The following is a 71,560-nucleotide window of genomic DNA, read 5'->3' as shown; positions in this document are numbered from 1 at the left end:
AGATGGTCAATAAGGGCGAGAATAATAGCTCGTTATGCTCTACAGTTAAATCTTTATTTGTGTCCATTTTTGGTGGAAACGTGAAGACGGGTAAAAGTGCAGCACCTGGTGGACCTGTGGCCACCATGGTTGCTGCGTCAAAGCATTTCTCCTCACCTCACAAGGTGCGGTTTGGTTGATTTAGATATACTTTGTTGGTATACACTTGAGCTTAGTTGATAATATACTTTGAGTTACGTTTGATTAATTGTTGTAGTATACATCTTTGGGAAAGTTATGAAAAAAATAATTAGTGTTGAAGTTTCGGACCAAAGATTTGTAACTGATATAAAGAAAGGATCTCTGATGTAAAGAACTTAAGTTTGTAGAGATTGCTAGAGTTTAATTTATTGAAGACTAAACACATGGATTGCGTTAAGTACTTGAAGGAAAATTTTTTTTCAGACCATATGAAGTGGAATGGTCTACTAAAAAAAGACTAATTAATAAATGTGACAATTTTTTTTTATCTTGCATTTATTTTAATTCATCCTTTCAAATTATAATATGTTACTAAATAGGTGTAGAAAGTGTTTTAACTTTTTTGATTTGTTTCTCGTTGAATAAAAGTTTGTATTAAGATATAAATTAGAATAACTATCTTTAATTGGAACATTTTTAGCTGTCATTTATTAATGAGAATAATTTTAAGAGCAATTCTTTGATAAGAGCATTCTTTTTTATCTCTTTTAATTTATTATTTTTAATATTTTTAGTTCTAGTTTGAATTTGAATATATTTCACAGTTATGTTTTCAGACAAAACCATGCAAGATGCAAGGCAAATTAGGTATCAGCCTTAGGTCAAAAAAAGAAAAATCTTTTAGGCTCTTAAAATTTTTTTATTATTAACTATTAACAAATTTTAACGGATCAAAATAAAATAATTTAGAATATCTCTCTTCCTTAAAAATTAGTCAATCAATATCATCTTTTTAAAAATTAACCAATATCACAATTAATGTCATTTAAAGTATTTTATTTATCCCAAAAAAAGTAAATCTCTATTAACTTTCCTTTAATCCATCCCAATTCCCTAACTAACGTATCTCACACTTCAGACTCCATTCTTCACGTTTTTTCATCTCCTCATCTTCTTGTTCATAAAAAAATCTATTCTTCTCCTTCCCTTGAATGAAACTTATTGTCTATTGATCAAACTTTGTTTCCGCGGCTCAACCTCTCTGGATTTGACATTGTCTGGATTCTGAACGCCTATAAACCGCATACATCCCGGCATCCCGCGTACGGAGCCTTTCATCTCCATCTCGGTGATTGGTGGAACGATTCATTTCATGGGCATGACTCTGGGTATGCAACAATACAACACATATCACGTAGCACACTTGCGTCTGACACTCTATACAACAAAATATCTATTTGTTTCCAATTCCAGATTCTATCGTTCTGTTCATCGATCATAATTTTCTATATTTATTTTAGAGTTTAGTTTATTTAGATTTCTTTAATATTTAGTTAATTTTTTTATTTTTGATTATTTACAAAAGAAAATGTCAAATAGAAAATATGAATCTGGTTATGAAAAATTGAAGAAAAAACGAAAAGTTGAAAAGCTAATTGAATCTCAACATGGTGCCCTTGATAAATTTGTTATTATTCATAAAAATGATGCAGAAGCAAGTTCAATAGGTGAAAATGTGATAGAACAACCACTGATAGATCATACTGAGAACGAGAAAAATGTTATATAACAACCACATATAGATAATACTGACAACGGTGTAGAACAACCACCTAGAGATGATACTGACAATGGTGAAAACGTGATAGAACAACCACCTATAAAAACTATTGACAACACAAATAGTCATAATTTCAATCAAGAACTAGAAGACAATATTTTAGAAATAGGAGTAGAAGGGAATGTTGAGCATAATAACACTTCTAGTGAAATACCTACAACTATTTATGACTCAGGATTATGGAAAAATATTGATGGAAAATTTAGAGATTTAATGATAGAAAAAGGTCCTATCAGATATCACAATTTTCAATATCCAAAAGATGAAAATAATAGATATTTCTATTCATCATGTTATCAACGAACACTGTCAAATGGAAAAAAATATGATAGAAGATGGCTAGTTTATTTTAAAGATTTAGACAAAGTGTATTGTTTTTGTTGTAAGTTATTTGGTTCAACAAATGTTAGTCAACTAGCAAATGAAGGGACTAAAGATGGGAAGAATCTTGGTTCCAAACTTAAGAGTCATGAAACAAATCGTGAACATATAATTAATATGACCAAGTGGATTGAACTAGAAAAGAGATTAACAACAAAACAAACAATTGATAAGCATATACAAAAACAAATTAACAAAGAAAAGGAACATTGGGAAAAGGTTCTACTTAGGATTATAGCTATAGTCAAATATCTTTATAAAAATAATCATGCTTTTCTTGAAACAAATGAAAAGATATATGAAAAAGGTAATGGTAATTTTTTATAAGATAGATTGAATGGGTTAGTTATTTTACTTGAAAGTGAAGTGTTAAAATTGTTTGATTATAAAATTCTGATAAATGATTTTGCAGTTAAAAAAGCTAGAAGATTAATATAAAAATTGATATTTTATATAATATACTAAGTCTCTTTAAAATTCTTGTAAAAAAAATCTCCTTTAATATTTTCGTCTTAGGTCCCAAAATGTCTATACATGACCCTGTTTTCAGAAAGTGAAGTTCAAAATGCATTAAAATTTTAACATTTCTAAAAATAGCTTTCGAGATGCGTTAAATACAATCCGAAAACTCATTTTCAGAATACTTATTGGTTAATAAAAATACATTCTAGAAATCTATCTCGCTATCTCATTTATCTATTAAATGCAATCAAATGAATTTTTATTTATTTTATTATTTTCTATTAAATGCAATCAATTTCATTTTTATTTATTTTATTCATAATAACAAATTAAGGTGTGTCTAATTAAGATGCGTGTAATAAGTATATATCAATTCCATTTTCTTATAACTAGTATAATAATCCGTGCATTTGCAAGAGATATATTAATATTATTAATATATAATAAATTTACTATATAAAAATGTTAATAATGTTCATATTTTAAAATTTAGGTTGAAATATATTTTTTTTCTATTTTTTTAAATTTATGATTTTGTTCTTTTATTTTTTAATTTGGAAATTTTGTCTCTCACCTATAAAAAATTTATAATTTTAATTTTTATATTATTTTAATTGAAACATTTCCTCTCTCACTTTTAAAAAAATAATAATTTTAATCTTTATGAGCAATTCCAAATATTGATTATCCACCTTTTTAATTTTTATTTATATAAATTAAGCTTATCAACAATTAAATAATTAAAAAACATATACAAAATCACAAATTTAAGAAAAATAAATGAATGAAAATATCATATTTTATTTAATATTATTTATTTAATTTCAAATTACATTGACAAATATGTAAAGTTAATGACTTTTGAAAAAAAAAGATAAAATTAATGACCGACCATTGTCACTCATCTAAGTGATTACAAACATATTCAATATGTGTTTAACATCAATTTGTACCTTTAAAAAAAACCATCAATTTGTAGTTTTGACTCTTTTGAAATAAATTGGCATCAATTAGTAAATAAATTGCATAACATATATAAAACAAATATCAAAATGAAATTGATTGAAAAACTCTGAAACTTATTAATTGTTATATATACAACCACTGTCCCTCAAGACACATTTAATTAAATGATTTACAAACTGGTATCACCTGCATCATGAAATTCATAGGATTGATGCAATAATGTAAAATCTTATTATATTTACATTTGGATTAAAAATTATTTAGTAAGAAAATTTGTGTTTGATTTTCTCTATATGCAAAATTCTCTTGATTCAGTGAGTTATGCACGGCAAGCAAAAATTTGGGCTGGAGATAAAGGTGGAAGTAGGTCGGGGTGTCAGGGAGCCTTTGACTGGTCTATTTAAGACCTACCCTGACCTAACTCATTCAGTAAAAATGTTAAATTCAAATTTTTTAAAAAGCTTATTTAGATAATAGAGTTGAGATTACATTTTTTGTGTGCATAAGAGGATTTTGCTACAGCCAAATTACACTTATAGATTAAATACTTATGTACTTATTTTTCATGCTTTTGAGCCTTGTCCTCTTGGGCAAACGGATGACTCGCTATTGCGAGTTTCTCTTAACTCCAACATCTTCAATTTTATAGATTTGTTGTAACAAAGTGCATGAGACAAATTCCTGTCCGCTTCAACTCATCAAGAGTCTTATTTTGCTATGATGAAAGCATATTTAGCTATGACGATATCATGTCAGTCACTCTTCATTCTTTGATAATTAAAATTTGCTCTTTTAGCATTTAAATTTATATAAAAACATTAAAAATTATCTTTTTAGGTTTCTAAAATCAATTTATATAATTTATTGACAAAAAGAATAATTATGCATAAAAAATTCTAAAGAAAAAATAAAATAATTACTCACAAAATAAGATAGGAAAAACAATTATCCTTAGGAGAGAGAAGATCCCCCACCAGGTACCGCGTAGAAATAGCGAGTGTTGAAATCCCCATCCCTTAACCAGAAACACTCCTCTTGAAGAAGAAGTGTCCCTAACTTTTCTTGGCAGTGTTTAAACTGTTCAACTGAGGCTGCATCCCTAGAATTCCTGAGAAGCCTCATTTGCGTCCTACATTCGTCAATAGCTTTAGATATCTCAACTTATAAAATTAAGTTAATAAGGGGTCACACATCTCTCTCCTGTTTGTATAAAATAAATTGATAAATTAATTATAAAAAATTATTGGATACTAAAGTTTGAGATTATTATGCGATTACAAACAAGTCAAGTGTTCCAATGTATAAAACATTAAAACATAAGATTAACAAGACCTCACATCTAAATCAACTATTTTTATATAAACTCGTAAATGCATAAATAAATAATATAATAAAATAAATTTAAGATTGACAATTAATTATTTATTTATAAAAGAATCATTAAATGAGGTAATGATGTGACATGATATAATATTATAATATTTTGATGTTGTTAGATTATCACTTAACTAAAAAAAAAATTAACTTATCAAAAATAAAAGTATGAAACTATCACCTAACAAAATAAATAAAAAAATTAGATAACAATCTTCAAAACAGATATACTCCATGGAAAATATATTTAATTCTTTTTTTAGTAAGATATTGTGGGAGTTTAACTGTGCATATGGAAAGGTTGAAATTAAATTTCACTCCACTTGTAATATATTTATTAAAAAATAGTTACCTTTAGTTAAATGTGTAAAATATTAATGAATTTTCAATATTTATTCAATCCTAAATAAAATAAGAAACTAAATAAAACAAACATAAATATTTTTTAATTTTGTTTTACATGACAATAAGTAGGTTTTTTTCCAGTAAATACACCTTCTTTTTTCTACTTTTTTCAATCTACAATACTTTGCAATTTAATTCTCAATATACACTATTTGAGATTTTCTCTCTCTTTTTTATTTTCTTTCTTAATTTAAAATATTATAAAATATAAATATTATATTATATAATTTTTTTAATTGGTTTTAAAATTACTTATTTATTAAATTAAATTTTATAATTTTGTTTTTTTAATTTTTTTAAAGAAAATGATATTATTAAATATAATTATTTTTGTTTTATTATTTAATTTACTTAACATATTTTTTAGGTGAATATTTTTATTTAAAATCTAAATTTTGTAATATAATTATTTTTAATATAATTATATTACAAAATATAATTAGTTTGTTTATGTCATTAGATTTAATTAAAAATGAGAAGACTTTTTGTTTAACAACTTATTTACATAAGAACATTATATTGCATTATCAATAAAATACTTAAACAACTATACTTGGTTAAGGAAAAAAACTTAAGATAGAGATATGTTAGTCCATCTTAGTAAGGATGCGAGTTGAGACAAGACGACTCTTTCAATATAATTGTTAATTAAATATCTTTAAATATATTTTCATTATAAAAAATAGCTCATATATTTAGCAGTTATCAGTATCTTTTAGATATTTTAATCTTTTTTTTTATATTTATAAGTCATAAATAATAAAAATATCAATTCTTATCACTTGAGCAAAAAATAACTGCTAAATAAATATTTTTAAACATATTTTCAATATATTTTTATTTAAAGATATTTTTAAATATATTTTCAATAAATATTTTTAAAGATATTTTCAATATAATAGTTACTACTCTTTGAAATTTATATCTATTGTATAAAATAGATGTATCAATTATTTTTTTATTGTGTTTTTTAGTTTATTTTAGTACTACTAACTAATTTTCTTATTTTTTTTAATTAATGAACATAACAAAATAAATATCAACCGCACATAAATTTAACTACAAAAGTATATACAAAGTAACTAAAAAATTATACTCTAATTTTATCCAATTTTTTATTTTTTTATCGGTATATTTTTTCTTTAAAAAATAAAAAAATAAAATTTAATTTAATAAATAAGTAATTTTAAAACCAATTAAAAAAATTTATAATATAATATATATTTTTTATAATATTTTAAATTAAAAAAAATAAAAAAAGTGAGAAAGTCTCAAATAATATGTATTGGGAATTAAATTAGAAAGTAATCTAAATTGAAAAAAAAGTAAGAAAGAAGATATATTTAGGGGGAAAAAAATCTCATAAATACAGTGGAGAAATTAGGGTTGTGTATTTCTTCATAAATTAATTGTGAATTAAATTGATTAAAAGGTACATGGACTTCTGGTGAAAAAAAGGTACATGGACTTAAGATCATTAAACTGCCACAATTTAAATGTCTGAAATTAAAACATGTGATTAATAATGCATTACACAGGAAGCGTTGAATCACTTTCATTTGCGTAAAACTCACTACTAATAAATAAATAATAAATGAAAATGGATAAATAAATAAAATATTTTGAATCACCAATTTGTCCCAACTTAGATATCTCAACTTAAAAAAAATGAAGTTAATAAAGTAAATTGATAAATTAATTATAAAAATGATTAGATAAAAAAGTTTGAGATTATTATGCGATTAGAAGTCAAGTGTTCCAATGTATAAAACATAAGATAAGATTACCGGACGTTACATCTAAATCAATTCTTTTAATATAAAATCCTAAATGCTTAAATAAATATTATGATAAAGTAAATTCAAGATCGGCAATTAATTATTTATTTCTAAAAGAATAATCGAATGAGGCAGTGAAAAATTTATTAAACAAAGCATTAGTTCAAGCCATGCACATGAACAATTAAATGCATTATTATTAATTTTCATTGTATTATTTTTATATTTTTGTATTTTAATTTTTGTTATTGTTGTCTTATTATCTCAAAATTAGGCCCGCATTTATACCTTGTCAATTAACCCAGTCCAACCGCAAATTAGTTGATATTCATATTGGAATCTCAATTATACTAACCCAAAAAAGTATTTTTTTTTTAAATCTAGATATTAAATCAAGGCTGTTGATTCCTGTTACCTTCAAGTTACTTCCTGTATCCTTTTGAAATGGTTTTTTTTTTACCTTCTGAATTGGTCATTTCCAAAGTTAAAAATGGGGTGTATTCCGAAATGTAATTTGGAGGTGCAGGAAGCAATAGCCTTGCCTCGAATAAGTGTAACAGATTAAACCCAAACTTTTTGGCCCAACTCTGAAATGGTGGAGACAGCCTTCGGACTCCATTTTATCTTGTGGTCAGTTCAGTTTTCTTATTCTTTTTTGAATTTTTTCCCAAGTCTTGGACACTAGTCTTTACAGAAACTTTTCCCTTTGACTTTCACATAATTTATTTGTTTTTTTGTCTTGAACTTTTTTGGATTCTTTTTGTCATTGCCTTTGTTTTTATCAAAACTCTCTTGCACTTGAAACTTTAGTGGCAAAATGTCATGTTCAATAAAGCGAATTGTGTGTTGGAAAGATGGTCACGAGTTTGTTGTTAGTGAGAAAAAAAAATCTGACAAAAGACACGTGAACTTTGAAAAGATGCAAAGACTCAAGAATAACACAACAAATCAAATCAAGGTAAAAAACGTAGCTCAAGATCTTTTATTCCTTCGCTCCTAGATCACAATTTTTGCAACACTTATCTCACACTCACAAATTGAATCAATGTTCGAATACGCTGATATAACTAGTCCCAATTGCTTGGCTACTAATCCTTTAATTACCAAAGAAGAACCTCAAGACTTGTTGATCGTCAAGGTATGCAAACATGATAAGAAAAAAATGATAAGAGGAAAATAAACTTCAATGTAATTCAATATTTGGTACATCAAATAATATTATTATGTTATCCTATTTTGTATTTGCACATATAAGATTATGACATGATAAGATATAATTTGTGTTCAAATCACAAAGTTACTCTTTAAATATAATTTTGTAAATAGTAATTTTTAATTTAATTTTTACAAATTATAAGAAATTAGGAAAAGAGTTAAATGAGATTTTAGTTTTAACACTTTTTTACTTTTAATCTTTGTAAGTTTTTTTTTAGTTTTAGTTTGTAACATTTTTAAAAGGTTTTAATTTAAATCTTTGTCATCATTTATTGTAAAAAAAAAATAATATCATCATTTATCACGTCAACAAAAGATGACATCACATGTCATGTAAATATCAAAAACTAAAAAAGAATTTAAGATAATTAATTTTATGGGAACAAAAATTGAAAAAAAAACTTACAAAAAAGAACAAAAATACATAAAATATGAAGTTTCAATTGACACAAATTAAAATTCATTATGAACACAATCACACCCTTCTACGTACAATTCTATTTAATCCTATGACATTATGTACCCTTGAGCATAATGAAGCTCCTTTAAAGAGAACTATATAATCAAACGTACCTTTGGGTGTCCGTTTGGAACACCTTAAACATGAGTTAGCAAAAATAATCCCTTTTCTAATTAACTTTGAGACTCAACGTACGTTTAGAGGATGACAAAATTGTTTTTAAAAAATGTTTCCAAACATAGGCCAAGTCTTTAAGAAAAGGACTTTCGTGATTTTCTTATAAGCAACATTTGCAAAGATTGATGGGGTGAAAGTTCTTCTAATGAGTGGTAGCTCAAACATGGAAATAAGAACAAAGGGGGGTCTCCATGAGTTTGACATCAAAACAAGCTATTAATCTTCCAAAGAATGCATCATGAACGAGTTAAAAAATTGTTAGAGTAATTAAGAAAAAAAGAAAAGAAAAATCATGAATTTAATCTCTTTTTCTAATAAAAATTAATAAATTAATAATTAATATTTATTAATAAAAAAACATCTTTCAAAGAATGCATCATAACCGAGGGCAAACGCACCAGTTTGGTGTCTTTTTAAAAACTATTTATCAAAAGGAGGCTATTTTGAAACTATTTATCGAGGGGGGGGGGGGTCTGTTTTTATTTGTATTGCCTCAAAGGCAGGGGCGCAACTCAACTGGGGACTGACAAGTGGCATAAATTTGTTGTGCTAAAAACTTTGTGCAATGAGTTGCTACACATGCAGTGACGCAACCACTTTTAGACAGGCTTGACTACTTTGGGCAGCGCGTGACCAGCTAAAAAGGTGTTGTGGCATGTCAGTTGGAGCGACCCTTTGCTTAAATTAGCTAAGTACAACGTATTGCGTCATTACTACCGGTGCAATACATGCCTATATAAACGATACACACTTTCTGCTACATTTGTGCATCTCTCCAATTTTCTTTCTTTGGTACAATTCCACATCTCTCCCATTTTCTTTCTCTCTATATTACAACTTTGTTGATCTTTCTTTTGTAGGGTGAAAATCGGTAATATATTTATTAATTTGTATTATTTTTTTTATGTTATTATAGTTAATGAAAATTATTGATGACATTATTGATTTATTTTGTAGGTTTTATTATAAAAATGAGTTCTTCGATTATTGTTTTGATTTATTTGAATGGAAGAATATTTTAAAGTGACGATGGCATCAGATTTGAAGGCCCTAAGAAGGCTATTCAAATTAAACGTGGTGTAACTTTTGATGGGTTAAAAAAAAGAATTCGTGATAAGGTAAAATTAGATAAAAATGAAAGTATATCTACTATGATTTGTCGATTTTTAGTTGCAGGTAAATATATTGCATTGCAAATTTATGACGATGAAGATGTTGAAACACTGATTGAAAGTTTTCAACAACAACAAGAAATGTGTGCCATTGAATTGTGCGTTGAAGTAGATGTTGCCGGTGCTTCTACGTTGAATGTGGCAAATTCACTATTATCATGTGGGAATAATATAGCTGGCAATGAATCAAAAGTTCAAAGATTTACAATAAATTTAGATGATGATTCTGACGATGATGATTACATGATATCTAATTCATATGTTAAGGACTCGTTGGATGAGAAGGAAGATATCGATGATATATCTGACACAAATGAAGAAGGTATATTTAATTAAATAATATTGTAATCTTATAATATTTTAATCTTATATTTAATTCATAAATACTTTTGAGAAAAAACCGTATATTAAGATTTATTTGCAGGTGGAAGTGGAACTGCATTTTGGGAATCTGCTTCTTATTATAGTAACATTAATTGGAGTCATCCGGATGAAGAAGACATTCGTGGTTTCGATATGGGATCAACCTTCAATATTGGCCAAGAATTATTTGTTGGCATGAAATTTGAAAGCAAAAATGCAGTAAAAAATGCACTCCAACAGTATGTTATGAAGGTGCACCAAACTTTTAAAGTTGTTGAATCAAAATCACAAAAATATGTTGTTTGCTGCACAAATCGAAATTATGACATCCCATGCCCTTTTTATATGAGGGCAATTGTACCAAATAATTTTAAAAATAAATAGCAACTAATTAACTATTTGGACCATTTGATGTTGTATAAATCTTGAAACGGATAATTTATTGACATAAAACTCTTACCTACATACAAATGTTATTTCTTTAGGTTTGTTACTTTAGAAGCTAAGGTTGAAATAATACAAAACTTTTTTCATCAAATCCCGAGACTAGAACTCTTTTCTTACCTCAGTGACTTGTTCATGAAATCTACAAATTTCACGTGGTTCACATACCATATTGAACACTGTCCACTACTCTCTTTTTATCACTTTTTTTCTTCGCATTTTCTATTTATCTTTCTCTTTTATTGTATTTTATTTTATAAAAACTATAGAGACACAAATGTAATTTTCCCTAGCCTCTCTAGAAATGAAATAAAATTAAAAAAAAAAACTAAAAACGTGTTATGGGGAATCATGCATGTCACAAGGTAAAATTATATTTAACTTTTAATTTTATAACGTTAGTATTATATCTAACAATAAAAAAATTGAAAATAATATCACCTATTTTAATATATGTAATTGTGATTAGTAATAATAAAAAATATGAACTAAAATTATTATGAAAGACATATCAAACTACAAGAGAGAGAGCAAGTTTGGGATGAAAGGGAGTAAAAATTACTTACCGGAAAGAAGGAAGAAGGAAGCTGCTGAAGAGTGTCTGTCGTAAGTGAAGAAGTGAGCAAATGACATGCATTTCCACTTTATAAATGAGGAATGAGTATTGCTACATGAGGTTTGGCGCAACACACCTCACATGCAACTAGCTTCCTGTGCATCCTGTGCAGCACCTGCGTCCCTACCCTGCACCTATGCTGATTAAAAGTGATTGCGCCACTGCATGTGTAGCAACTCATTGCGCAAAGTTTTTGGCACAACAAATTCATGCCACGTGTCAGCTTCCGGTTGAGTTGCACCCCTATTTGGCGCAATACAAATAAAAATAGACCCCCTCGATAAATAGTTTCAAAACAACCCCTTTTAGTAAATAGTTTTTAAAATGACACCGAACTATGCTTTTGCCCATAACCGAGTCTCGAAAAATCATTTTCAATCACATCCCAATACTACTTGAAAAGGAGTGATTAGTTAGAACCCATCAGGTCCCAAGGCCTTGAATGATGGCCTGCCTAACACCCTTTTTAAGTACAACTACAGTTAAAGTATTTCAACCAACTTTACCAAGTTCAAGCAAAGAGTCCTGTTTCCTGCACATCCATTGAATTCTGAAAAGCCAAATTCAAAATATAAAATTTTATCCTCAAGCAAACAATGGATGTTTATATATCTTGACTCTAGTAGAATCCTAATAGCATGAGAGTAAGGGTCCATATATAATTGTAACAGAAAATGGTTTACGGTGCGAATTTAGCATGCATCTAGAGATGTCACTTGAGTGTTCTTGCGCTTAATTGATTTGGTTCTTATAGGAAAAAGGAAAAATTGAAAGGTCATGAGTTCAAGTTTTTTTCACTAATAATTAATATTTGTCAATAAAAGAAAAGTAAATAATACAACAAATTCCATAATCGCTTATCCGGGGATAACATGTTCGAAATATTGGTCTAAGCTCTTAGCATATCGGCAACCTTTTTTTTTTTTCATAGCATGCACCTCAATGAAACATTCTAGCAAATTATAGTGAAATCTCTCTAGTATAAAAAATAACTCATATTGCTTTGTTGCTTGAGTTTACTTGAGTTTCTGTTCTAAACTCAACTCCGTGGTTTCCTTTGCTAGCCATGCAAATTCCTTGTACAACAAAACCAACATTACCCTCCGGATTCATTTTTGTCGCTTTTCATCTTTGGCCACAAGCTGAAATTAAAGTGGATTTTTGAAATGTACTTCAGTTCATTATTTTGTGGTCTCTAAAACCTAGCACCTAATGAACGTCTTTTATGATTGGCAGTTGTTTGTTTGAGTGCTTCACGAGGGAAACCTTCAAATCTCTCGTAGCCTTTTTTGGGCCCCCATCATTGATCTTCTGTATACTCACGTGAGACTTATTAGGTTAGCCAACTATTATAATTTTTTTTTCTAGAATACATATATATTTTATTAAAGGTAATCATATTTGAGTGAAGTAAAATTGTTTTGAAAATAAAATTATTCTTTTGAATATATAATATAATTATATATCTATAACTTAAACCTGAGATATTTAATTAATTTAAAATAATCTGCATTTACTTTATTAATTTTCTTATTAGGTGATGTCTGCATTTACTTTTTATGTCATCTGCTTAGCTAGATTTTCAGGGGTCCTGTAGCAATGGTCCACATGAATCATATGATTCAAAGGAGTTGTCATGTCACTCTTCGGTTTTCACCCATTGCATGTCCTTCAGAATTCAATTCTAATGCCAAATTTATTTGAATTTTGAGCTCCCTTTAATCCTGAACTTAAGCCACATTATATTATAGTCCATCCATCACTATTTGTTTCCTTATGCAGTGTGCTATTATCTTAGGATAGGTTTGCATCTCTCTCTCTGAGTGATTCTCTGACATCTCTCCCTCGCTCTTTTCTTGAGCATAATTGACCTCATTCATGTTGTTTTCCTATTGGCATTGCTACTTTTGTTTGTCATCTAATCTTAAGAAAATATTGTATAGTCCAGAACCTAATCTTAAGTCTGTTTATTATGTTAAATAAAATTAATTAAAAATTTAGTTGAAAGGTGAAAGTTGGTAATCAGAAATTAAAAAATTAGTTTATTAAATTTAAGTATTTAGTAAAATTAACTGAAAAATGTAAAATGATAAAAAAATAATAAAATTATAATTTATTTAAAAAAAGATAATATGAAAATTGGATAAATGTATTGAAAATAAAAATAAAAAATATAAAAAAATTAGCAATTAGAAGTTAAAAGTGTTTTAAAAAGTGTAACTTGAAGTAGCTTTTTAAAAAATATTAGAAGTTACTAAAAAAATTATTTACCTAATAATTAATCAAAATTTTCAATTAGTAAAAAATTAAAAACTAACTGAAAAAAATATTAGAAGTTACTAAAAAAAACTTATTTACCTAATAATTAATCATGGTCAAAATTTCACATAAAGATATAGTTAAGTTTTTCAATTTATAAAAAATAGTAAAAAAATCCAATTGGTTTCGTGTAACGAAAAAATTAACCAAGATTATAAACATATAAAGTTCTGCGTTATACAATAATTTCTCCTAATTTTGATTCAGCGTCTTAGTAGAATTCATGTAGCATCTCTATGAGGCACAAACAATGTGGACACCATCATATATACTGCAAGCAACAGGTTGTGTGAGATCAGTTTGGTTTTAAAAACTATGAAAGTGAAACCATGGGATTTATGTATATACAAACCAAAAATTTATGAGGGAAGGAAGGATCATATTAAAGCTAACCTATATCGGGCACCACTCAACCAAGGAAGGACCACCACCATTTGCTAGCTCATCAAAATCAGTCTCAATCCTTCCTTCCTTAGATATCACGAGCACAACAAAATGCATTATGTTACATAATCTTTCGATTTTCTATTTTTTTTTATAAAGGGTGTATAAAAAAATATTGGATTTATAAAACAAAATTTATGTATTTTCTTAAAAAAAATATTTAGAAATATACTTTTGATAGTTTAAAGTTTTTGGTATAATTTACAAATGAAATTTTCATAAACTAAAAGACGGCTAGTAATAAGAAATATTAGAATAATTATATATATATATATATATATATATATATATATATATATCCATAAATTATAATAACTATCTCTTTTATGTTAGAATAATAATATCCAATGGTTGTTCTAATTATTCTCAACTTTATTAACATTTTTAAATTGGTTAATATAAAGTATATTTTATCGAAAATAATAATTGAAAGTACTAATTTTATGAATATGTAGTTAAATTTAAAATAAACAATGATATTTATTTTAATTAATAACTAAGGATGCATATATATATATATATATATATATATATATATATATATATTAAGAAACAAATTATTATGTTTATAAAAAGTATAATTTATATTTTAATTATTAAAATATTTTATGGATAATATGAATTAATATATAGATATTTATTTAATTTTATAGCAATATTTTAAAATAAAATAATAGATAAATTTTCATACTAATTATTCATTATGTATTATAGATATAAAAATCTATAGAGTATGCAGTAATAATATAATTACTATTTTTAATAATATTGTATTCTTTAATTTAATAAAAATAGGAACATATGAGAAACAACATGAAATAATATTAAAAAAGGGTAACGCATATCAATAATTTTTGTAGATAAATTATATTTATATCAATTAAATTATAAAATATAAAATTTTGATCATATAAGAATCTTTTATAAATAAATTTTATTGATAAAGCAATTATAGATTAATAACTTTAAAATATAACAAGTAAATAAAAATTAAATTATAATAATAGTAATTATAAGCAAATCTCATAATATTGATAAATAATATTTAATTTAAGTCACAATAAGACTAACTAATTCAAAACTTCAACAATATCACATAATTAAAACTAATATTTTCAAAATTATTCAAATATTATTTAAAAATAAAATTTTAAGTTTTGCATTACAAACATTTAAAAAATATTAATCATCAAAACAAAAAATTCCTATTCATCAAAGTTGCAATTAAGCCTATATAATAATATAGATGAGAGCAATTCAAAATTGACAAAAGGGATATGGACTATTGGTGTAAAAAAAATAAATTATCCAATTATCCAATCAGAACATGTATGATAAATTTGTTAAATTTTAAAATAATTATCTTAATAATATTTTGTGATTGAATGATGGAGTAAGACTAATCGATAGACATTAAATTCTTTAAAATTTAACATAAATTATTATTTATATTAATTTGTGATTGAATAATAATATAATTTTTTTCTTTCAAAAAACATATAATAATAATAATAATAATAATAATAATAATTTATATATCAATATATGAAGGAGATATAACTTTCTACAAAGGAGATATAACTTTTTGTGATTTTTTTTGTCTCCACAATTTTTAAACCATTTTATTCTTATTCTTAACAATATTAGAGTAATAATAATAATTAATCCTATTTCTTAAATTTTAAAATTTTCTTTTAACTTCGATTAACTTCTCACTACTTTTATATTATTAATTTTTTATTCTATCACTTTTTTTATTGATTGTATTTAATTTTTATTTTTTTATTATTTAAAAAATTTAGAGAAATATGGACTCCCCTAATAATAATAATGGTGGTGACAGTGATGCCTTCTCAATGCCTAACATTAACATGGACCAAAATGATTAACATTCAGGTAAAGACTCGAAAATGATTAAGAAAGAAGTGAGAATACGAAAGAAGGGGTTTTATTGCCAAATGAAGAAGGCTCACGAGACACGCATGGGGTCAGCCACATGCTATCCCTCCTCCTCCTCCTTCTCTCTCCGGTGGTGGTGACTCGCCGGAAAACACCCACTGCCACCTCTAACGCCGCCGCCGGCGAACACCCTTCTCAAAATCTCACCCGACCCAATTCACCTTTCTCCTCTCTCTTCTCAATTCCCCATCTGGGTATCCCTGTTTCCCTCAAAGTTCTCTTCTTTTTCGTGATTCAGAAGTGCTCAGTGATACCCTTTTCTTAGAACAATGAGAGCGGGGAAAGGGAGTCAGGAAGAGGATGAGTACGAGGAAGAAGAGTTTGGTTCTTCCAAGAAACAGGGCACTTCCTCTGCCCCTAACACCAATAAAGGTACCTTCTTAATTTTCATTGAAAAAAAAACCATGTTTGTGTGATTATATTTCATTCCTACGTTATTGTTAGATCCAATTATAGGGTGTTGCTTTGTATTGTTCGAGGTTGTCTGAGTGCTTCCTGGTTTTTTTTTTTTTTTTAATGTTATAAATTGTTTTTTAAATCTACTGATGTGTGCGTTCTTTTTTATATATAAAAAAAACCACTTTTTTTTTTAGATATCTTGAATTTGGTGAATTTGATTATGGGGGGAAGGCTTTTGTTAAGCGTTGAAATGTGGGGTTGGATTCATTAGCGATCTAAAGTTGATGTTTGAATGAATTTAGAGTTCTTGTTGTTATAGCAGATGGAAAAGCCATCGATAAGGCTAGTGCGATAAGATCGAAACATTCTGTGACTGAGCAGCGGAGAAGGAGCAAGATAAATGAGAGGTATGGCATATGAGCAACTCTTATTGATAAGACTAGTGCTGTAGTGCATTGAGTGTACTAGTGTAAGTTTCTTGAAAGTAAACTGAGAAATTAAGTCTAGCTTATTATTGGTTCTGGATGGTTTGAAATTGAAATAATTTGGTGGTTCTCTTTAGTACAATTATTTAATGGATGGTGAGTGTAAAGGTGGATAGATTCGTCGGCAGTTTTACCTTGCTGTGGATCTTTTCACTTCATTGCTTCAATTTTATCTTTGTTTTAACTCCTGCTGCAGAATTGGTTGTAAGCAATATTCATGTTAATGATTACTTAAAATTTGTTGTAAAGAATGTTAAAATCTTGAAAGTCAATTTCTTGTAAGGCTCTTCTATTATCTTTTATCCTTTTTAGATAAAAAAAAACCTTTTGATATTGAAGTCTGAAGTATTAAATGCCACATGATAAGTTTATAATGGATTTATGAGGTCCTATATATTTTTTAATTAATTTAGAGAGCTTGAAATTTTAGTGCATTCAGTTGGAGTTTTGATGATTGGTAACCCTTTCTCCAGATTCCAGATATTGAGGGATCTCATACCTCATAGTGATCAAAAGAGGGACACGGCATCATTTTTATTAGAGGTACATTTTGTAAAGTGAGAAATAATTATATTTTTCTTGTTTAAATTGATTGAGAATATATCTAACAACCTGTCAATCTGTCATGTTTCTTTGCAGGTGATAGAGTATGTTCAGTACTTACAGGAGAAGGTACAAAAGTATGAAGGTTCATATCAAGGTTGGGGTCAAGAACCCTCGAAGTTGATGCCATGGGTAAATTAGAAAAACCATAATGTTTTTAGGATCTTTTGCTTTAACTGTATGCAAATCCCTTATTCTATAATACTGGTTTTCCAAAAACAATATCAAAATGCTTTGTTTAGCATACAAAAATTCTGACATGAAGTTAGGCAAAGCCATTATTGCAAAATGTAAATACGTTGACATGTGAGCACCTGGATGAAATGAAAATTATCAGAGATAGGCATTTGTGATTGGATAGGCCCAAACCCAAAATTCTAAGAATAGTGTTTTATCATAGAGGAGTGCTACAACACACTCTCTAACACAGATTTTATATTAGTTAAAAACTACAAAATAAAGAGAGGGACTCATTACAAGAAGTGAGACATTAAAAAAATTGTGATTTCCAACAAATTTCAACCAATGGTAGAGTGTGTTCACAAGAATGGATTAGAAAGTGTGTTGCTAGATTTTTTCTTTATCCCAAAAAGGTTCCTATGTTGTCAGCCAATTTGTTTAACTCTGTTGCTTTTGGTTGAACTTATCAACATTAGTACTTAACTGATAATATAGAGTAATATGTATTGTATGATGATCAACATATTTCATTGGTTAAATTTTTTATCATATTAGCTTGCTTACTCACTGTAATAATACAGAGAAATAGTCATTGGCGTGTCCAGAGCTTTGCCGGTCAACCCACGGCTGTAAAGAATGGTTTGGGTCCAGTATCACCTTTTCCTGGAAAGTTTGATGAAAGCAATGTTAGTATCTCTCCAACTATGCTTAATGGCTCCCAGAATACAATAGATCCTGATCAGAGCAGGGATATTGTCAACAAAACGGCTGAGAGGCAACCTGATTTAGTAAGCAAGGGAATACCTCTTCCCCTTGCTATGCATGCAAACATGTCTGTTCCTGTCAGAAGTGATGGCGTACTTGCACATCCTCTTCAGGGAACTGTTTCTAATGCACAATCAACTGAATGCCCAACAACTAGTGAACCACAGAATCAACAGGATGAACTCTCGGTTGAAGGAGGGACAATTAGCATCTCAAGTGCATACTCCCAAGGGTGGGTAATTGCTTAAAGTTTATTGTTGTTGTTATTTTTTATTTCTGAAAGATTGTATGGCTTTGTTTGATATGGATGTTTGATAATTGATACACTCTTTTTATTTATTTATTTAGTTTTTTAAAGAACTTTCTTCTTGTTATGGTTTTATAAATCTAATGATGCCTGTTTTTTCTTTTAAATTTGTCCGTTTTAAAAAATCTAATATTAGATTTTCACAAAGATTTCAATAATGTTGTGATGTTTGACAATTGTAAGGCAACATGTATGTTGATTTATGTTCCCTGTTTGTTACATAACTTACATTTCCTTCATTCTCTTGTATACGTTCATATGGAGAAGAGAACTCAAGTTGGTGCTTTCTTCCTTGTTGTTGAGGGGAGTGAGAGATTACCAAATTGATGGGTATTTACTTTTTTTTTTGAAAAAAAAATAGAAAAGGGAAAAAGGTAACATTTCAAGACCACTATTAGCTCCTTAGGAATTAGCTAAATAGCATTTGTTCCCCCAATTCTTATGCTACCTGATGGGTGTTGAATTAGGTTCTTGGTCAGTGTATTGTGTAGATTATGGATCACTAATTCATGGCATGCATCAACAAAATGTTGGACAGCTGGGGATCACATTACTCCTTTATTTACTGTCTTAAAAGTGTGAAATATGGTTGACATTCTGAAACAATCTGTTATTCAATTTATAAGAATTCAAATAAGTTGGCATTTGCCTAAATTGATGGTCATTGTTGCCGTGATGTTGCTTGTTTTGTTTTAAAGGTTTCTAATGGTCTTGAGTAAATGAGTGTAAGCTGGTTTCAGAATGTTATTACTCCTATTGACACCCAGCAGTACCATTTGGGACCCTCTAGACGCTTCTTCAAATGGTTTTGGATGGATATCTCTATGCTAAATATCAATTAGAATATTGTTCTAGCTTTTTTCTTTTTCTTTTTTTGAAGTCTTCATCTTTAATAACAAGTATTAAACCATTTGATGAACAGGTTGTTGAATAATCTAACTCAAGCGCTACAAAGTGCTGGTTTAGATCTGTCTCAGGCTAGTATATCAGTTCAGATTAATCTTGGGAAACGGGCAAACAAAGGACTGAATTGTGGGACCTCTTCTCTCAAGGTATATATAGTGACTTTTTATTGCAATATGTCTAAGTGCTTGTTTGCATTCCCGTTCTATCCAATGTAATGCCAATCCATCATCCTCCCTCCTACTTTTTTGCATTGGAATGTGAGATTTTTCCGTTCAACACTGCTGGAACAGGTTTCCAAACACACCCTAAGAAGATTTTGATACGCTACCTATATAGAAATGTTATAAACAGAATATCATACTTCGTCCCAGACATTTTAGATGAATTTATGGGATTGATTTGACAAATATTATTGATGTCTGATTTTTATTACCTAGATTTTCAACCATTAGTGTAATTGAATTATGATTTTGATATCATTAATTTGTAATTAGAATTAATTTTAAGACCTTATAAGTTTGACGATCACGTATTGGAAAAAGAATTTGTTATACTATTTCTTTAGACAAAAGTAATCTGAATCTTATTTGTGGCTCAAGGTAGTGGTCAAACTTGCTTCTATATTTGATCTTCCATGGTCATTGTCATGTTTAATCTTAGACTACCATTATAATCCTATGTACTATAGTTATAACTCAAATATAAACTCAGCTATGAAGAGAGTCATTATTCTATCAAGATTGCTGATAGGAGACCTTTAGTTAAAAAGGTCTATGTGAGGAGAATTGGGGGGAAATTATAGAGTGAAATGTAACTAACAAATGAGATGACATTTGTAACTAACTGTACCGCTGTAATAAGTTGGTGGGTGAGAGAATAGAGAGGTATCATTGTTGTAAGTCAGTTTTGGGAGAGTGTTTGGGGACTATTGAACTACCCCATTGTATTGTTCATACTTCTGAATCGCATTGATCCAGAAGGAAGGTCTCAATAAACAGTGTCTTTTCATTCGATTCTTGTTTTCTAATTTCTGGTTGAACCCTATCAATTACCTTCCCATTTTGCTGTGCTCAGGATGTAACAGAGGAGCATTAATGTTAGAGTTTTAATATTTGAAATTAAAAATAGGTGGGTTCTTTGATGATATGCTTCTGAATGATTTATTTGATGAAAGTTTAAGTGAATATGCCAAATTTCAAGTACTTAGTGTGTATGCTGATCCTCTTTTATTTGTGTTATGCAGCATCATGACAACCCTTCTTCAAACAATCAAACAATTGCACATTTTAGAGATGCAGGCAGTGGAGAAGACTCTGATCAAGCACAAAAAAGAATGAAAACATATAAGTGATATATATGTGGCATTTTCATGAGAATCCACTTGCATCCAGATTTCTCACTTATTCTTGGTGCAGCATATAACTTGTGGTTACTGTACATCCTTCCCCATTTGTTTGACTTTTAATGGTTATTTTAAAACTATTTAAACCTTGAACACGATAATTTGTGGAGATATTGAGGCTTCTACTGTAGGGAGCATGTCATCTATTTCGCTTGTATAATACATATTATAATTATAATTATTCAGTATTATTGAGCTTTTGGATGGCAATTTTATGATATATGTATACTTAGTTATTTTGAGGTGTGTTTGGGAAAAATACGTTTTTGTGATATGTTTTTAGAAGCAGGTTTTGGAATTTAATCTTTCTAGCTTATGCAAAAACAAACTATTTTTCTTTGGGGTGTTTTGCTTTTCTTCCCTTGAATTTATGGGATTGATTTGCCATTCGAACTAGTAAATGTGACATCATCGAAATCTTCTAACATAGTGGATGAACTGAGTTGAAGTCATTCCATAGAACAATAGATCCTTCCATGAGTATCCTGCACTAGATAGCTGGGTCTAGTAAGGTATGGAAGATGTCCTACATATTTACCTCGAGTGTTCCAATGAAGAGTATTAAATTGTAGAAAATATTGTTCCTGTGGGTCTAAGTTCTTTTGATAAGGTGTAATAGGCAGAGGCTGTATAAAACAGTTGGAGATTTCGAAAGTAATATTTTTTTTGGTTACATAATTTTTTCTCTCAGATTTCGAAAGTAATATGATAAATGATCTTATTTATGTGATTAAGTGGAGCTAGGATGTTGTCTGTAGAATTTACTAACTTGTGCAACTTAGAATTTACCAAAAAAATCTATAGTTTTTTAAGGCAACAAGTCAAAATCACCCTGTGATTTGAACAAGGAGCTTGTATTAACTCATCAAAGACGTTGTTTGGTATTTGTATACAGTAACATCGTTTGGTATTAGAATACCAAAAAAATGTTACCCACTTCTATTAGCGTAAGCGTAATCTATACTAGCCCTGTAGCACCTGATGCCAACAAGGACCAAATGATAAACTGGTTAAAAAATGTCCTTGACCCAATGAATGAACAATCTTCTGCTGAGGAAGTATATCTTCACATCAAACCAGTAAGATAAAATTGTATCCCTAAAAGCCGAATAGGTCAAGATAATTCTTCATCACCTAGCCACGTAAGTGTTGGCAAAACTTTGACAAGAAATGACCTGAAGTTCTCATCAGCTACTGCATTCCCTGTGATGTTTAACTCTGTCAATGCCAAGTTTCCAAATATCAAGAAAGCTTCCCAAAATTTGGGTGTTGCTAGGTTCACCAGCATTATTGCTGGTGCACCCAGCACTTAAGCGGAAAAGACGCAAATACTCTTGTAATTTAAATTAAAACTTGTACACCCAACATCACTAGCGTTTCTTCTTCCGCGCGTTCCTTCCACTGTGACCTTCTTTCTTCCTTCTTCCTTATTCCTTCTTCCTTCTTCGCGAGTTTGGTTCCGCGCCTCCTCCCTTCCACCGTTCGTCTTCTTGTGAGCGTACTTCTTCGACATTGTCGACGGCATGGTTGTTCTTGTGCGTTTGTCTTCCTTCCGCGATTGCCGTTCGTCCTACGCGTTCGTCTTCTTCTCTTTTGTTGTTGCTCCATTGAGGTAAGCGTTTGCTTTAATTCTTCCATTGTTGGTTTAGTGTAATTACTAGTTTGTAGGCATTTCGTTGATCCGCATAGGGGATTTAGGTCATCCACAGTTGATTTTTGCACAATAGGAATACATGATCTGCAATAGGAAGACATGATCCGTAGTCAGTTTTGCATCCCACTATTCTTGTGGATCAAGTTGATTCGCATGAATGTATTTTAATTTCAAAAAATGAAAATTAGGTTATTATTTATGAAAATGCTATTAAATTGGGATTTAGGGCTAATTTTGAGGCTGCCAGAAGTATGATATTATATAATGTTTGGAGGCTTTTTATTGTATAATGTATGAAAGTATAATCCTTGTTTAAGATATTTTGGTTGGTGTCCTTTTATATTTTGAAGGTTTTAGCGGTTTATAGATTTATTTATATCTTGTATGGTAGAGTGAAAGTATAATGCTTGTTATTAAGTTTTGCTCATAGTTTCTCCAACTTATCCTGTATGATGTTATTAAGTTTAGTGGCTCATATATGGTGCTTGTCATGTGCCTAAAAAAGATTAGAACCACAAGAATAATTAGGTCCTTGAAATAATCAATTACTGCAGCTAACCAAGAAAAATTGGAAAAGTTAAGAATCAGTGACCCTTATATAACACTCCTCCTAAGAGTTAGAATCATAAATGCCATACAACAAAGCTAACAACCAATCCTCCCTTAGTGGAAAATAACAGTTTGATGAATGGATATAGAGAATCAGAATAACATGCGACTAAATGACATGTCTTGGGATAATTTGAAATTGATTTGCATTCCATCAATAGATCTTTAGATTAAGTCACATAGTAGAACATATGACCAGAACATTACAACTTCAGTAAGTGGAGACAAAGATTAATAAAACTAGACATATACAACACTAACAACAATCAAAGCATTTCCCTGTAGGTGGGTTGGTTACATGGATCAAACCACATCAGTGTGCTCTGTAAAAAATTGATTCTTCAAAGGCCATTTAGATATGTAAAAAACGAATCCTTTTAATAGTCTTCAAAGGCACTTAAGAGTTTTCCTCTACATTAATTATTGAGCTATCCCTCATTCGACCAACTCTTCTAACTAGGGCTTTTATTGGTCTGCTCACAAGTCATGACAAAAAAGAGGTATAAAAAAAAAAGACACCTGTTTATATGTCATAGTTGAAGGAGGATCATGATACGGATCTACTAATGCTATTTTATCACCATACTTCTCAGCAAAAGATTTACAAATATCAGGAACATCTTTCCACTCGTTTAAGGCCACACCACCATTACCAGAGAGTAGTGAACTTCGTAGAAAGAGGGAACACCTTCTCGTTTGAGGCCACACCCCCAAAATATTTGCCTTGACACTAAAATTAAAAGAATAAACAAGTAAAGAGCAAGAGCAAAGAGCGAATTAATGATGTTAGCAGTAATTACCTTGAATTACCTAACAAATACTTGGCTATGATTACCCAACAAAGGATGAGCTTGAAGTTGATCCTTCAAAGAGTTTATATCATCCCAACATCAATAATATTGTTTTCAAATACAAAGAGATAACCTCAACTAACAACATAAGACACCCGTTAAAATATGAAATGTGTTCTTAGGAAAGTCAATAGTCAAGATACTGTAATGAACTTCATTACCCATATCCACAAGATATATGTTTATAAAAAAAGAACAAGATTTGCCTGAACATACAGAGAAGTATACATTTAGTGATGGAATTTGTGATAGACATTTGCAGATCATGGTTAAGACTAGAGGATTAGGCTGTGTCTTAGGTAGGATTGTTGTCAGAGGTCTGAGGAGAGGGGATGGTGATGATTCTGATGGTGCTCCCTAGGGGCGAAGGCCGACCGCATCGGCACACAGGCAACAGATATCTGTCACTGTTGCCGACGATATGTCTGCGGTACCTACGGACTCGCCTGCGGACTCTCCTGCGGTACCTGCGGCTGAGCCTCTTATAGCTGGTGATGAGGCGATGATTGATGCTAACGCACAGGACACCAGTGCAGAGGCTGACGCACACGATACCGGTGCAAACAGTGCTGTAGATGAGGCTGAGGGGTTTCTTGGTGGACCCAGGAACCCATCAGTGCTTACGGGCTATGCTGATCATGTTGCAACGAGCGTATGGTCAGGAGAGGTATTTATAGTATTCAATTTAAGTTAGTTAAGTATTTTTTTTTATTGAGTTTTTTTGGTTGCTTTAAACAAATTGTCTATTCCTGTATACTTCATTTCAGGAACGTCCTGAGTTAAAGTTATCGTCCCATGGGAGGAAGGTGCATAAATTAGGCAGGCCTGTTCCTGCAATTGAGGAGCTCGTTGCTGGGACAGGATTAAGTCCCTTGATCGCGTGTTCAGTAGACACCGACAATCGAGGACTTATATCCTCGTTTGTCGAGAGGTGGCACCGGGAGACTTCTAGTTTCCATCTTCCTGTGGGGGAGGTTTCGATCACACTGGACAACGTCGCCTCTCTCCTTCATCTTCCGATCGCTGGCGACCTCCATGCCTTCCAGCCTCAGCACATCGACGAGGTGGTGTTGATGTTGGTTGAGTTACTGATGGTCTCACCAGAGGTAGCCATCGCTGAGACAGGACAGTGTCGTGGATCATACGTACGCCTGTCTTGGCTACGAGATCGGAGCAGATGTCAGACACAGCACTGGACAACTACAGCTCGTGCTTATCTTCTTCACCTTCTGGGTTGCACTCTTTTTGCTAATAAGAGTGCAACCCATGTTCATGTGGTCTTCTTAGACGGCCTACGTGACTTCACTCAGACTAGGAGGTATGCATGGGGAGCTGCTGGCCTCGTCCATATGTACGATCATTTTAATGATGCCAGTATCAGCACCAGTTGGCAGGTTGCTGGTTACATCAAGTTGTTACAGATAATTAACATGTTTTTCATAAGTTAATTACAATAATGTTTTAATGAGGGTATTTTATTTTAGACGTTCATTTGAAATTTGTATGATTTTCATGTAAACTTTGTAGTGTTGGATATACGAGCACTTTCCGTCAGTTGTGGAGTGCAACGCTGATCTTGACTACGACAAGGTGTCACCACGTGCGTGTCGATGGATTACCACAAAGAAGACCGTCAAGAAGATATCTACAGCGATGTACAGGCAGCGTCTGGATCGTCTGAGGATTCCAGATGTTTGTTGGATGCCATATGTGGAGTATCGACCAATCCAGGAGTTTCAGGTGATTTCATGCTATTCTGGTTAGCTCCGCTGGGGGCATGTTGCTGTCAGATACCGACCAGAGGGGGTCATGCGGCAGTTTGGATATGTGAAGGCCATTCCCGCTCCGCTTGTCGATTCATGGGTGTCATTTGATGACATAGATGACAGGTGGATGCATTACTCTGACCATCTTGCGCCAGCAGGTGAGATGTGTGTCGTGCCAGGTCAGTGTGCGCTAGACTACATTGACTAGTTCTTTTGCATTTCTCATGCATTCATGACTGCGACGCAACCATCAGATCCTTCGGCAGATGCACTTGCTGCGCAGCCCAGACATGTCCCTCAAGTCCCGGATGATCCAACCAGGTCTGATGTCGACGAGCCCAAACATGTAGTGGTAAGTGTTACTATATGGTTAGACGTATGAAATGTCATTTACGTCAATTTTTTAATACTAATTTGTTTGTTTTCTATTTAATAGGAGGCTTGCGATGCGATCGCTGAGAGGTTGGAGCGTCACCTCAACCTAGGGATAGTCACGCCAGGCACATCGACACATGAGGTCATCGAAGAATGCCTCAGGATTGCCAGAAGTGTCACCGAAGACCGCATTGCGTACGTGAGGTCTCGATGTAGGCGCCGCATGGATTAGCCATAGTTTCTTTACACATTTCATATTGATATTCGATGTATATACATTTCTTGTACTTGACAACATTTTTGTTTTGTACTGAACATTTTATATATTTAAAGTTATTTTTGTTTATAATATTAGTGTTAACATTTAAGTGTTATTTTTAGATTACTTGATTCCAAATTCATTTGAATTTCGTTGAAATACTATGAATGTTACATTTAACTAAACATTCATTAGACTTAATTTTATAATGGTAACACATAACAAAAAAGACAACCATTAGGATAATATTTTATTTACATAAACAAAAGAGACATAAAATAAAATTAATTATTTTTTCAAATGGATTTTAGTTTGTAAATATTTTTTTGATTGGTCATGACTCAAATAAATAATGCTTCAAATTGTAAAAAAATAGCCTTCAATTTTTAAAAAATTGTCTTCTGCACACTTACGGATCAACTTGATCCGCAAGTGTGCGAGGAACTAGGGGCATTTTTGGCATATTTTAGGAATGCTGGGTGCACCAGCAATACTGCTGGGTGCACCTAGCAACTCCCCAAAATTTTGTGGCACTAAAGCTGCCAGTTAGAATTTCAAAACGGTCCTTGGCAAATTCTTCGGTATGAGCTACAGGAGAAGAAGATAAGTATCTCGTTGTGTCAATTGAGTGAGAGCCTAACTCGTTGTACGAGTTATTCAACACTTTAAGTGACTTGAGCAATCTGAGAGGCCCCAAAGCAGTAAAACTACCAAAATTTATTATGACTCAGATTTAAGCAAGATAGAAGTTGCATGGCATCCAACCCTGTCAAAAGATTCATTGTGAGACATTTTATTTCCATTTTTAGAAACATCAAAAGCTAAACTTGATTGGCCAAGGATTGAACCTAAGCTAGAAATAACTTTTCAGGATTCAATTTCTATGCATAGTAACTTGAATCATGCTTGTTATAGTTGGGTAAATAGATATTGCAAGAAAAAAAAACATTTAAATCAGTAAGGTGAACTTATTAAATTTCATTACACCATTAACATCAGTAGTCTTGCTGAAGCTATTTAGATTCAAAAGGTGGATAACTTATGCATTATTAGCTTAGGAAAGACTTGGGGTTTAGCAAAACATTAATAGAAACAGGAGAGAAGAAGACTAGTGGTTTGCTAAGATAGGCAAAACAACCAGTTGAGAAAATTAAAAAGAAAATAGAAGAGCATAATTTCATTTCATGCAGTCTAATTGAAGTATAAAAAATAAAGGGACATGAATCATGAATCTATGGTATAGGATTAAGCACAATGGCATACTAGAATCCCTGTTGCTGACCTCACTAAAAGGGAATAAAGATAGTTTCTTGTTGTATTTGAAGGGAGAAAAAAGCTAAGTTACAGCTAAGTTATAAGATATGCAAGTTCTACCTTCAATGGGTCGAAGTTCATTGTGGCTAAGGTCTAGCATTTGCACCCACAATAAATTCTGAATGGATCCTATCCGTGACAATGATAGATTTTGTAATCGTAGACAGACATTACCAGAAACTGTTTCTGTTGCATCTTTATAGTAGTGGCAGTATGGTATTAAAGAGTCCCTAGTTGAAGTTATCTGCAGAATCATCAAAACATAATAAGAGAAAAAATATTTTTTTTGGGAAGAAACAGAAAATTTACACTAGTGTAAACTGTAAAGTTACTTGTAAAAATAAACACACACCAGTGTGCCCTAGTAAAAGCTTCCAAAATGTAGTGCAATTTTATAGGAAAACCAGTTGAGTGGGAAAAAAATTATTAAGAAAATTACAAGAAGATTCTTGTATTTTCTAAATGCCTTTTCTTCAGTCAACTGTTTTTAATATAAAATTATAAAGTGAAAGTTGGGTTCTGAAGATATTTCCAGTTTCCACTTTTTACCCCACATCACAAATGGGAATCTTAGAAAATCTTTTTCATTCAAACACAAATAAATAAATACATTCCTGGTCATGTTTCCTGTTGTCAAATAGAAAGCAGAACACAGTCATGTGAGAACGGATACAAGAATGAATGGTGCATTTATTCTAGCTGGTTATCATATTCATATGTAATGTATGCTGATTAATATTCACATGAGTAAATTACCCGCTTTAGTGATATCAAACTACACTCATCCTTATAGTATATAGAATGTGTCGGATCCAACTTCATCATATCGGTATAAAGTTGGAGAACTTCTTCAGTATTAGATTTTCTTCCATCATGTTGAGATGATAACATATCAAGAGCAGTCAGAAGTCTTGCAAGTGTAAGCCTTCCAATTTTACTACAAAAAGAAAAAGGCACAATATTATCTAGAAATAAAACAAGGGGAACAAAAAAGGGGAATAAAATTTCCAAGGTGTCATTTCAAACTGTTAAGTTATACATTTAACAAATCAACCTTACCAGTCATACTCTGACAATAAGTCCTGAAATTTAGTAATTTCTTGAACAATTTCCTCAGTGCACCAGTTGGAAGTTGGAATATGGTGATTTTGATCTGCAGTAACAATGGAATCTGATTCCTGAAAATGATCAATTTTTTGCAAATTTGTATCCATCCATGTAGTCCTTTTTCCACCCTGTCCTTCAGTCAGTTCAGTATATGAAGTCTGTACAAACACTTTAAAGGAAATTTGGGAAGGATCACCATAGTGATTTCCGTTTGAAGATACTATGCCCTTAGAATGTCCAATGTTGATCTCCACAGAGTAAGTTTTCAACAGTTGAAGTTCCAGATTTGCAAGGTTTAGATATACTACCCAAACCTGAGCAGTATTTGAATTGTTCATTGAAAGTGGTTTCCATACAAGTTCCTCCTTTAGAAGTTCAGATTTAATAGTCACTGTGGATGAGCTTATTCCTTTCACAGCCTGATTGAAATAAAGAATGATTGGAAGTGTTCTGGTGTCTGATAGTGTACCACTCAGCAGAGACAAACCAAAACCATGAAGGCCATTGTCCCCAATTAGAGTTATCTTAGATCCATGATAAGGCCAAGATGAAACAAGTAGAGGAGGATCAGTTCTCACTGTTTGATCAGTAAGTGCAGAAAAAAGAGTCTGACCCTGACAAAAAAAAAAAAAACAGAAATGCCGAACGAAAACCAAAAAGAAAAGAGTTTCCTACTATTCTAACAAGGGATAGTATCTAGTGCATACAGATCCACAAACTCCCCTATAATGTCAAAATCTCTCATACTCAAATGGTAAGAGACTAAGAATCATTGCATCATGTATGATGATCATTTAAGACATGGGAAATGGGCAGGTTTATATTTTGATAGAACATGGCATGTCACCGTATCAAGCACCAAATGGTGCCATTTTTAAAGTACATGCAACATATACTTTCAGTTTGTTTATCTATGTGAGAACCTTGTAGAATGCTTCAAAGTAGCAGTCAATTGATTATTATTGACAATACCAAAACAACATTTGTCAAACATCCAGATGGGTGTAGGCACAAAATCAAACCACCATTTTCGGCAACAACTGATCAAGCATAGATACCAGAAGAGTCTCACATGGAAAACATTTAAATATGTACGGTTGATTGATGGCAATGTTTGTTTCAAGAAAAAAAAATTAAGAATAAAACAAACAAGCAGACAAATCAATCTTGTATACCAATATATGAGCAAGATCGCAATACAACATTATTCATAATATTGAAATTCAATGCTTTTTCAGAGACATGCAAACACAAGTAAAACAACTTAGGGTCAATACACAGGTTCTGAAAACACATACTTATGCAACTAAATGAGTGAAACCATACAGAAAAGGCACACAAACAACAAGCACTGAAATGCCCCTTTGAACGAGTAAATTTGAAGATCTATACCTACCTGCGGTTGTGCCATGCAGAGTAATTACTGAAATTAGCCCCTATCACTTCCTCTGTGTATTTCAACTCAATCCTCATCCGATTGTTTTATCAGTTCAACAACAAACCTGGAAGTTAAATCAATGCAAAACAAGGACACCAACTTTTAGCGAGTGTAGTTTGACATTGTTAACAGAGTTAAACAAAATTATTTTTTAACTGCATTGAAAAATAATTTGAAAAACTGCATTGAAAACGTGTCATTTTTTAACTGTAAAAAACAAACAGGGTCAACAAAAAAAATCTATCAAATTGCATATTTTTTTTCTTCTAAGGTTGAAAAGAGTACATCAAAAGGAAGCAGTATTTAACCATCGGCAATTCCAGGCGTGAAAATTCCGAGGATCTGCCTTCTGAAAACCATTCAGAAGGCGCATTTCGTTGTCCATGGACGAATGCCCCTTGCTAAGTACCCATTTTCTATGATGCCACGCGCCGTAAGACTTGAAATTTTTCCTCAGCGCAATCTCCACCTTGAAAAATAACTAACCAATTGAAAATTATAATAACGATGAGAATGAGAACGCACAAGTTTGAGCTCATCTTGGAAGATAGAGTGGGAATCGGAATCGGAATTATTAGAGAGAAGATGTTGAACGGCGAGCTTTCGGTAATTCCAAGCTGTGTAGCGCTCACATCTAGCGTTTCCTTGCTGTATCTGCAATGCGCAATTCGAATTAACCGAAGGTGAAAAAAAGAGAGAGAGAAAGAAAAAAGTTGAAGGAAGAAAAAGAGGCAACATGTTGTTGTGGTGATTGGCGAGGAACTGAGCTTGGAGTGAACGGAGTTTTTCTGCTTTGGCTGATAAAGCAGCTTCGTCTTCTTGCTTCAATGCTTTGCGAGGCTGACCGTGCATTTTTCGAACGTAAATTCACACTACCTCTGCCAAGTTCACGAGTCAAGAATAATTCGTTGAATCGCTGCCATACAAGTGGCCATAAATAACCTCCTCAAACACACGAATCCAAAACTCTAGCGAGCGAGGAACTGATTGCGACGCTGCTTCTTCAGGCAACTTCATCGATTCCTGCGACGGCGCCGCCGGTTGACAGAGGGTGATTTGAGTTCGACGGCGCGGCGCGGCGCGGCGCTTTGAGAGTATGAGTCTTGCGATTGAGAGTGGGAGAGACCTTTGTGCCTTTGGAAAACGGCATCGTTTTAACCTTTTTAAAAAAAATAAAATAAAAGAGTTAATTTCACTCAAATAAGCTATCAATTATTTTTAGGCTTAATTAAAAAAAATTCTTATTTTTTCCAACTCACCAAATCAGTTTTGCTATTTTTTAATTTATTAGTAGAATATTTTTTTTCCTTCCAAATTTACTATCTGAATCCCAGAGACAAGATATTTTCTAGGTGTTGTTCTATCTCGGCACAGAGATCACACTCGCAGAACCTCTGATCGAATATTCTTCTTCAGAGAACTGAAGTATTTTTGGTGCCATGTCTTTGTCAGATTTCTCCAACGACACCTCCATTTGAACCGCGAAAGCTTCTAAAAGCTAAAAACCAAAAAAATTAAAGCACCAAGTTAAGGAAGTGAACTTAAAACTACCATTGTAAAAATAATCAATGTTTTCCTTTAGTAATTAACGTCCAATTTTTGTTTTGAGAACTCAAATAGTCAATTTAAAAAAAAAAACTCAAATACTGAATTAAAAAATAAAAAGATCAATTTAATAAGTCAGAAAAAATAAAAAGACTATTTTTATCCGTATATTTCACACTCTACGAGAAGACACCTCTAAATACAAAGAGCTGCTGCTCAACTAATATTTTAATAACATGCAAAAGAATTATTTTTTTTAATAGAAGTTCCAAAAGAATTAATCTTCAATTAAACGTGTGATATTACCACTGTTCATCAACTTTTTATTTATTGATCATACTGTTTTTATGAAATTTAATCTTCATATTCATTTTTATTAATGTCAACTATAATTTTGTTTGAGTTCAAAGTAAATAAATAATAATTTTCAATATAGATTTTCAAAATGAATGCAAAAACTTCTCAAATAATGTATAACAATATGTACGTATATACATATTTTTAAATTATATAATTTTATTAATAAATCAAGTACAAATAATACAATAAATCTTATTACCAATTAATTCAAGTAAACAAATAAAATTTTAAGAATATAAACAAAATTAAGAGCTTAAATTGAAGCCTAAGGTGGCTGTCTCATTGGCACCACTCTATATTTAACAATTTTATATTTCTTAATAGATTTTAATCTATAATAACGAGTAGTGTGTTCAAAAATATTTTCCTAGTTCTCTTCTAAACCAAGTATCACTGTCACACTTAAAAAGTATTTTTGTAAGTGTTGTTTCACTTATGGATAGATTGAACTCTTGCTCATATACGACTGAGTATGGTATAGGAATAAAGTGTGGAGTAGTGAGAAGCATATATCTCACTTTCTTACAACATACTAAAATATTATTTCTTACAAAACACTAAATACGTAAAGATATAACAAACAGTTATATAATGATGTTACGTAACTATCGTACCATAGTGTTTGAATTTAATTACACATCTAAGATTACATAGCATGCAATCAATTTAACGAAAATCCAAATGACAAACGTAGTCAGTGTGATTGATCCTTATGTTAATGAATCTTCTTCTGGTTAAATTCCATCAAAAAATAGAGCATAAAGTCTTTAGGTTGTGATGTGAAGTTAAGGTCCATCAACTGGTGACAAGCACTCTTGTGGGTTTGAGTAGAAATAATCCTCTTCCTTGGGTTTTCCAGGCACCACTGATCTTGTACTTGGGTTCCCTACACGGTCTGAATGAGCTACCTTCACTGAAGTGGAGAACTGGTTCCAATTTATGGTCCCATTTTTGTACTGGTCTATGAGTTTCACCAGAATTTTTCTGTTTAAAAGAATTGTCTTCTTGAATCCCAAGTACCTGAAAGCATCTTAAAATTAATTATCTTTAGATGGTCAAGAACATGCTAACCTATTTCATGCCTTTATATGTGATATGCGAGGATGAGCCTGACATATTATTAGAATGAGAACGGTCTCTTTGCATATGCAAGGATAAGGCTACGTGCAATGATCCTCTCCCATGTCTTTGCTTAGGGTGGATTCTCCAGATTCTGAGGTATGTTAGTTTTTTTTTAGTTTTTTTTTTATGTGATATGGATCTAAGTATTCCAATTTACAAGAATGAATTAATAATACTCAATTATATGTCATATGAAGATTAATTGGGACTATACGCCTAATATTTTTTTCCTTCATATGGTTAATGCAACAAAATATGATTTATGCACCTTCTGTGGCCCTCAACCAGTTTTGCCATGTTCCCTTTGTATGAGGGAACAAAGATATCACTTTCTATTGACACGTAATAATCCAATGCTGCCATTTGGTTTGAATGATTCCGGAAAGGATCAAGCTCTGAGGGTTCCAATAATGTCTCCTTCTTAACCTATTGAGATAATTAATAGATAATAAATCAATGTTCCTTTTGTATAAATTGCCAAATATTGTTAATTGGAGTTCTGAAAATGTTGTGTTTACCAACCAGATTTGGGAAGGCTTCTCTGAGACTTGCCATTCTTTTCTCTGGTTTGTATATGTCCCCAGCAGCAATATAAACTTGAATATTACGATCAATGTCCAATGCACGTAGTGTTAGAGCAGTTTCCTCAGGAGTCAGAGGGCAACTACCATCTTTTCTTTTCTTCTCAGAATCTATCTCTTTCTCTTTCCACCATGGATAAGCATATCTAAACAAATTTCAAGAGCAAACAATGATTTTAGTGTACTATATTATGAGAAATGTACTTTTCACAATACTTGTCATATGTGAAAAACCCATGATAATTTCACACTCCTTTTTACCATACTTGCTTTACATCCTTACTTAATGGTTTAGACACGTGCAAAGAAAGTCACTTGAAGTATCTGTAAAGATAGTTGATTGTATGGTTTTTAAATTTTAACGGAGTGAAACCAAGAAAAACATTAAGGAAATTATTAAGAAGATATTTGTTTTGCTGTTGAAAATGCTACAGCGTGTTCCAATATATATCCAATGGATGAACGGAAAAATAAGGGTGAAGATCCTTTTACAAACTTAAATTTAAGCTCTCCCAACGTTTACTGAAACATGAACTAAGTGGGATGTTATGGCAAAAAAAATGATGAGATTTTGGTCTTTTACCAAATTTAATGGTGTTGTGTGATCTATATAATCTATCTTACCTAGTGAGACAAGGCTTCTTTTGTACTTGTGTCAAATGTTTCATATATATGTATATATATATATATATAAAACATACAAGTTGACCCAACAATTCTTATCACATGTGAGAGGGGATGTTAGGCAGTGTCAAAGTGTGCAACGCCAAATGATACTTTTTCTATGTAGAAATACTAGTCACAGAGAAAATGCTCAAGTTCAATTAAAATTTTGTTGGATTAGTGTGCTTTAAATGGTTGATTGTGTGCAAGTGTACAAGTGTGCAAATATCAAACACCAGAATTAGAACTAGAACTGGTTTTCCCGTGTTGAAGAAAATAATGTTGCTTACCTCATTTTTGTTAACTGATCAATCTCTTCCTTGTTGCATCCTTCATTGCAACCAGTGAAAGCTATCATGTCCATTTCATATCTCAGATGAAGTGACAAGAAAGGCCCTCTCTCCTTAAGAATCTTAACAATCTTCTTGGCCAATTGTTCAATTGGAGGAACAAATCTCAAAGCATGGTAGTTCACTCGGCATCTAAGTCTCTGAACTTCCTCAGGAATTCCATTATTTGCAAGTCTTGCATCCGATTTAGTGAAGTGTACTATCCCATATGATTTTATCCGGGGAAGAATCTTTTTTTTTTTAATATTCGAAAATTGAAGTTAGTTTCTATATGATTTGACAAGATATGCACATTAATTATTGTAATTTGTAACTTTATGCTAGAAGGTTACCTACCACATCATAGTAATATGTCATATTTGACCAACTAATGGGTGGCATGGAATAGATGGACTCTGTTTCCACCTTCTTTTGTTGGGGAGGAAACTCTTTCAGGATCCGAACCTCATCTCTCATTGAATTGATGAAATAATCCACATCGAATATATCTTTGAATTGGCTGCCATAATCAGCACACAATTTTTAATGTATCATTTCCTTTTTGCTTCATAACCAAATAGCTAGCTAGCTTGTTCAATGGGTCCTTCCTAATGTATCCATGCCTAAAAAATTTAGTAAAAATAATTAAATTACACTAGCTTTTCTTGAAATTTTGTTAAATTTCTCTCGATTCTCTTTTTTTCTCTCTCCCTATAATAACCCTATTAGTTGGTCGCAAAACATTCTACTAACACAACCTATACACATTGTATCAACCCTATTAATTATTTGAAAAATATTAAGGTATATTCCTTTAAGGAAATTGCTGTAAACCTTAAAAAACAAAGGGTTTTGTACAATTTTTGAAAAACTCCAAAAGATTGTAATTTACTCTAGAGAAAAATAGTGAAAGGGAACAAACTGGCTCCACTCACCTGTGATCATTCCAAAAGGAGGTATTATCCAGCTCAGGAACTATTAGTGTAACATTTAAATATCTTGCAATGGTAACCATGTCACATATCTGCACAAATTGAGAAAATAATAATAATTAGGAATGCTATTAACCATGGAAAGCGAGCAATTGCACGCATAAAAAAATGCAAGTATTGTATCAATGACAAAAGCTTACTCCAGCTCGCATTTGATTCAATCCTCCATTGGAAGAAACTATTAGATACCCATTATTATTCTCGTAAATCCCTGCATGGAAAACATAGGGGATAAGATATTACTTGTTGCTATTCCATTTTGGTTAGTCTTTGGGAGTTATAATCCGTGGAACTTAGCCTGATTTGGAAACCTTGATGTGTGCAAATTCATGCGATGCGTATGGTGGACAAAATGCACAATGATTAAGTGCTAGTTTAGTGCTTGCGTGCAACTACAAGCAAGATTTTAACGTGTGATTCATTTTCAGTTATTCCAAAAAAAAATTTAAGAAAAAAGGTAAATTGTGATTTTATTCCTGGACCAGGGTAGACAGATAAAGGCAAAACCTTATTTGGTGGTTTATGCCTTTTGGGTTATATAGGTAACTGAAAGTAAAATTAATATATCTTTCATTCATATTATCTTTTACTATTTATGAAATTCTTATCAATTAAAAAAAAAAGAAAGAATATAAGTTACCTTCGTATGGTGTAATGGTATAATATTATCTGTTATGAGTTAATTTATAGCAAAGTTTAGAATCACCAGTGCATCACCTAATGGGGCCCGCAACCAAATTAGGCAGCGATTGTGAATCTTATTGGCTACATGGGGTTGCATTATTAGACTAAAATGCAAAAACAACTTTAACCGCAATGTAAAACCTTATTTCTTAGAGTTTAATTGTTACAGTATATACTAGTTTTAAAACTAGTATATACTGTAACAATTAAACTCTAATATATTGTACACTGTTAATTACTTTTGTGTATGATATGTGTTAGTTAAGATAAGATTCAAATTTTTTAAAATATAAGCGCATACAAATTAAATCCTACTTCTCAATAGATAGTGAGACAAAATTAACTTTCATTTCTACAGAAAGTGAAACTCTTCATCAATCGTATCTTGTTGAAAACTTTCATAAAAAAATGTGGACAAAACTTGCTAGCAAACTTCAAAATAAATATGGTATAAAAACTGAAATAATATATTGTATAGTTAGACTAAAATAAATTTTTATTATAAAATATTCATATTTTTGGGTTCAGATTTGGTACCTACTAACTTTTATTAATTAGACCTGTTTTTAATTTCTGTCAGTCAAGACAAATTATTATAGGGTATTATTTTTTAAAAATTAAAAGTTTTAAATGCATGTCACGTAAAAATTTACTAGGATCATAGATATGTGGTAGTTCTCAACTACTTGATAATATTAAAACAAACAAATTTTAAAAGGATCAAAACGAAAATAATATAGAGAAAAAATATATTTAAGCCTATATAATTATTAAAAGATGGCATCTTTAGTAGCAACCCTATTATAGTATTTTTAATTCCTCCCACCAGTACTTCTAAATATGTAAATCGCCAGAAAGATCATCATACTAAAAGAATAAGTTGCCAGAAAGATTAAGATACGTACTTTGAGGTGGTAGAGAGGAGGCAGAAGAACGAGTCTTGAACATGGATGGTGTTACCATGTCACCAAGGCCTTTGAATTGCACTACAATGGTCCAAAGCAGCATAACAAATGCAACTCGAAGTGTCCAAAGCTTCAAAAATGATGATCTCCTACGAGCAAGCATAAGAAATCTGAGTTTGTGATCACCCTTTATGCCATCATTTATCAACCCTTTGAATTTCTCATCCTTGACCCCTCCAATGACCAAATTGATTAGTGTTTCATATCTCATCTTACTATATATGGTTTTTCCTTTTTTTACTTTCCTCTAGCTCTGAATCCTCAATAATAACCTTGTTGTAGATCATTAATTATACAGATGCATGTAATTAACTAGCTATGTACTTTTGTATGCAATATGTAATGTTATAATAACAATAATAAATATAAAAGAGAAAAGTTCTCTTTTTAATGATTTATACTACAATGTAAGTGGCAAAAGGATAACAAGGTTTGGAAATGGGTGTGAAGGAGAAATAAAATAAAGAGAAACTTTTCTTAGGAAAAGAAAGAAAGAAAGAAATTAAAACAGAAGAGTTATGTTGGTGTTGAAGGAGAGGAATCACCAAGATATGGTGAATTTAAGGGGATGGATTTCTTAGAACGAAAAGTTGGAAAAGGCAAGGTTATTTAAACCTGAGATTTAGGGCACACATGGTAAGTACTAAGTATGTTGGTAACTTCATTTTACTTTCATTGACAAATCTAAATGAATTAACGCCTTTATACTTTATTGTCTTTATATTATTCTGTGAAATGCTTATATGGGAAAAAAGATTCAACCCTCTCAAGTACAATCACTCTAGATTTGAATCATATATATTAGTTACCTAACAAATGTAACGAATTTCAAATTAAGGATGTACTCTCACTTTTCTGTAACTTACTCTTTTTTTTACACTAGATAAGTTAAAAAAAAGTGTACATCATATATTAATTGATAATCTGGTTAAGAAAATTTTCTATATTAAATAAGGCTAATCTTTCAATATTATTTTGGCCATGTCATTTATTTTATCAGAAATACAAAAGTTATTATAAAGTATTGTATATGATGAGTGAATATTTTATACAATAACGAGGAAATTGAAATTACAAAATAATCTTTGTCTTACGAATTTACACTATAAGAAAAGTGTTGATTTTTTATGGATTTTGATTGGTTAAATGGACTTTCAACGGGATTTTTAAATACTAAATTACTAAGTGATGAAGGTTTTACTAGGATCATCCTAATAACTATCTATGATTTTAGAATTGACATTACGGATAATTTTTTGTCAGTAATATTTTTCATCAATAAAAAATAAAATCCATCGATAACTATATGAAGAAGAAAAAAGACTTATTAAATGTTGTTAAATACATAAGTAGATTTGAATGATTAATGTTGTTAAGTATAATTTATATATATTAATTTTTTTTATTATCGATTAAAAAGGTTTTTAAGATATATTTAAAAATGAAAATTTAAATATATATTAATATAATATATACAAATTCAGATTTGATACACCTATTTGGTTTTTTGAATATAATAAATATCTTTACTCGAATATTAAAGATTTTTTCTCTTATAAGTTACTTTTTTGAAAAATATTCCAATTTATTGAAGCCTAAGTGTAACACTAATGTATGATTATGACCTAATAAAACTCAAGTGTAACACTTATGTTTTTCATGACCCAATAAGTCCAAATGTAATATTAATGATTGACCAAGACTTAAGAAAATCTAGGTGCAGTATTAATGATTGACCAAAACCCAAAAAGACCTATCCGGAATACTAATAATTGATCAATTCTAAAAAAGGTCCAAGTGTAATATGGGTCAAGGATAACACTAATGATGAACCAAGACCTAGTAAAATTTAAGAGTGTATGATTGAACAAGACTTAATAAGACCTATGTATAATATTGATGATTGACCAAGGTCTAATAAGGCCTATGTGTAGTAATAATGATTAACTTAGGCCCAATAAAACTTAGGTGTAATACAAAAATTAAGCAAGATCCAATCAGAGTCAAATGTAACACTAATGATTATCTAAAGCTCAAATGCAATATTGATGATTGACCAAGACTCCATACATAGTATTAATGATTGACCAAAGTCCAATAAAGCCTATGTGTAGTATTAATGATTGATCAAGGATTCAAGGTTCCAAAAGACTTAAGTGTAATGATGATAATTGGGTAATGAGTCAATGATAACACAAATGATTGATTAAGGCCAAATAAAACCTATTGGCTTGTGGACTTGTGGGCGCAATTGTTTCCAAATAGACTTTATTTTACATATATATATATATATATATATATATATATATATATAATAAAAAAATTACTCTTATAAATTATATATGTGTAATAAAAAATATTCTTATAAAAAATAGATATTTTTCATTTAGACCAAAAAACCAGGAAATGTGCCACCTGTCAACATTTTACCGCTGGAAACAAAGAAATGGAACATTATTAGTAAGGAAGCAAACATGCATAATAACAAAGTAGGCAAAAATGCTTTAACTTGTAACAACAAAGCCAACAAAATAACGAAGAAAAGAACATTAAATAAAGAAACAATACCATATTAGACATGCATGATCAATGTTACTATCGGAAACAACTGCTTTAACTTGGAACAACAAAACCAACAAAATAACGAAGAAAAAAACATTGAATAGGGAAAGAATGCCTTATTAGGCAGGAAAGATCAATGTTACTACCAAAAACAAAGAAGTATTAGTTAGGAAGAAAACATGCATAACATCAAACAAAATTAAAACCTTGCTTGTTGGATGCTTCTTCCTGGGTGACCTTGCAAATAGAGACAAACATGCATAACAGTAAAGGAAAAAAAAAGCTTGCCTGTTGGATGCTTCTTCTCAATGAGATCGCACAACTACCAAGCTAAAGACAACTGAAGAAGGAAGAGCTAAACGATGATACAAATGAAGAAACGGGGTTTCTCGACGGGACATCTCGATGGAGACCAGAGAAAGCAAGCGTGCTGCAGAGTGCAACCGCCATTACGTCCACACCAACATGACCGAAGACAACTGGAGAGCAATACACGTGGCCTTGGCCACAAAAGAAAACGGGGCAAAAAATTGAAGGTGCAACACGTAGGCTTGGCCATTGAAGAAAACGGGGGAAAAAATTGGAGGGGCAAAATGATAAAAAACCAGGAAAAGTGTCACATGTCAACATTTTAGGTACGGACATAATAGACTTTTCATTGTTACCAAACTCATGTTCATAGAACTCTAGTATTAACAATGAAACTTTTAAACCGAAAGGACAATTAAAAATTAAGTCCTCCATAATATATAAGATGTCATTTCACTTGTGACACCAGAAGCCGGGTTTCTGGCTTCTGCACCAGTCCATGACTTCAAGTGGTCACTGCTAATTACTGGGTAACTCTTGCCGGCAGTACTTGCACTTTCAGACTTCACTCTTAAGAGCTTCAATCTCTGGCGTCAAAATGAACCAGCTTCCACACAGAATTAGTGAACTACAAAGAAGATTCTGCAGAATGTATAACAAATAGGAAGCTTCTGCATAACAAACTTTAAATCATATTTTAACTTCCCAGTTGTTAATTCCTAATTCAACAGAGCTTGCCAACTTGGCACACATTGAATTGCCTTTCTTAGGTATATTGTGCAGCAAATCCAAGTATTTATCAAGGAGAAGCCATGGAAAATATAACAAGAATCAATAAACAATAAACAGTGATGCAATTTAAAACATTCGGAAAATAATTTACTTTGAAAGATCGATACTGGAGTGGAGACTGGAGAGCTCAGCGATATTGCTACATAGATAATAGATGCTCAAACTTTTCTGCGTCTCTGGAGCCTAGGTATTGACAGTGCACTAGGAGGACAGAATTTTTTCCTTGACCCAAATGAAACTCTTCCACAGATATAAAATAACCTTCCAACTGCTGACTTAATAAACTTATTCATTTAAAATTCCAAAAGCTTTCATGAGGAAAGCATACTCATAAGCTGTTTCGTCACATTGAGCATAGTGTCCACCTTCCCCAAAATGCCCTCCTATCATACTTGTTTTCATGATTACAGTCTGAGAACAATGAGGGCAGGTACTATCTCGTACTTTAGCAACCCACTTAGCACCTTCCCAAACTCCAACCCTGAGAATGAATGTCAAATGCTAATAACATCAACATTATTTAAGTGATTAGAAGTTACTAAATTCATAATTAGGATGTAAAGAGTAAGATTGCCTTGAATCATTAACTGCTGCCGTGACCAAAACTGAAGGAAAGCAACTGCTGTGAGGAATGTTGTCATACGGAGAATAACTAAAAATAGAATCAAAATTTGACTGTATTTGAGGATTTCCAAATTCTTCATAATCCAAAATTGTGAGGGGCAGACTGGGATCCAGCAATGTGTTGCATACATCAAGAAATGGTACCTTCAGATGGGACAATTGAAAAAAAAAATTAATAAAATGTGAAAGATTGGTAAAACCCACTCTCAACTATAAATCAATATGAGTGAAATTATTTAATTAAGTAAATATCACACTTTCTCCTTTTAAATTGATGTAAGAAAAGCAAAGCAAAGCAAAGATCATTAGCACACATATACATGGTAGATGAGCACAACAGCAAAAGGCAAAGAAATTGTACTTTATGGACATCTAAATACAAGTTTCACACAAAGAGGGAGAGAGAGAGAAAGAAAAGGTAAACAGATTCAAACAGCTATATAATATATATCCAGGCTCACTAGGCAAATATGTTTTCAGGGTATCAAAAGCTAATTTTGGCCCTCCAAAGATCATTTTACAGGGTAGGTTATTCATTAAAGAAAGATTTGAAAGTAATTCTCCAAACCCCAAAGTTCTGCCTTTCCGGTTTCAACTAACATTGTACAGTATAAGAATATAATATACTACATCTTTATTAAAGGTTTGAAACAGAATCATTTAGTCTTCAAAATTCTGACAAAAAAATTGCAATACATGAATTTCAGCCAAATAGTAGAGACATGGAAATAATTAAAGAGCTTAAATTTTAAATAGCCAAAATCTTTTCACTGCTCACCATCTCGGAAAAGCTCAAAAGCTATCCTTGACATTAATGTAACAATCACAATTATATAATACTTACTTTTAATATGACAGCACGAAAGAGCTGCGGATGCATATTCATAGCTGCACCAACAAGAAGGCAGCCTGCACTCCATCCAATAGCACTAAGCAGATCACTCTGAACATAACCCTCATTAACCAGGTAGTTGCCACAGGATACAAAATCAAATATTGAATTGAGTTTGTTTAATCCACTCCCAGATTTATGCCATGAAGGACCTCCACCACCACCACCTCTGGTGTAACACAGGTTGCCACATACTTTAATTTTAAAATATACATGGAAATTTAAAAAATCATATAATAAAATCATATCCCATTTGTCATGGTCAACAGGGAAATAACATGTAAAACATTCAATTTCATTAATCAAATTGCACGCATATCATAAGAAACAAGCCAGTGTCATATATGAAAGAACAAAAAGCAAACCAACAGAAATATAGAGATAAATGTCAGGAACCCAACCTAACATCAGCGAATGCCACTACCCAACCACGGTCCAGTAAACTAAGGTGATCTGAACACCAGCTCTTATCCAGATCTTCTCCATATGCCCCGTAGCTTACCAAGAGTCCTGGGGATTGACCCTTCTTCCAGGATTCTCTAGAGTACACAATGGTTAGTGGAACCCTTACACCGTCATCGGAAATAACTTCCTCCCTCTGACAACAGTATACATGAGAAAAGTCTTTCCATCTTTGTGAATTAAAGTTAGTGGCACACTCTTTGTTATCACCGTGTGCCTCTTGAATTTTACTCTTGTTTTTATTTAGCACAAAAGTTGGGATGCATGACTGACCAACAGAATCACAGTTCACTTCCTCTTGATGCACAATTGAATATGTATGTCTTGACATGTCATAGTCAACAATTACATCCGGCATCTGTGCACTCACCCAAACCCGACAAAAGTAAAGAAGTTTAATATATAAGTTTCAAAGTTAAAACAGCAAGATATAATACTTCAATGATCATAAACATTAAATGATAAATAGACATTTATGAATTTAAAGTACTGTTAATAATTATGTATGCTCACTGAGTAGTTTTGAGATATGCCAATATGCAACAATTGATTCAATAACTGATGACCTAAAATTACAAAATCTGAAGCTAAACTATAGTCACAACTCACAAGTCACAGTATTATTGAATGCATCAAAGGCTCATCTCTCACAATTATAAATAAATAGCCTTTATAGTGTCTCCAAAATATAGATTATAAAGGGTAACGGAAAAACAGGATGTATAGATGTGGAGTTGATCAGTGAAAATTACAACCAAATCTTTCTTTTCAAGTCTTCTAGTTTTGTACATAATTTAATGAAGCAATACAAACAGGATGAATTACATTGAAAAAGGAACTTTGTATATAAATCAAAATCAAAATTTCAGATCATACCTCTAAATGGGCATAGTGAATTATGCAAAGCAACATAATAAACAGACATTCAAATACATATATTGATAAATCAAAAATGTGAATTCTGACAAGTATTCAATGCCACCCTCAAAACACCCACAAAGTTCAATATTAGTAGACTATTAATTATAAAATCTTTACAAAAACATTCATATTTAATGATCAGATGAATTAAGAAAATCATCACTGAATCTACAAATGTGAGTTGCATTCCTAATTATTAGTAGTCATACCACAGGTGATGAAAGCACCACACGGTAAACCATGTTGAGAAAGTCGTGATTTGAACCAGGACTGACACTGCATGTATTTGATGGCAGAGGAAAGTACCATGGTTTCAGGTCTTGAATATATACTTGATGCTACAAAGAAATTCAAGGTCAAACATATGCTAATGCACAGGTTTTAAATTTGAAATTTGGAATAAAATAGTTTAGTTATGAATGAAGCTTTATATCAAAAACAACCACTGATACATTCTAGGGGTCAATTGCAAACTACCAGCTGCAGGAAATGTCTAAAAGGTTCACAATCTCTGTAAAAAGATCCCATCCAACAAAGTTCATCTACCACTTTGGAGTTGAACATTCATATTCACATAATGTTACGGGCTCTTCAGGAAATGGGAAAATAAGAGGCACTGAAATCCACTATTGAGTATTGACATGTTCATGGTACAGTAGTGTATGTCATTGCAACAAAATACTTTAATATCTAATGACTCGACTTGTAAAACAAGTATAGACACAGCAAAACAGCAATATAGATTCTGTTTTTATGGCCATTTCAATTATACTCTTCTAAGCATATCTATATCTTCATCAAATTACTAAATGAGAATAGTATTGGATGAACATCATACGCCCTGGAAGGAATGTGTCCACAAAGGAATAACGAAAGGAAATGCAGTGACAAACTCTTTTGTGTTATCGTATTGGAGTATCCTTTGTCTTTTCTGTAGTTCACAGGGCATATTCATCAGGATCAAATGGCTTACATGCTGCAGAGGCAAACTAGAAGAATATATGGTGATGTAAACCTTTCAATTCAGTGGTAAACAACAAATGTTGGTAAAATTGCAATTCATATACCTTGAAATCAATTTGCATAGGTAAGTTCAATGAGCATAGCAGAGGAAGACCTTTCTTAGTGAAGAAAAGAACCAGATATCCATTAAAAATGTCCATATCACATAGGCTTGTATCTTTATCAGGAAGGATGATACTCTGAAGTTGAAACATAAGCATAACAGAGAAGTTAGAGACACAATAGTATTTTCACACGCACACACAGATAATAGAGAACTCAAAATCAAGATGTATGAAACTGATCACAAAACCTGAAATTTAGCTGACTCTACATCCTCAATTCGGGATCTAACCAGGTAATAACCTTGACCAGACCATTCAGCATCAGGAATAGGAGCATTGGTAAGAATATAAAATAAACCAGAGTGATGTTCCACAAAGTACTGTACACCAGAAGTACGATTACATATTTTCTGTAAACCATTTGATGGATTGACCGAATCTATAACATAAACCTGTGATAAGCATCAAGATCAACATATCACTAGAAAATAATAATTTCATTATGTATTCATATAATAAGACCAATAAATTCCTTCCTCGGATGAAGTTCTTGAGTTTGAATTCACGGTTATGAATTTGCCGTCTTTTGTGCTTGTTATGTCCACACAAAAACTGGAATTGTTTTCAGTAAATACTGCGAGATCATCCTCATGATCATATCCAAGTCTTCTGCAGAGAACCCTGACATAATATCATACGACAGTTAGGATGGCATCTTAAGCTAAAACCCATTCCTTTTCCCAACCCCGAAAAGTGACAAAAAGAAAATCCAATCGTGAGATTTTGCCTGTAAGGTCGCTGATTTTCATCTGATAGAGTATAAAACAGATAACTTGCGTCTTGAGCCCATGCCAAGCTAACAGCACCATAAACTTCCAATTTTGGGTCTATTAATCCACTTCTAAGGTCTTTTATCTGGAGAGTGAATCGTTCACCACCGGAAATATCAAGTGTGTATGCAAGGTAGTTGTGGTCAGGTGATACTCTGCATGTTCCAACATTGACATACCCTGCAAAGTTGACTACATTGTCAGCAATCGCCAATAGGAGAGAAAAAAAATGAATTTAAAGAAGAATTTAACATTTAAACAATATGGGTGCAAACTATCCCATGAAGGCTGGTCAAATGTCCAAATTGCGAACCTTTAAAACCAAAGAGAAACAAGATTAATAGCTAAACATGTCATGCTTGCATTCTGTTTCAATTAATTACAACACATTTTATCAACAATGCTAGATGCAGTAAACTGGTACTTAACTAATTTCATTAAAAATTGACAGAGTAAAGATGTCATGTTTCTGTCAGATATGAATGATTCTATTGATATCAGCTCCCATTAACAATTGAAAAATCAGAAGTCTAGACTCCAGAACTTCCACTATTATCAATTTTGAAAGTGAATGGAAATACAAAACAAAAATGGTGAAGGTAGAATAAATCAATCAACATACCATATTTCTCTGCGAGTTCATTCCAGTCAAGTAAAATCTCCTCCCTTTTTGATCTTGTCATTCCATAGTGAAGAAAAACATTCTTCATCCAACCGGTTCTCTTTGTTTCCAGCCTCCTACACAGTACAGGATATTCCTTTCCCTCTGGAATATACTGGTAATACAGCCTGATCAAGAGAAGGTGAAAAATGTAATTGATTATACTCAAAATGAACCTAAGTGTAGAGAAATGGTACATTGCTATAGTTAGTTTCTCACTTTCTCACTCACAACAGTTCTATAGTATAGTTGCATTTATATTAGTTCTACATTATCTATTCAGCAATTGCCATAATACACAAAAATATCAGCACGTGACACCCAATTCTTTGCACCTCAAGCAATATATGTGCGTGCATAATCAGGTGAAATAAACTTGACAATGAAAGCAAGCATCAATATGCAATAGTCAAGATTAGAATCAAGTAGAAACAATTGTCTAACACGTCATCACTAATCTGCTTAATTTTTTATTTTCGGATAATTCATTAATTTGGTCTGTAAAATTATGAACAGAAGTACCATTTTTAGTCTCTAAAATTATATAAAAAAAATATAGACTTTAATTTCTATGCACTGTCAGTGTAAAAGCTTTTGAGGAGTGTTAACCACACTCTGTAACTCACTCTTATTAACACCCCTGATATTAGTTAAAAGTTATTGAAATCTACAAAATCATGAGAGGTCAGGCATTTCAGAAATCATGATAGATATGAGTATTAAGCTAAGCTAATTAGTGTAAGAGTCAACCAACTTACTACACAATATCACAATGTGTGATTAGATGACATTTTAATCAGTGTAAAATGACATCATTATAATTTCACAGACTAAACTAACCTATCTTGGTAATTTCAGGCATTAACATGGTGGTGCATTACTCTCTATTTTTTCATATGGTACGGAGAATTAATAAAAACCAAAAAGAAAAAAGGAGAACCAACCAGGGTCCCCAACGCTCAGGGGGAGTTAACACAGTGGGTGGCAATCGCGCTTTCATCTCAGACGACAGAACGGAACGGAGTTCGACGGTGTCAGCCATAAAAGCATCGGCGTAGCTGTTTTCGCGGTTGAGATGGTCCAACAGATTCGGGTCGTCGGTGTTGGACATCCAGTGATAGGGGTCCTGCCACTTCTTCCCGTGAACCGACACCGTGAACGGCACCTTCTTCGGTGACGGCGGAGCTTGCGGCGGTGCCGGAGAGGGATTCCGCCGCCGGCACGCGGAAGAGAAGGAGGAAGAGGGTGTGAATGTGATGATGGTGCGGCATGACCTGGTGAGGGTGAGTGTGGTGTTTTTGGAGTGAGCAAGTGCGCGGAATAATGCCATCGCAAAAAAAGTTTCTCTAATTCGAATGAAGTTATTTGTATGTATTTACCATCATAAATATTTGATCTTCGAATTTGTTGGTCACCGCAAAGATTATTTGTTTGAAAGATAGAAAATTAAACTTTTGTCTCATAATTTATAAAAAAAAAATATGATAAATTTGTCCTTTAGTTTTCTCCTTAACTCAACCGGAAGTATCTATTTTCATCAGAGTGTTTACGTGTGATGTTGGCTCAATGAAACTATATTATCATTGAGTAAGTTTTGTTTTGTTTTTTTAATTATTTTTGTATTTTCTCTTTTTCTCTAGTGTCTCCCTTCCTCCTCCATCAAGGTGAATCCGTGGAACATTGATGAAGTCTTTGAGGCCATGAATTCGACTATCACAATGTCGGAGGCAGAGAAGCATTGTTGTTTTAAGAATATCGGAATCTGGTGGCCATATCAATTCAGTTTACTAAAAGATTAAAAATGTTGAAAAATTGATGTGATCTGAATTGATTCGGGAGAGTCTTTGGTTGATCCAGAATGTTGAACCAAGTGAGTCTTTGGTTGAATTAAGTGTTGTTTCCTTACAAAAAAAGACTGAATTTTTCTTATCTCATAATGCTTGTTTGTGTTTGTAACTTATTTATGGTGTTGACACAAATATTGATTATTATTTGAGATATTAGATATTTTATAATGATAATCATTTTAAATTTAGGATATTGGATAATTAAATTATATTAGTTATTTAGTTGTATTATTTTTATTTTTTTATTTTTTTAATGTACAACGGATCAAATTGATGACTCATCAACCTAGTGTTTTAGTTGAATAAGAATTGTTTGAACAAATATTTTTCTTCCTATGAGAAATTAGGTCTCTCTAAGTTTACTTCATAGGGTATTTTCTTTGTTCTTATATATAAGATTTAATTACTTAATTCATTAAGATTTATCTTAAAATAATTAGTTAGCTTATAGCAATAAATTTATCTTAAATTTATAATATTTTTCAAAATTATCCATGTCATTAAGACTCATTTCTTTTGTAATTGTTTGTCAATAAATTTTCTCTCTTGAAGGAATTTTTAGTAAAGTAATTAATGTAAAAAATATTATAAATTAAATTTTATAAAAAGGAATAAATATTAATTTAAACTTAAGTATTATAAATAGGAATGAAATTGAGAAAAAACTAAAGTCTTATCTTAATTAGAGATAATATTAATATAATATATATGTGAAGGATATTTCTTATTCTATAAGTTAACTTTTAGGATTAAGTTAGGATCAAACTTATACTTATATTTTAAGAAAGAGATATTGGATTTTCATGTTATTGAAAATTGGTAAATGTTGGGTTTTGGTAATTTTTGCTAATAATATTTTTTTATGTTCTTTGCTTGTTGGCAGGTGGAGCAAGTATTACAGAAAAACAATCTAGTACAGAATGATACTTTCATAGGTTGATTTTAAAAGGTCAATACCTAGAAATATACAGATTGGTTGATTCATGTTCTTTGCATAACTTGCAGTAAAAAAAATAAAAAAAATTGTATGACATGGATTATGACTTTCTGCTCCGTTCAATGAAAACATGCCTAACAACCATCATTCCACAATAAAATAATAGGCGGAGGAAGAGGAGAACATGGAGTTGATTTGTTCAATGTGTCGAGATTTCAACGTGTAAATAGAAGGCGTAGAAGTGACACTCAATCACCAAGATTTTTGAGCTGAAAAACGACGTGAAAGAAGAGAACTGCCACTGGAGATCGAAATGGTGCTGAAACTTGAATTCTAGGGAGGAAGAGGGGTGCACCACAGAAAGACAATAAAAATAAAACAAAAAATAAAACTTATTTAAGGATAATTTAGTCTGATCGAGTCAACGTCACACTTAAGCACCATTTTTTATGATAAATAAGTTGAAAGGTGTGATGTAGGCATTTTTCTTTGAATTAATTGAGTAAATTAACATTAAGATAAATTTAGTGTACTTTTTATAAATATAATGATAAAATTTTTATTTTTTATTTTTCAAGAACATAATAATAATAAACTCAATGACTAAATTAAATATTTATCTTATTTATTATGTAATAATCATCTATTCTTTTTTAAGAATTGAATATAGGTACAGTTTATAATAATTCATACAATTTGATCATCTTTATCAATAATTATAAAAGTAGAACATGTTTAAGATAAGGTACAACTAGAACATATTAATTCTTTTGTCTAGTTAAACTAATATATTTTTTTATGAATTAATTTAAATTATAAATAATTTTATTATTGATATATAATTTACTTGTTAATAATTTTATTTAGGATAAATACAAAATTTTGTTTTTGAAAATGTGATGTAATGATAAATTGGTCACTCCAAACAAAGCTTGCTAAAATCTTGCAAATCATACTTAAACTCCCTCCAAACACTAAACCTTGCTAACTCGGAACACATCGAATAACCTTCTTCTATAAACAACAAATCCAACTATATATCAATAACAATCCATGGAAGATATAACAAGAATCAGTAAACAGGGATGAAATTTGAAACATTGTGAAAATATTTACTTTGCAAGAACTATACTGAAAAATTTATCTTAATCTATCTCGTTATTTGAAAAGAAAAAAAAAAAGCTAAAATTACATAAGAATAAAGTATATATAATTTATCTTAATTTTCTTTTAAGGCTTCCCACATTTTACGCAACTTATGATTGAAATTGAAAACTACATACATGCTTTGAGAGGATCACACTTTAAAAAACAAAAACATGCTATGTGGATCACGTGTTATATATATATATATATATATATATATATATATATATATATATATATATATATATATATATATATATATATATATATATATATATATATATATATATATATATATATATATATATATATATATATATATCTTCGAAAGAAATAAACCAAACTCAAACAAAGCCAATTCTTTTTCTCCTTTGTTCAATGAAACACCCTTCCTTGTCATATCAATGGCTACTTTTGATTTCTCTGACACACTCAACCCTTCTCACCGCAAAACACTCATTGACAATTCCAAGGATGAGTCCAATTCCTGAATGGGAAACATCACTACACGACCACCCAGTTGCAACTGATGCCGAAGAAGTGAAAACATTTTACTTCAAACAGGTTCTGGATCACTTCAACTACAGGCCAGAAAGCTACACAACGTTTCAACAAAGATATCTCGTCAATTTCAAGTACTGGGGTGGTGCCAATTCTAGTGCCCCCATATTTGCATACTTTGGTGCTGAATCACCAATTGATAACTCACCTAACGGCATTGGATTTTTAACTGATAACGCTGCTTCTTTCAATGCCCTTTTGGTATACATAGAGGTACTGTGTTTGTATAGATTTTTTTAATCCGTAAAAATTGAACACAAGTACGGGGTTTATAATAACTCAATTTGTTTAATTAACTGAACTAGTATTGTATTTGTATAGATAATAACTCTGTTTTTTCTTTTGGTTTTTGTTGGCTCTAATGAATGATAATCTACAACATGCAATTGGATTATTGTGACTCTTAATTAACTTCTTTTACCATTAGCACCGGTATTATGGGAAATCAGTGCCATTTGGATCCAGGGAAGAAGCATTGAAGAATGCAAGCACTATTGGGTATTTCAACTCAGCTCAAGCCTTGGCAGATTATGCAGCAATACTCGAACATATAAAGAAGACATTACATGCCCAAAATTCCCCGGTGATTGTAATTGGAGGATCATATGGTGGAAGTTAGTCCCTCAAATTAGTCTTTATTCATATTTTCCATTTTTTACCTTGGTTATGACCAATGAGTTTAATTTTTATGCATTGCATTCACTATTTATACTTAATTTATTATTTTTGAAAAATCTTTGTATTATTGCAGTGCTTGCTTCATGGTTTAGGCTCAAATATCCCCACCTGACCGTTGGTGCCTTGGCCTCAGCAGCTCCAATCCTATACTTTGATAAAATTACACCACAAAATGGTTACTACTCTGTTGTCACAAGGGATTATCGAGTAATTTACCATAATTTTGTGTTTTCATCTTTTATTTATTTACTCTTCATGAAATTATAAAGTGATTAATTTAATGATGAAGTGGTTTGCAGGATGCCAGTGAGACATGCTATGAAACTATACTTAAGTCTTGGTCTGAAATCCACAGAGTAGCTTCACAACCAAATGGTCTAGTCACTCTCAGCCACAGATTCAACACTTGCCAGTACAAACACTAATTTTATCTCTTCCTTTTGTTTGTAAAGAAATGCTCTAGCAAGTCAATCTTCACATTCTGTATTATAGGATGAAATCTATTTAAAACTTATTAATGATGTGGGTTGCACTTGCACCACTCTTCTGCTTCACTAAATGATGTAGATTGTGGGTTGCAGTCACATTCTTACAACTCTCACCCCATGTGAATTTCACCTTATAATAAGACTAATATTTCACTAAAAAAATTATATTTCTTCGCTTAGTCACACTTTTAGCTTCTTTATTATTATCGAAATTTCATCTTTTTTTTTTTACATAAATTTGATTCTCTTCTTACTGTTTTAATTGTGTAATTTTGATTTATCTATTAACTTGATGTTTACTATGTATAAAAATATTAATCTGGCTGTGCAAATGCCACGGTAACATTTTCATTTAAATATTAGATGTTAAGTTAATGAATAGAAAAAAAAAATTACAAAATTAAAATAACATAGACAAAATATGTAAAAAAAATAAAAAACTAAAATCAAATTTTGATGATAATAAAAAATCAAAAGTGTAATTAAATTACAATACTTTTTCATAACTCAATTTTGTTCTTTATCTTTTTTCATCAAGTCCTCGTGCATCTCATCCCACCATTTTCTATTTTACTTTTTCTTATTTCTCTCGTTGTAAAAAATATTCTTAGAATGTGTTATTAAAATAACATTACCTTTACAGTTTTCTCAAAAAAAAAATATTACCTTTACAAAAAATAGTATATTAAAAAGGGGTACAAAAGAATGTTGCTAGTTTTGCTTTGTTTTTTTTTGTGTTAAGCTTTATATTTCATTTACTCATAGTGTCACATTTTTGCAGCACAGTAAACCAATCTTATGAATTAATCGACTACCTAAGGTCGACGTATGTTTATGCGGCTCAATATAATCAACCACCAAGATACCCAGTTAGTGAGATTTGTGGTGGCATTGATGGAGCATCTCTTGGAAGTGATATCCTAAGTAAGATATATGCTGGTGTTGTGGCTCTATGGGGAAACAACACATGCAAAGTTAATGGCCCAACTAATGTATCTGAGACAAGTGTGGGATGGAGATGGCAGGCACGTAATTGCATTTACAAAGTGCAATGTGTTTTATCATTTTCCTTTGCTTTTACTTGGGTGATATAATTTGGTAATAGCAATAATTCTTTCAATTAAGTTCGATATCATATTATGATGGACATGACATTCCAACAAAAATACATTAAATGGTAGTATGAATGTGTTTCTTAAGAGAGAAAAAAATAAAATATGGTTGCATTTCGTTGGTTATTCGTCTACTAACTACCTTCTTTTTTTCCTATCATTGTTTGATTGTGTCTAATGAGACATTCTAATAGTTTTCATATAAAAATGATTCTTTACAAAAATTTCTAGATTGTCAACATCATATAAAGAGTTGTTCCTATGAAGGGCTGCAATTGATTAACTATTGTTTTAAGGGTAATTTGGGAAATATCATTTTAAAGGTGTAGGGTAGATAATTAATGAATTAGGTTTGCATTGATAATTTTATGCAAGACTAGTCACTGAGTCGATAATAAAGGGTACCCCATGCTCTATAATTGTTTTAGAAAGCGAAAACTTTGGAGAATTAAGTTATTAAGACACAATGATATGGAAGAATTTGAATCGACTTTCACTCGTTAGTGATTAAAATCAGTTTCACTTTCATAAAGTGGCCAGAATTTGTAGGGTGAAATTACCTATACCTTTGATAATAGGAAAGATGTTGAATAAAAAAATTTTAAAAATATATATGCAAATCATGCGAAAAATTAAGAGCAGTTCTTAAGGCATACTACTCCAAAACCACACGTTGACTTGGTTCAAGTCCTTCTCACTAAAATGGTATGAATGAATTTTACTTTTTCTTTTGTGGATGCCATTAAATTGAAGAGCCTAGCACTATATCATCATTAACTCTAGAGCTACCACGCCACCCACTTACTCTATGATTAATTATGAGTTTTTATATTTAGAAAGTTGCTTAATTATTGCTATATATATATATATATATATATATATATATATATATATATATATATACAGCGTGCTTTACATGAGTTTCTATATTTCCCTTTTTAGAATATAATAATTATAATTTAATTTGATTTTGATATTAATATTATGAGTTTTATGTATTGCCAGCATTTTTTTTACATTCTCTAATATGTTGTGAAATAAATTCTTATTGAATGCTTGTACAACAATACATATCAATTAAACTAATATAATTACTATAAAGAAGTTACAGTTTTTCAATTTGTATTCAAATCCAAATAATTAATACAATTATAATTAATATTGATAATTACTTTTATATTTATCAAAAACATTTATTAAGTTATCTTTCAATGTAAAAATATTAAATTAATTTGTAATTTTGTTCGCAAATTTTCACAGCAACTGTATCAAACTATAATTACAATTAAGTGCGTTTTTTGCAACCACCTACAACATAAAAGCTTTATTTTTTTTACTCACAGCAACCGTGATCACAATTTAAAACCATGAATTAATTTGATTTCATTTTGCATTATTTGATTATTTATTTTACTTATAATAATAATCCGGTGTTTACATTAATTCAGACATGCAGTGAAATGGCTATACCCATCAGCATAGGAAACAATACAATGTTTGAACAACCTATCCCTTTTAACCTAACAAGGTATGCCGAAGGGTGCAAGAAACAATATGGTGTCTCACCTCGCCCTCATTGGGTCACTACTTACTATGGAGGCCATGTAAGTGCTTTTTTTTCTTCTCTTCATTGTAACATTCATATGGATTATTATGCATTATTCTCCAAATGGCATTCTCTATGTTGTAACTTTTACAAGAAATTTGTCTTCAATTGTATTGATCACATTTGGAAACTTCAATTTAATGTGGCTAATGCAGAATATTAAATTAGTCCTTCGAAGATTTGGAAGCAACATTATTTTCTCCAATGGGCTAAGGGACCCATATAGTATTGGCGGGTAAGCGACGTAAAATACAAAAGCTAATTAATATCTTAATGGTTTAGAATTTTTTTTGAGTAATTGTTTAAGGATAAGATTTTAAATAAGCTTTGTATGAATTGTCTATATTTCAGGGTTCTGGATTACACATCAGACAGCATTGTTGCCGTTAATACAGTTAATGGTATGCCTCCTAGGAAGTTTCTATATATATATATATATATACACTGTGATATGGCTATGCACAGTTTCAAACATATATAATTTAATAAAAAAACAAAATAAATAAATAATACAAAACATTGGAAGACAAAGTTTATTTTATGAACAATCGTGTTAGCACAATCACAATTCCCAAATGTATAAGAGTAATCCATTAATTCCTTTTCCTAAAAGTTCTTGAATGTCAATCGCATCATTAGCTAATAATTACCAAGAATGTTTCATTTAAAACTAAACCAATCGTACTTATCAATTGTAACCTGGTAATTTCAATATATGTAAAAAAAAACTAGCAACTTTAATTTGATAATTAATTTAAAACCATGTCTTAATTTGAAAAGAAACTTTTAATGCGAACAAATACTTTGAAGTTTGGAAAAATGATTTGATTTTACTGTTAAACATTTTCATTCAGTAACAATTATGAAAATAAAATAATTAAGGTCATAATAAAATAATGTTAGTAAAAATTGAAGTATATATATATATATATACACACTAATTGTCCCAATAGTAGAATAAACAAACTTTTTTTTTTACATAGAATCAAACTGTTTTAGTATTTCTTATGTCATAGGTGAACCTAATAATTTTTATTTGTACCATTTTCTATTAAAACAATCAAACGCTAGCATGGCTGATGAACATTAATTTTTTTAGGATCTCATTGCCTGGATCTTCTGCGGGCAAGATGGTTGGTGGAACAACAAAGAAAGAGATTAGGATAATCAAAAGTTGGATCACTCAGTACTATGCTGCTGATCTTGATGCACTCAAAGACAAGCCAAAAATTCCAGAGCAAATGATAGGGGAAAAAGCAAGTTGACAAACATTAAGAAGGTTGTGCTTTGAAACTTGGTGCACCCACCAATAACTTACAACACTCCCACCCTTTTTTTATTTTTTTTATTGTTAATTTAACAGTGTGTAAAGAATTTTTACACTCATTTAATAATCACAAACATATATATATTTATCATAATTTTTTAATTGATTAATAGTATAAAATATTATACACATTGACTATGAATACAAATTAAACTGTCATTATTTTGCACACATTAAAAAATTAAATATCCAACAACATTTAATTGTCAATCAAACATTTACAATGCCTAGGGCATTTTGAATACCAAAATTAATTTTTTAGTTTTTAATAGAACATTAAAGTGTAAACACTAGCAATTATAGGTATTATTTATGGTTTAAAATTATCAAAAACTATTAGAAAAATCTTTTTTAAAAATAAAATCAATTATCTATAAAAAAAATCCTATTTTTCTCTCTCTTATTTCTTTTAAACCTAACACCTCTATTTTTACTTTATTTTTTTAACCTCTGTTCATTAACTTTATTTCTCTCTTCCTAATTTCCAATCACCTTGTTTCTCACCCTTTTTTTTCTTTCTACGAAACACACCCAAAGTGTAAGCATCTCCCAGAAAGAATTCAAACGATTGTTCACCACTACATTGTGTGATATTAGTACTTTTTGATAAAAATTTATGTTATTGTTTTTTAATATAAAAAAAAATTCAATTAATAATATTATTTTCATGCTAACTTAAAAATAATTTAAATACTGAATATGTTTTTTTTGCAAAAAAGCGAGTATTGTTTAAATAAATTAAAAAATAAAATATATTTCAATTGAATAATTAATTAAGAAAAAAATAATAGTGATTTGAATTAAAATAATATTAATATTATAACTCGGTCTGTATACAAATTTTCACAAAAGATTTTCCTTCAATTTTTATTTATTATTAGTCAAAATTCTAAAATAATTTATCATTTGATATGCGTATATATGTCAATGTAGCCACAAAATCTCAATGTTGTAAAATTAATATATTTTTTTAAAATACTTTAAAAAAACTAATGTTTTTTTGGTACAGACTTTAAAAACTAATTTTAAATTTTTTAACTAATTTTTTTACATTAAAAATAATTTAACATAATCTAAATTTAACTACTATGTTCAATTTAAATTTGACATAGCAATTAATATATTAATTTTAATATACTACTTAGTAGATAACATAATTATCATCTTATTTTAAATTTAATACACTAATGAAATTTACATTACGTTCAATTAATTTTTAACATAAAAATTTGTTTTAAAAATTAAATTATTTGCTAACATTATTTGATTTTTATCCAAATTTTAAAATAAATTTTATCATTTTTTAAAAATGACTAATCTATTTTGAAACGAAGGAAATATAATTTGTTTCTGGTTTTTATAATGGGGGTAATTTTTGGTAATGATACATATATAAAGTCACAATCAGTTTTGAAGGCAAGAAAAAAGAGTGAATTCATTCGTGTCGTTATCAATTACCAGGAAGAATAATATTATTGTAGAAAAGCTTCGATTTATAGTAACGTGCCATTTAAACTTAGTTTTGATGAAAAAAAAATGCTGATAAAAGACAGCTTTGCTATTAACAAATATGAGATAACTTTCCTATTAACAAATACTATAATATAACGTGTGAACTCAACAAAAAAATATAATATAACGTGTGTGTCAAGCTTATACGCATTTGACGTGTATAGACTGATAATCAAAGTGAGAATAAAATATAAATTCAGAGTCCCTATCTTAATTAAAATTCTAAGCAACTACACGAAACCTAAAAGAGAGGGAAAGGGAATGATCATAAAATTTCTCAATCCAACACCTAAATAAATGTCACAACAAAAATTGAATAGGATGACACGAAACCTAAAAGAAGGAAATAATCATAAAATTTCTCAATCTATCATGCAAAATATATGTCACAGCCAAAATTGATCGACATGATGAACAAAAACATGAAAGGAGTGTTTGCTTAATATAGAAAAAAAAAATTAAAAAATATTTTAAAAACAGGTATTTTGAAAAAGATTAATAATGTAATTGATTTCTATTTTCAAAAATAAATTAATTACAATTGCATGAAACTTTAGATAGAATTGATTTTTGTACGTTCTTGTGATTCTTATAACATGAAGAGTGAGAGAGAAACTACAAATCAATATTATAAATTATTGCATGCATTTTAGAGCATAATCTTTTATATTTTTTGAAAAAAATATTTAATAAAAAATATCAAATTTCAATACCACAAAGTTAAATGAACAAAACATGTACAAATGAGTGTTCACATGACAAATATAAATACAATAATATTTACTAATTTTTATATATGGTTTGGTAGTGGATAAATTCTCAACTTCTTAACAATGCGAAGAATCTTTATTTCTCATGTTTGGTATCAATTTTAAAAAATAACATTGTTGTGAAATAAATTTTTTTGGAATGTTTTTTAGCTAGTTTCTCGGGAAAATATTTTTATAAAAGAGGCAAAAATCTTACTTTTTAAATTTAAAATCTTCCTTTATTATTGTAAAAATATCATACTACTCTTATTAAATTAATTATTATGATAAAGTACCTAAAAATATATATCTTATAGCTCTTTTATTTCCAAAAAACTTATCTAAATACTCCAAAAAATATTTATGAGCAACCAAACAAACTTTATTTAATTGGGTGTCCTTATTCCTAAGGTAATTATCCTATGATAATGGTTATAAGGGGCTGGGTTCAAGCTCGGTATTTGTTTCTGGGAGCATTTAGATAAGTTTGCTGAAAATTAAAGAATTATGTGATATTTTTACCTAGCTTTAATTATTTACCATAATAATTAATCTAATAAAAGTAACATGATATTTTTACAGTACTAAAAGAAAATTTTAACTAAAAAGACTTAAATATGTTGGAGATCCATAAAATATATTCGAATTTCACAACTGATCCCTAAAAAATCTTTACTTCTCGTTGGGTCCATAAAACTTCAAAAGTTTTGTAGAAGATCTTCGGCGTTAGTCTCCATCCAAAACATGATGACGTGTCTGTTAATTAGACACATTAGTGATACACTTGTGGAGCCACGTCAGAGATATCAATTGAACTTTTTATCACCACCAGAAAACTCTTAGAGTATGTTTGGATAAAGCAATTTAAAATTCTGAGAATTTCAAATGCTTCAATTTAAATTCCTTTATTTTTAAAATTTTGTGTTTGGATTCTTATATTAAAAGTAAAAGTAAACTTCTCCATCACGCTCTACTTCTACCATCACATGCTCAACAAGTTTGTGATCTTACTCTACCGACAAGGACGAGGATGAAGACCCCAGCGAGTTCCACGACTTTTTCATCAATCCAAAAAACAGTGACGGAGATTCCAGAATAGTTCAGGTGAAACTGATGTCGGAGTGCGCTGTCATCTCAGCTTCACGAGCACACGAGACCTACGTTTTGGTCTTAAAAGTGAAGGCTCCACTGCCACCACCTCCTTCGCGGAGTAGTGCGGCACCGTCCCAGCGCGCGCCAATAGATCTGGTGACGGTGCTAGACGTAGGTGGAAACATGATCGGCAGGAAGTTTCACATGCTGAAGCGCGTGATGCGTTTGGTTATCTCATCGCTTGGCATCGCGGACAGGCTCTCCATCGTGACTTTCTCAGCCACCTCCAAACGGCTCTTACCTTTGTGAAGAATGACAAGCCAAGGTCAGCGCGTGGCTCATCGCATTGTTGACCGGCTAGTGATAGGTCAAGGCTCTAGCGAAGGGGATGCATTGAGGAAAGCCACCAGAGTGTTTGAAGATCGAAAAGAAAGAAACCCGGTGGCCAGCGTCATGCTCTTATCAAATGGTCAAGAAGAAAAGGTTCAAACTAGAGGATTTGAAATTCTCTCTCTTGAAGATAGAATTTGAAATTTTATTCTTTCAACTAACTAAAATCCCCTTTAAAATTCTAAAATTTCGAATCCCTTTTACTAAAATATCCAAACAGTTACTTTTAATAAAAAAGAATTTAATTCCCCATAAAAAATACATTACCTAGTTAAATTACCCTATCCAAACACACTCTTAGAGATTCTCCTACCACCCAATCTCGTCGAGAATGACACCGAAGAAATTGTTCTTGGAAAAAAGCAACAACGACAAATTCCTTACCCTACCAATGGTCTTGGCAATTGGACCACTAAACGAGTTATTCCCCGATTCAAGCAAATACACATGCGGAATACCCTACATACCTGTCAAAACCTCACCGAACAATCAATTGGTACCTAATCTCACACGCGACAAGCTTCGGTAGCCACCCAAACTTGTGAGAATCTTCTCGGAGCACTTGCTCTCTAGCATCCGCAACTCTTCCAATTTGCCATGCTCACAGAGACTCCTTGGAATTCGACCGAAGAACCAGTTGTTGAAAACGTCAAGCCACTTCAACAGAGCATTCTTCCCCAAATTCTCTAGCAATTTCCCGATGAGCTTGTTCCCGAACAACCTTAGCCATAAAGGTTGGGCAAGTTTGCAACACTCGACAGCAACTCGCTAGTGAAGTGATCCTCATAGAGGTTAAGACTCTCGAGAGGCAAACGACACAACTAATCAAGAATGGTCCCACTCAAATGGTTCATGGAAACATCAATAAGCCTCAGCGAAGTGAGGTTGGACATTTCCTTGGGTAACTGATCGAAGAACGAGTTGTTGTAGAACTCAATCTGCGTGAGAGCAGTGAGGCGAGTGAGCGAACTCGGGATGGGACCGTAGAGGTTGTTGATGGAGAAGTCCAAGACGAGGTTCCTGAGGGAGTCCAGGATGGGGCCCACAAGGTTGCAGCCGCTGAGCCATAGAGTTTCTAGGTTAACGAGGTTGCTGAGGGAGTGAGGGATGAGGGAAGGGAGAAAAGGGTTGAAGGAGAGGTTAAGCGTTTTGAGAGTAGTGATGTTGAAGAGGGAAGGAAGAACGACGTCGTCGAGGAGGTTGAAGACGAGGGAGAGTTTTCTAAGGTTAGGGAAGGTGGAGAAAAAGGGAGGAATGGGGCCAAAGAAGTTGTTGCTGGTTAGGTCGAGGTGAATGAGGCTAGGGAGAAGGGGGAGGGGGCCGATAAGGAGGTTTTGGGAGAGGTTGAGGTGGAGAAAAAGGGTGTAAAGAGAGATTTAGAGAGAGAGAGGGTTTGGTTGATGGAGTTGTTGAAGAGGATGATGGAAGTCAGGCTGGGGAGGTGGTAGAAAAGGGAGGGGGAGAATGGGCCCACCACGTTGAAGTTTGAGAGGTCCAATATGGCAGTATCCTCACGGTGTTGTTGCTTTGGCCGCAAGTGATGACGACCCAGTTGCATTGGGTGGGGTCACAACTATTCCACGTGTATCACTGACGTGTCCAACTAACAAACACGTCATCACATTTTGGACGAAGACTAACAGTAGGAATCTCTCACAAAACTTTTGCAGTTTCAAGGACCTAACGAGAAGTAAAGATTTTTTAGGGATCAACTGTGAAATTCAGATATATTTCAAGGATTTTCAACATATTTAAATCAACTAAAAAAAGTAAAGTGATGCTTGATTTGAGTGTTTTCTGTTTTCATTTTTAAAGAAAACAAAAAATAAGAGTGAAAATATTTTTATTTAAAATTTAGAAAACATTTTCTCTTAATGTATTTTAAAAAATAAACCCAAAGCTGAAAATAATAAATTAACGTTTTCAGTCTTTTATAAAGAAGTGATAACATAGTGATACCTTAGAGTATTTTCTTCTCGATACATGTTTTTTAAATCTTAAAAATTTAAAAATAAAAACAGAAAATAAACACTCAAATCAACTAAGCGCTACTCACCTCACCCATGAGAAAGTTTTTAGGGAAAACCGATTTTTTTGAAAATGTTATTTTTCAAATTGATATCAAACATGAAAAACAAAAATTCACAATCTAACATTCTCATAAAACTGAAAATTTCTCTCCTACTAAAAACACCCTAACGTTTTCATTTTTATGTTACATAAAAAAGTAAATCTATTATGAATACCAATCAATGTCCCTGTTATTGCCCATTAACGAATATAGTCCCTGTACATGCTGCCACACCACTGTTAGCATACCCAATTTATGATACATCTAGCATACCCAACTGTGTTGCTATTGTAGATTTAAACCGTAAGCTAAGCACAATGAATTGATAAAAAGAAATTAGGAATGAGATGCACGCTTTCCAAGCAACTTCCTTTCTTTTCTGAACACAATTAAGATTGAAACAAAAATCAGAAGATTGCTACAAGCGACTTGCGAGGGGAATAAGGTGCTATTTTTACATTATCAAATACCTTATATTTATATAATCATGCCGACATTAAACAAAAATATGATTATACATTTTCACTGAATGAAGAAGAAGCGACAATATGTTCGAAGAGTTCTAAAGCAGTTTACAAATTGAAAGAAACATCAACGACCAAGGTCAACTGTACAAGGCAACAGGGCTCAGCACCACTATTTTATCCAAAATTAATCTGCCACTATATAGGGTATTAAGGTAAACAAATAAACAATGACGAATTACTTCAGTTTTCTGACCAATTCACCAAATCTACATAGTACTACAGTCAACATTCTTTAATTCCAGGCTGCTACAACCGTTTGTCTTTACTGATATCTCAGGGATAGTTGCAAGCAGCAAAGTTCATTTTTACTTCAGTCTCTCAACCAATAAGTAATTGGGAGAGTCCTAAACTGTTGCAGCAGTTTTCTTCACATGCTTCTCATCTTCAACATCCTGAAAGTTCCAATAACAAGATATATCAAAATCATCTTATCAAGAAAAGCTGAGGAAGGCGTCAATTATGCAAATAAACTGTCTCATATATGCAAAACACCTCAATCACCACTACATGCGTTCCTCCTAATCTTCCTTCTATTTCTCCAGTTAGTCTTCTCCATGTGTGCACACACTTGCTCCACAGTTTCTCTCGTTTTTTTTTAGCTCAATTACTTTTCTATTTACTAACATACAAAATCAGTTTTACACAAAATACATAATTAGATTATTTTATTTATATTTATTTTGCAATTTATTTTAACAAACACACAGGGAATGTTTGCTTGTGCACAAACAATATTAAAGTGGGTATAGTATTTTAAAAGAAAGAAAAACAGAAAACCAAAGTGGATCCAGGTAAAAAGTACTTACTGAATTGCCAATCTTGTCAAAATCATCATCAAAACTGCCCTCACCATCATCTGAAAGATAGAAATGATAATCATTATGAAATAACTAGATTGTAGATGATAATGACAGATAAGTTAACCGTCAAAGGCAATGTCATCCCAAACATTTCAAAATCAAGTCAGTTCTCAATAATCTTAAGGATGTTAATTGACAGTGGAATGGCTCATGCTTAAGCACATAATGTGCAAAATTTAAGTCACTGATTCGAGATACAAAACTCAAAAAGTAATACTTGACTGTATATTTCTTTAAAAAAATCTAAACAGATTTTGAGTAATATACCTGGAGCTTCATCACTGTCTTCAAGATCTCCAAGAAGAAATGTGTCCAAGTCTTGTTCAGTAGAGGATGAATTAGAAGGTCTACCCTTCAAATTGTTCCCTGTTGCTTCTGCCTTTCCAGTTCCTCCAGTAACAGCAGGTTGCTCTACCTTAGTATCCACATTCTGCTCTGCCGCCGCTCTAAGCTGAACCTCCTCCATATATTCTTTCTCATACCTGATTGTAACATAATAATTATAGAATGATGCTTACTTAAAAATGTTACAGCACTTCCATCATAACAAAAAAGGCAACAAGTACAAATAGAATAAAAAGACTCATTCCAATTCACAATCCTCTCTGTCTCTCTCTCTCTCTCTCCCATTTCTTGCTCTTTGTAGTCCCCCCATATTTCTCTCATAGTTTAAACTCAATTTCCATTTCTAAATGATAGATAGGTAGAAAGAAAGAAGCAGAGTGAATTCGAAATAGTATGGGCAAAATAATCATCTTGCATTTTTTTGTTCTGTTTTTCTATCAACTCCATTTAAAAGAATAATGTTTTTACATAGTAAGGGCATTCCAAGAATCATCTCACATTCCAAGGAATATGCATTAAGAACCAACCAAACTTTTCAAGTTTTAAGATATTCTTAAGAATTCCATAATTAATTTCCAAAGAATTTTAAATACTAATTGTTCACATAAGACCAGAGTAGTTGCATATGATAATGCCCACCATAGCAGTATCGCATTGCACCCCGTGGTGCACCCGTGGTACTAATCACAGAGCATTTCATTATGTTCAAAGCAATAATGTCCAAGATAGCCACGTCGTAAAACACAATTTTGAGCCATGAACAGCATTATTTTGAGCTCTTTTAGGGAGCCCCTGTTCCCTTCTGAATTTTCTTCTTCCCCTTTTCTCTCCATTTTGCACACCTCGTACGAGATCAGACCTTAACCTTCTTCTCAAGTGAGGATCCATATTTCTACAGTAACTTTGTGTTTTTCGTCCAATTCCCAGAGAATTAAAGTGTCCTGTACAGCATCCTGCAGCAGTAACTTTGGCACACCGTTCTGTGGTCTCTACTATGTTCACATCCTTTGGGCTCTGTTCTGTTCACGTCACAGAGGGGTCTATGTTCTAGCATGTATGTTATGCTTTCTATTTCATTGTTGGGTTTCGGATAGCTAAACCTTATGTTGCCCTTTCTTGCTATAATTTCTATGTTTCCTTTTATATTACCTGACTCTTGTTATTAAATTGTGTTTGACTTCAAATTATGAATTTTAATTATTAATTAAGAATGTCTTTAATTTTGTGTAACTTTTTAAATTTTTTAGCATATAATGTAATATAAATTACTTAATTTATATCTATAAATTTCATAATAGTGGTTATTCCACTATCTACTATCCTACTATACCAGTTTTGGGGTCAAATGCTCTGCATCACTATTCATTGACCATATTAGCCCAGAAAGGGAGCTTGGACTAGCCTAGCCTGAGTCTAAAGGGTGAAGGTTCCATCTCATGTGGTTAAACTGGTGGTATATTAATGGAAAATTTAATGGGAGCTTAAATTGTGACCAGTCCTGATATCAATTGGTGGGAGGTATTGGTTTGATTGAGTTTGAGATATTGTTGAAAATCAACCTATTGTTCATATGGAATTAGAGGTCAATTTGCTTTGTTAATAGGGCAGAAACATTTATCAGGCTGGAGGGGTAGAGAAGTGAATGTGCAACGGGATGGGTTGAGGTTGAGTATATCTTGGATTCTATATCCAGATGATGCAAAGCCCCAAGCTGTTCACTCAAGAGAGGCAATGGAGCCTGATAGGGGGGCACATCAGGTTTGACTGAGTTATATCCGAGTGCCATGGTACACAGTCCTTGAAGCTCTGAACTCAGAAGCAGCAATGGAGCTTGATAAGGGGCCACATCATGCTTAGTCAAGACATATCTGGACGGTACACTAATCAAATGGTTTTTTTTTCCTAAAATACCAGAGAATGGAGTTCTTGCTCATAGTAATGCTACCACGAATAAGAATCCAAGGAATGTAATTAGAAACCTTGAAACAAACACCCCCTTAGATCTTGGGAAAAAACTCTAACAAATGAATGAAATTAGAAACCAAGGAATGTCTATTTTTCCTTGATTACTAATATCAGCCTCTATTAAATAAAATTTGATTGCATCATACAAAGAACCCTTAGCTAGTTAGATCGTAGTGTGAAACCATCTAACCTTTTTTATGTAATAGTATACACCTAGAATCCTGACATCAAAGAACAAATATATATGCTAATAGGCATTTGCATATAGAATAAGATAAACAAACGACTAATCAGTTTGTACATCATCTTAAATCATTATAACAACAAGTTGTTCCACCAAATTAACTCTCTTTCCTTTTCTTTATATTATATTAAAATTGTTCTAGAACAATTTGATTTAAAACATAAAATACATAGTACAAGCCAGCAGAAAAGATTTCCCTTTGATCACTAGCATATTTTCTATTTTTCCTTCTTGTACGTCTTTTATTTATGTTATGTCAATATTTCTTCTTTGAAGAATAAAGAAACAATCCGAGTGGAGTTAAACAAAAATACTTTACAAAATAGAAATACTTGTTTCCACCTTCATTGACAAATATAACAAAGTACATGGAATATTAACATTAGTACTTACGGAGCAACATGAGTGTTGACAAGTGTGAAATATATCTTCCAAAAGTGTCTTTCTTTCATAGCACGTGGACATAGTTCATATCTCAATCTTGAAATTTCCTGCAACGGAGTAATTAAAATACATGAACAGTTATATAATAGCAAGCTTGTGACAACTTGTATTTTCAAATACATTTGTCATTCTCAGTCCTTGTGCTATATTAGCATTGTTGGTGGTAAATGATAACACATTATTGCAATATAAAGAGAGGCAGGTGATACTTTTAATGAATTAGGTTGATAAAAAACAACTGTCACAAAGAAAAAACAATTCAATTAATCACCAGCGGGCAACAAGGGCAATGGATACAACAGACGCATTTCTCTATACTAGTAGGGAGAAAATCAAGTGCCAATGCTTGACAGCAATACAACGCTGCCACTGGCAACGAATAAATACACAAATAAATAAAGAATGAAAAAACATGATGCATAAGTAAGCACCTTAGCACCCAAATGACCAGGGAAATACATTCATTAATAATTTCTCTCTCGTTGTTCAAAAGGAATAACAATCACAGTAACCAAAACACCTAATAATTTCTCTAAAAAAAACCTAACAATAATAACAAAAATAATAGATAAACAAATATGAATAAATAATAAATGTGGTAAACTGTCATTCTAATCACAAACTTTCATGTATAGAAAGTTTGTTGACTTGTATAATTGTCAATTTTAAGAGTCATATCAAAGATGATTTCTCTCATGGTGTAACACATACACTAACAATGCATGTCTATTATTTTAAACTCAAAAAACATACACTAAAACTACAACACAATGCAATTTCCCCACACAAGGGATCCAATTTTTTAAAAAAAAAATTAAAAAGGTGAATTCAATTTACCTTAACAGTAGTTAAAACGAGAGTGGCATGCTTTTCCTGAAACTCGTTTAGATCCTTCCGAACATTGGATCCCACAGTAGTCACATCAGAAACCTCCGATTCATCTACATTTCCAACCGAACTCACTCAAACCATTTAAAAAAAAAAAAACAGAATTTCTCAAATTCGTTTCTAAAAATTACCGGAACTGAGAGGAAAGTTCTGGAAGGTGGTGGAAGTGAGGCCCTTGACGAAAGATCTGAGGTCGTCGGTGACGCCGAACTTCTCGAGCTCCTGCGGCGTCGCAGAGGGCGGGGCGGTGGCGGTGGCGGCAGTGGCAGCGGTGGTGGCGGCGGAGGCAATGGCGGCGAATTGGGGAGGAATGGCGATGGTGTCGGAGAAGGACTTGATCTGGTCGGCCTGGCGGAGCGCGGCGGATTTGAGGATGTCGGCCTTCTTGGAGGCTTCGGCGGCGAGCTCCTTCGATTTCTTGGCGGTTTCGGAGACGAGATCGGCGATCCGGGAGGAGGAAGGGGTGAGGGATTGGGATTTCTTCGCGGCCTCTTCGGCGAAGGTCTTCGCGCGCTTCCACAGGTCCTCCATTGCCACCGGAGGAGAGAGGAAATAGAGAGAGAAAAGGTTTGAAGATGATGGGGAAGGAGAGGAGGAAGAAGAGCGGAGACTATGGGGGAAAGATTTGGATTTGGAGGGATACGACAGCGTATGGTAAGATGAGTGAACTGCATGCAACTTTTCTTCGTTTACTTTTTCAACACAATACTTTTTATTCATTAAAACATTTAAAATATACGAGTTTAATAATTAATATACTGAACCATTTGAAGTAATTTTATTGTGTGATCCAATTTGTTATGAAGTTTAAAGTAATTCAAAATTTATTATATGTGATTCAGTTAATTTGTTTAAGTTTAACTTTTAAAATAAGTATTTTTACAATAAAATAAATAATTTTATAATTTTTATGTGTTTGTTTAAATTATTTTTACTTAAAAATAAATAAAAATAAGTAATTTAAATTTTTTTTAACAATAAAACTATATTTTTTTATCAAAAAATATTTTGTATAAAAAGTATTTATTTTTAAGTTTAAACACATTGGTTCAATATATAATATAATGAGTGTACAAATATATCTTTTTTCTTTCATATGTATCGTCAAATATTTTTATGTAAAAATATAATAAAATCATTCAATAATTTTAGTAGAATAAACTTTTTCTATAAGTGTTTTCTTGGAGTAGTGATTAATTTTTATCAAAGATCTTGAACAAATATAAGAAATATTTTTTTTTCTAACATAATTTATTTTACAATGATCATCTCAAATTTGAATCTTATATTATTTGGTCAAGATACACCTGATTATCACTTCGCTCACTTTTAATCATTTGTTGGTGTTTTTGTTGCTAAATTTGTAAAATGGAATATGAAACATAATGAAAGAAAATGAGTCATTGCTTATTCTATTTTACTTTTTCTCTTTTCTTTCAATTTAAGATTTAAGATATACATAATGCGGCTAAAATATCTAAATTACAAAATAACTATTTTATGTTGGAGTGCAACCAAAACTTACTAGTGGGTAATTTAATATTAAAAGTACAACTAAATTTAATAAATTGGTTGAAACCTATAAACTAAAGGTATACATACATTTGCGGTGTAGTGAGGTGCCGAATTCTTTAAAAAATACAGTAATTACTACGTTACATTTTTTTCTATAAATATAATTGTGAGAGATAAAGAACTTCTTTGAAAGCAAAAGTAAATTAGGCCTTACTTGAATAAGAGGGTATCTTATTGGGAAACATTATATTTGTAACCCGATTATGAAAGAGAATAAAAAGAATGGTTAATTATATTTTAGTTCTTCAATTTTTTCAGATTTTACTTTTAGTTTCTAAATAAAATTTTGATGTAATCTCTTAACTTTTATTCATAAAATGTTTTTAATTTCTATAGTTAAATTATGACGGTTAAGTGAAGATTGACATTAAATTTTTTATTATTTTAATATATTTAATGGAAGTCAGTTTTCTGTCAGTTAATAACGGCCAAAAATTACAACACTAAAATACTAAACATGAATTAAATAATTTTTGACAATTAAAAAATCAAACTGTTTTTTTCCTTTTATTTATATATATAAACTAATCAAAGAAGAACTAATAAAAGAAACGATGATTTCCTTTCTTCTCATTGCATTGGTTTCAAGTATTTATCTCCAATATTTGAAGTACCCAGCCCCAAATTAAATTAATAACCAGTGAGAGCAGCGGTTACAGTTTCTCTGTCGTTCCGAGAGTGAACCAAAAAACGAGAGCTGGCGACACCCATCGAATAAAATATGGCTTAAGTTTGTTAAACATCTGAATACCATATTAAATTTTATAGTGCAGCAAAGATATCCGAAAGATTCACTTAAAAATTGATTTACAAAGGAATGATCATTTACCCAGCTATATAAGCACTTATCATATTTATAAATCATTCGATTGGAGACTCTTAACAGAATTAACAGTCCAACTCTTCTTCCTCACCCTATTTGGGTATATGCTTCTTTGTTCTTTGTTGTTGATTGGAGTGGTGGAGATGGCTATAGAGAGAACGCAAAGGATTGTTTTTTTTTTTATATAAAAAAAAAAACATAATAACAGTTGAGGGTTTTTTTGTTTCAGATAATAATAATTGAGGTGATTATTGATTTGCTATTTCATGATTCATGATGCGTTCGATAATAGTTGGTGTTTACCAAAGGGGAAAAAATCGAATAAGACAAAAGCAACTTCTGGAGATTTCCAATTTAATTCATGTTTAGTATTTTAGCATTGTAATTTCTGGCGGTTATAGTTGTCAGAAAATTAGCTTCCAATTATTAAAAGTATTAAAATAATAATAAATTTAATGTTAGAGATCACTTAACGATCATATTTAACGCATGGACTAATAAAAGCTTTAATCGAACCAAAATTAGGAATTAGAACCTGTCAAAAAATTTATTTAGAGACTAAAAGTGAAAATTTGAAAAAATTTAAGAATTAAAAATATAATTAACAATAGAAAGAATATTATAATCAATGGCCATTGGGTTTAGTGGAACAATTTAATCTTTTATAATGTGATGAATCAAAATATTTGATTATATCTCAAACATGATTGTTTATGAAAGAGAAGACACATGAAAAAAAGAATATTATAATATTATTGAATATAATAAAATATTTATTTCGAATCTCATTTACTAGTTTTTGGTATAACAGAATTTCATATAATTTGTTGTTCATGAAATGCTTTATCTTTATCCTAATAATTCTTTTCTTTTCTAGATTTCATAATTTATACCAAAATTCCCAATATCCTTAGCCCACAAATATACAAGAAATGACTTTATCATCAAATTTTTGTCTTTGTTCCTTACTTATGTGAGCAATAACTTCGCATCCAAATAACTTTATATTAGAGTAATTGATATCATAATCACACCATACTCTTTCAATGATGTCAAACGCAAAGGAACATATGAAGAATTGCTAATCAAGCAACATGCGGTTTGAACATCTTCACCACAAAATGACTTACGTAACTTAGTCATTCTTAGCATACATTTAACTTACTCGATAATGATTTTGTTGATTCTTTTAATTGCACCATTATGTTGTGGAATACTATCTTCTCATGCCTGATGCCACACTCAAAATAATAATT

The 71,560-nt window shown here is 31.4% G+C and overlaps 6 protein-coding genes and 1 pseudogene across 19 annotated transcripts; 2 read left to right on the top strand and 5 right to left on the bottom strand.

The window, feature by feature from the left end:
- Positions 1–16,234: 16,234 nt before the first annotated feature.
- LOC100816055 (transcription factor BIM2-like) lies at positions 16,235–21,593 on the top strand. Of its 2 annotated transcripts, none has more exons than XM_006574400.4 (7): positions 16,235–16,708; positions 17,058–17,142; positions 17,694–17,763; positions 17,860–17,955; positions 18,585–19,000; positions 19,998–20,127; positions 21,225–21,593. In XM_006574400.4, exons 1-7 carry the CDS (start codon positions 16,606–16,608, stop codon positions 21,330–21,332), a joined length of 1,008 nt encoding a protein of 335 aa, XP_006574463.1. In that variant the 5' UTR covers positions 16,235–16,605; the 3' UTR covers positions 21,333–21,593.
- An 826-nt stretch (positions 21,594–22,419) lies between these two features.
- Positions 22,420–32,156, bottom strand: LOC100780581 (geranylgeranyl transferase type-2 subunit alpha 1). Of its 11 annotated transcripts, none has more exons than XR_003264489.2 (9): positions 32,016–32,156; positions 31,493–31,915; positions 31,065–31,410; positions 30,715–30,820; positions 29,271–29,932; positions 28,968–29,148; positions 28,272–28,455; positions 24,166–24,376; positions 22,420–23,121 (listed from the first exon to the last, which is right to left on the bottom strand). XR_003264489.2 is itself a non-coding variant. In XM_026125373.2 (8 exons), the coding sequence occupies exons 4-8, from the start codon at positions 30,727–30,729 to the stop codon at positions 23,078–23,080; spliced, it is 1,086 nt and encodes a 361-aa protein (XP_025981158.1). In that variant the 5' UTR covers positions 30,730–30,820; positions 31,065–31,410; positions 31,493–31,915; positions 32,016–32,155; the 3' UTR covers positions 22,420–23,077. The 11 variants fall into 11 exon arrangements, 7 of the variants coding, with proteins under 7 accessions (XP_025981158.1, XP_025981154.1, XP_025981160.1 ...); XR_005889828.1 differs by adding an exon at positions 24,457–27,663 and having other exon boundaries at positions 23,104–24,376; positions 29,271–29,842; positions 31,042–31,410; positions 32,016–32,153; XR_005889824.1 differs by adding an exon at positions 24,457–27,663 and having other exon boundaries at positions 23,104–24,376; positions 32,016–32,153.
- A 1,097-nt stretch (positions 32,157–33,253) lies between these two features.
- LOC100780054 (rhamnogalacturonan I rhamnosyltransferase 1) lies at positions 33,254–41,888 on the bottom strand. 3 transcript variants are annotated; one of them, XM_014766749.3, is made up of 10 exons: positions 40,848–41,010; positions 37,938–38,086; positions 36,489–36,559; positions 36,292–36,380; positions 35,714–35,876; positions 35,318–35,607; positions 34,306–34,510; positions 34,052–34,209; positions 33,733–33,874; positions 33,514–33,645 (listed from the first exon to the last, which is right to left on the bottom strand). In XM_014766749.3, exons 2-9 carry the CDS (start codon positions 38,038–38,040, stop codon positions 33,733–33,735), a joined length of 1,221 nt encoding a protein of 406 aa, XP_014622235.2. In that variant the 5' UTR covers positions 38,041–38,086; positions 40,848–41,010; the 3' UTR covers positions 33,514–33,645. The 3 variants fall into 3 exon arrangements, with proteins under 3 accessions (XP_025981148.1, XP_006574968.2, XP_014622235.2); XM_026125363.2 differs by lacking the exons at positions 33,733–33,874; positions 40,848–41,010 and adding an exon at positions 41,752–41,888 and having other exon boundaries at positions 33,254–33,681; XM_006574905.4 differs by lacking the exon at positions 33,733–33,874 and having other exon boundaries at positions 33,254–33,681.
- On the bottom strand, positions 41,196–48,975 carry LOC100779514 (protease 2). Its single transcript, XM_006574904.4, has 11 exons — positions 48,062–48,975; positions 47,079–47,245; positions 46,414–46,636; positions 46,163–46,307; positions 45,875–46,078; positions 45,627–45,761; positions 44,769–44,897; positions 43,578–43,996; positions 43,129–43,345; positions 42,235–42,428; positions 41,196–42,141 (listed from the first exon to the last, which is right to left on the bottom strand). The coding sequence occupies exons 1-11, from the start codon at positions 48,445–48,447 to the stop codon at positions 41,946–41,948; spliced, it is 2,415 nt and encodes an 804-aa protein (XP_006574967.1). The 5' UTR covers positions 48,448–48,975; the 3' UTR covers positions 41,196–41,945.
- A 2,408-nt stretch (positions 48,976–51,383) lies between these two features.
- Positions 51,384–54,024, top strand: LOC100815522 (lysosomal Pro-X carboxypeptidase). The gene is made up of 5 exons (XM_041012359.1): positions 51,384–51,821; positions 52,036–52,222; positions 52,360–52,493; positions 52,586–52,698; positions 53,556–54,024. Exons 1-5 carry the CDS (start codon positions 51,426–51,428, stop codon positions 53,866–53,868), a joined length of 1,143 nt encoding a protein of 380 aa, XP_040868293.1. The 5' UTR covers positions 51,384–51,425; the 3' UTR covers positions 53,869–54,024.
- Positions 54,025–60,871: 6,847 nt separating this feature from the next.
- LOC102666385 (receptor-like protein kinase HSL1) lies at positions 60,872–62,120 on the bottom strand (annotated as a pseudogene).
- A 1,009-nt stretch (positions 62,121–63,129) lies between these two features.
- On the bottom strand, positions 63,130–68,626 carry LOC100814457 (uncharacterized). The gene is made up of 6 exons (XM_003518744.5): positions 68,038–68,626; positions 67,856–67,959; positions 66,968–67,065; positions 64,288–64,502; positions 63,967–64,016; positions 63,130–63,552 (listed from the first exon to the last, which is right to left on the bottom strand). The coding sequence occupies exons 1-6, from the start codon at positions 68,624–68,626 to the stop codon at positions 63,505–63,507; spliced, it is 1,104 nt and encodes a 367-aa protein (XP_003518792.2). The 3' UTR covers positions 63,130–63,504.
- Between the last annotated feature and the right edge of the window lie 2,934 nt (positions 68,627–71,560).

Source organism: Glycine max, chromosome 2 (genome assembly GCF_000004515.6).
Source record: "Glycine max cultivar Williams 82 chromosome 2, Glycine_max_v4.0, whole genome shotgun sequence".
In the NCBI taxonomy this organism is placed as follows: domain Eukaryota; kingdom Viridiplantae; phylum Streptophyta; class Magnoliopsida; order Fabales; family Fabaceae; genus Glycine; species Glycine max.
This window is presented reverse-complemented; position numbering and strand designations above follow the sequence as displayed.

What these genes read in the sequence shown, in the direction of transcription:
- LOC100816055 (XM_006574400.4), top strand. Translation starts at nt 16,606, where the DNA reads ATGAGAGCGGGGAAAGGGAGTCAGGAAGAGGATGAGTACGAGGAAGAA. An exon ending in TGCCCCTAACACCAATAAAG is followed by an intron (nt 16,709 to 17,057) that starts GTACCTTCTTAA and finishes TTGTTATAGCAG; the next exon opens with ATGGAAAAGCCATCGATAAG. An exon ending in CCTCGAAGTTGATGCCATGG is followed by an intron (nt 17,956 to 18,584) that starts GTAAATTAGAAA and finishes GTAATAATACAG; the next exon opens with AGAAATAGTCATTGGCGTGT.
- LOC100780581 (XM_026125369.2), bottom strand. An exon ending in TTATTGTCAGAGTATGACTG is followed by an intron (nt 29,149 to 29,270) that starts GTAAGGTTGATT and finishes TTCTTTTTGTAG; the next exon opens with TAAAATTGGAAGGCTTACAC. An exon ending in TGAACTTCGACCCATTGAAG is followed by an intron (nt 24,377 to 28,271) that starts GTAGAACTTGCA and finishes TTTTAATTTTAG; the next exon opens with TGTCAAGGCAAATATTTTGG.
- LOC100780054 (XM_026125363.2), bottom strand. Translation starts at nt 38,040, where the DNA reads ATGCTGCTTTGGACCATTGTAGTGCAATTCAAAGGCCTTGGTGACATG. An exon ending in GATCAGTTAACAAAAATGAG is followed by an intron (nt 34,511 to 35,317) that starts GTAAGCAACATT and finishes AAATTTGTTTAG; the next exon opens with ATATGCTTATCCATGGTGGA. An exon ending in CTGGTTGAGGGCCACAGAAG is followed by an intron (nt 33,682 to 34,051) that starts GTGCATAAATCA and finishes AGATGCTTTCAG; the next exon opens with GTACTTGGGATTCAAGAAGA.
- LOC100779514 (XM_006574904.4), bottom strand. Translation starts at nt 48,447, where the DNA reads ATGGCATTATTCCGCGCACTTGCTCACTCCAAAAACACCACACTCACC. An exon ending in TGAACTCGCAGAGAAATATG is followed by an intron (nt 46,637 to 47,078) that starts GTATGTTGATTG and finishes TCAACTTTGCAG; the next exon opens with GGTATGTCAATGTTGGAACA. An exon ending in GCAGCAGTTAATGATTCAAG is followed by an intron (nt 42,142 to 42,234) that starts GCAATCTTACTC and finishes ATTCATTCTCAG; the next exon opens with GGTTGGAGTTTGGGAAGGTG.
- LOC100815522 (XM_041012359.1), top strand. Translation starts at nt 51,426, where the DNA reads ATGAAACACCCTTCCTTGTCATATCAATGGCTACTTTTGATTTCTCTG. An exon ending in TGGAGGATCATATGGTGGAA is followed by an intron (nt 52,223 to 52,359) that starts GTTAGTCCCTCA and finishes GTATTATTGCAG; the next exon opens with TGCTTGCTTCATGGTTTAGG. An exon ending in CACAGATTCAACACTTGCCA is followed by an intron (nt 52,699 to 53,555) that starts GTACAAACACTA and finishes ACATTTTTGCAG; the next exon opens with CACAGTAAACCAATCTTATG.
- LOC100814457 (XM_003518744.5), bottom strand. Translation starts at nt 68,626, where the DNA reads ATGAATAAAAAGTATTGTGTTGAAAAAGTAAACGAAGAAAAGTTGCAT. An exon ending in GTCAACACTCATGTTGCTCC is followed by an intron (nt 64,503 to 66,967) that starts GTAAGTACTAAT and finishes TGTTACAATCAG; the next exon opens with GTATGAGAAAGAATATATGG. An exon ending in TTGACAAGATTGGCAATTCA is followed by an intron (nt 63,553 to 63,966) that starts GTAAGTACTTTT and finishes TGGAACTTTCAG; the next exon opens with GATGTTGAAGATGAGAAGCA.